The 65,453-nt window shown below is 34.0% G+C and overlaps 1 protein-coding gene across 1 annotated transcript; it reads left to right on the top strand.

Annotated features, from left to right (window-relative positions):
* The first annotated feature begins 33,494 nt into the window (after positions 1-33,494).
* On the top strand, positions 33,495-64,411 carry LOC132261025 (leucine-rich repeats and immunoglobulin-like domains protein sma-10). The gene is made up of 4 exons (XM_059759518.1): positions 33,495-34,262; positions 46,432-46,592; positions 61,680-62,450; positions 64,149-64,411. Exons 1-3 carry the CDS (start codon positions 33,495-33,497, stop codon positions 62,413-62,415), a joined length of 1,665 nt encoding a protein of 554 aa, XP_059615501.1. The 3' UTR covers positions 62,416-62,450; positions 64,149-64,411.
* Positions 64,412-65,453: the final 1,042 nt, after the last annotated feature.

The following is a 65,453-nucleotide window of genomic DNA, read 5'->3' as shown; positions in this document are numbered from 1 at the left end:
TGCGTTTTGAGGAAAATTTGGCAAATTTCGCAGCTTTATTAACTGAAAACTGACAATTTTTCCTTTTGACAGTCTTCGAAGCACCCGTCGACACGGGGGTGGCAAAATGTGTGTTAAAGCTTACACAAATATTCGCTATATTGTAACATATTTCGCGACACGTGCTATTTTTCTACACACACACAGACAGACAGAATATATTTTAAGGACCACCTTTTCCATCTTCCTCTCAGTCTTATTATCCCTGAGCAAATTCGCGGTGCGCGTGTGAGTGAAACGGGAGAGCTTTTGACATTCTTTTCCATATAATTTCCTCCGAACATTGAAGGCAAGAGATTAGCTGATAAGCCGCAGTGAAAATGAGGTTCTAAGCATTGGGTGAAAAAAGGAGGAATATCTCCATGAAGGGAAGAAATAATATAGGAAATCCTCCAAGTACAATCTTCTCATCATGATTTTCATGGCGGGGGTGAATCGACAAAAGAAAGGGATTTTCCGATTTTCCCGCCACACACATTCACACACACACACACACACACAGACGTCTTGTGGCGATGGCAAAAGAAGGAAATCACCATGGAGGAAGAGAGCTTAATGAATTTTTTCTCCTCACACTGTCGTGGAAAAGCGCCAATTTATTTTTCGCTGAGTGTGTGTCTTAGATGTGACATAGAAGAGATTTTCCTCACACACACACCTTTTAATATCTGGAAAGACGCATTTTCCACTCATTTTCTCCCCCTTTAGAATGGCTATAGAAACAACATTTTCCCATCTTTTGCAGCAATTCAATTTCGATTCTTTTCTTTCTTCCTTTGGGAAGAGAAACGATTTTCACCAATTTTTCCTCGAGAAAAATAGATTTCCAGTGCAGGTATTCTCGTAATTGTCATTTTTAAGGAGAAATCTGGTTTTTCTTGACGATTTTCAAACTTTGACGATTATTAAATTACATTTGAGCTCAATTGGGCTTATAAAAGAAAAGATACAAATAACTTTGTAGCCTAAAAACCACTACTAAAGAGTAAAAATAAAATAAATATATACAGCCTAGGTCTTACGACAAGCACGTAGCGTACGAGCGAAATGTCGATGTTTTCACTTAAAATAACCACAAAAAAGGCCGCGAATAAACTGAAGAAAGTCAACATATTAACTATTTTACTTATTTTATGCATAAATAAGATATATTTGTTGTATTTTAATGAAAAACTTAAGAAATTGAAGGTAATATTATGACAATTTCTGAGGAAATCTGACTTTTCTTGACGATTTTCAACACTCTTTGCTACTTTGGTGAACTATAATAATTCGCGGATGGATTTTTCTGATTATATTTGAGCTCAATATGCTGGAAACAATACTGTTACATATATACAGTAACGAAAATTAGCTTAGGACACTGATAATGAAATTTAGGTCATATTTTATTTGGTGCTAAAAATCCAACATTTCCTGCAATTTTAGAGACATTTTCCTTAAGACAAAAAATAATCAGAATTTAATCATCTTTCAAATGCCGTTGAAATCATGTCGATATCTCAATTAGAAGCCGTATTATTGCAAAATGCAGAAAGATGTGCGAAAAAGAACAGCGAAAATTACGTTAAGACACTGCTTATTTTCCTCTAAATCCTTGTTATAATCATAAAACTGCCTCGGATAATCACATTAAATAATGAGTTTGGAGTGTCTTAAAGACATTTACATCAAAAAAAGCCTTGATTTTGACTTATAAACTGGCTTTTTGTATGTTTTGAGCTATAATTTAACGCTTTTTATGCATTTCTTCATTTCTCACGCACAACCGCGGCTCAAATCCTGTTCACAGGTTGTTTATGAAGTGTAAAAAAGGACTTCAAGTCAATCGTCCAAGAACAATCAAGTAGCCGTGAAAATTACAGCATTTTCCTCATTAAAAAGTGTGATTTTTAGTCAATTTCTTATTATAATGTTCAGAAAATCAATAATTTCTTATTGATGAACGACAGGAAAATGACTCCAATTGCGTTTGCATATTGTTTAGCATACAAGGATTCCATAATGTGGTGAATGATGTCCATGAAATGCCACAAAATCTAGCATTGTGGCGATTATTGCATAAAAAATCAACATTGTCCAGAAATTTGCGCAAAAAAAACAAAACACCCAAACACAAAAAAAAAAAAAAAAAAAAACAAAACAAAAACATGCCAAAGAAACCCGCAAAATCAATCAATCAAGCCCAACCCAGACCCAAAAGCAGCCCAAGACATTCACTCTGCTACTTTTCTTCACACACACACACTGACATGTCGATTAAGTATAGAAGGAAAGGACATACAATTGTACTTGGGAGGCACTTTGGAAAATCTCAAGACCATTGAGAAAATTGTATGTTTTCCAATCAATTTCCCCCGACATTTCCAATTATGATCCATCACGATTTTTTCTGCGTCCTGCACCAGAAATGCCAACGTTTTTTTTTACTGCCATTCTTCAATGTTCGTCTCCCCCTTGAAAATGCTTGTGAAAATGCATCAGTCAATCTCTAATCACGAGCACTTGATCACAAATCATTTCAGAGTCGCTGAAGTGAAAGGTTATTTGTGAAAGGAGCAAAAGGCAGCGATAAAATGCAGCTCAATTGCCAATTCTTATCGCACAAGCGGAATTATTGTGAAATTGTGACAAAATCTCATTTCAAGCAACAGACTTTTGTGCCAAGGGGAAAACACTGGCGAAAGTTAAGACAATAACTTCGGTGATTATTCAATCTTTTACCGATTATTTGTGATTTAAGTCAAATTCTGATATTTTTTGACAATATTTAATAAAAATATGATTATTTTTTGAATATTTAAAAAAATTGTATCTTAAAAACAATTTTTTTAATATTTATGAACAAAACTTGATTATTTAACAAAAATTCTGATTATTTTTTAATTATTTGTGATTTTAATTCAAATTTCGATTTTTTTTCAATTCTACTTGAGAAAAAATTCTTTTTTTTTAATTATTCAATTCGGAATTTGATTCTTTTGACAATTTTTTTGTAATTTTACTTTGGAAAAAATAATTTTTTTGATATTTTATTTAGAATTTGAATATTTTTAAATCACTTTAATTTGGAAAATAATTATTTTTAAAAATTTATTATCCCTATTTAATCTCTTGACATATACTTCAATTTTCAATTATGAACACAATAATTCAAATTTGTTTTTTATCCAAAATTTGTTTTTTTTCAACTTTACTTTGGAAAAAAATAATTTATTGCGATAATTTTTTTTAAATTTGATTATTTTTCAATTTATTTGAGAAAATATATTTTTTTATCACTAATTCAGAATTTGTTTATTTTGATTTTTTTTCGTTATTTTACTCGGGATAATAATTTTTTTTAAATTATTTATTCAAAATAATCTTTTTTTTAATTATTCAAACCATAATTTGATTATTTTTCAATTTTACTTGGGAAAATAATCATTTTTTTATTATTTAACTCAAATAATTTATTATTTCATTAGAGAACATTAAGTTTCCTCAAAAATCGCCCCTTGTGATTTGCCCCTTGGAAAAACAAATAAAAGAAAAATACTTAAGGATGATCAAAACAACACACAACACACAAAAACCCCAATCTTCGCCTATTGCTTTTTAAAAAAAAAAACACAAGTTTTCGATTCACCCGTTGAAATTCACTTTTCTTGATGCGCTGCTGTTTGGGCGAAAAAAAACCTCATCCCTCGAAGGATGAATTCTTTGCGAAAGCAGAGAGCCAAAGAGTGAGTCTTCAATGCTTAAATTTGCATTAATTTGCCTCCCATTTCATGGCCATGGAATTAATGCAATGAAAACGCCAAGCAAAGCAGAGATTAAAATTATTTCTCAATCTCTCTTTCCCAGACAGAATTAATTGAGTTGCTTCTTTTTGCCCAATTTCCTCAATGGCGCGTCCAGATTAAATATTCATATTTCTTTCTATTCGCCACTGTAATCACAGATAGAGCATTCATGGAGGAGACATTAATTTTATGCCGAAAGCAAGAAGAAGACGATGAAATAGGCTTCGAGCAGAGAACAAATTGAAGGACTTATTTGAATGGGAAAAATAGGAAAGATACTAATTTATGCCTGAGATTCTTCCCTTTGAAGGCAACAATTCAGCTGTATATAATTACATCCCTGGAATGTTGAATTTAGTTTTTATATTTTTTCGACTTCATCGCAATTATGAATGTTTTTTTTCGATTATTACCCAGTAAAAAAACAGTATTTAGAGCGCAACAGACACTCTGCTGGATGTCTTCAGGAAACACAAAGGAAAAATCCATCATTCCAGAAGGCAGGAGAATGGTGAATTTTTTTTTCTTCATGGAAGTTAAGTTATTCACAGCAATTTGCCACCAATTGTACACATAAGCTTTCCGAGTCAGCTTCTGGAGCTAAGACATAAGGCGTGTCCGCGCCTGAAGACAGGCAATTTTATTTAAATTCCCGCCACCGCTTCGACGAGTTTTTGTCAGCATCTCGTCGACCAATGACGAGATGCCAACACTGCAACGGGAGTGAAAAAAGACTCTCTTTGTCCAGTGACGGACACTCTGCCTCGGATTCTCAGCCCGTCCACATGGACGGGCAATTATAGTGAATAAAATAGTGAATTTGTTAAGTTTAACCAGTGTTTTTTCACTCCGGATGAGTCCCGTGCACGGCCACGGTTATGCAGCCGAAATCCGCGAGATCGCGGTCGCTTCTGGCCGGATATTCTGGCCGAGGCGCACAACACAGCATTCTAACCACCATTTCTTCATATTAAAGGTAAATCGGCCTTTACATTGCCTTCGAGCCGGTATTTGGCAAGGCGCTCAAACACCATTCTAAAAATCCCTTTTTCATCATTACAAGTTAAAATCGGCCTTTAACAAGGGTATGACAAAAATTGATTTAGACATATCAAAGAGACAGGAACAAATCAGAGGGCCTGGTCCTCTTCAGTCTCCTCTCCGCTCCCTCGTCAATCGCCAATTCCCCGGCGAGGTCATTGGGGTGAGACAAGAGCCTCTCCCTGTAACCGCCACAAATCGAAACAATTTCCTCCTGTACTGTCGCAACCTCCAGGTCCTTGTGAATTTGGTCGTTCGTAATATACCATGGCGCCTCCAGAATCTGCCTCAACGCCCTATTCTGGAATCTCTGCAGAACGTCAATGATTGACTTCGCCGCTGCTCCCCACAACTGGATCCCGTATGTCCATACTGGCCGAATTATGGCTTTATAAATCAAGACCTTGTTCTTCAGTGACAACTTGGACTTCTTGCCAATTATCCAGTACAGGTTTCTCCATTTTAGGCCCAACTGCTTCCTCTTGGTCCAAATATGAGATCTCCAGGTCAATCTCCTGTCCAGATGCATGCCGAGATACCTGGTTTCGTCAGCCTGAGGAAGAGTGACTCCATTAAGTGTCACTGGAGGGCAGGAGTCCCTTTTAAGGGAGAACGTGATTTGTACGGACTTGGATTCGTTGGATTTGATTCTCCATTTGTTTAGCCATGACGCAATCTCATTGAGACTCTTTTGGAGATACATTGACGCCTGGTCCGGGGTAGCACCCACGGCCAGCACAGCGGTGTCATCCGCGAAGGTCGCCATGGTATTTGAGGGGTTGTCCGGGAGGTCCGCCGTGAAGAGGAGGTACAAGATAGGTCCCAGGACGCTGCCCTGTGGCACTCCGGAGAGGATGGGCAGGACCGAAGACCTCTCCGATCCGTGTTTCACAAAGAAACTTCGATCATCCAGGAAAGACCGTAGGATCGGGACAAAACTGAACGGTATGATTTCATTTCATTTATTCCAAAGAACACTCGAGAGTAAGTCTGAGCTGCGGATCCGCCGACATATACAACAGCCTCAGCGGGAATAAACGGCCAGAAACTCCAACGTCATTGCCTTCAAAAGATACAAATCTTTGGGACAACGACTGAGGAGATCAGGAAGGTAAAAAGCTCTGTTGAGCTGTGATACGTCAATGTGTTCGGTTAGGACCCACCCAAAACCAACCAACCCCCACCCCAACAACCTTTTCAAACAATAGAAAGCAGAAAACAGACGAAGAAACCGAAGAATTATGCACAGACAAAAGGAAGAGCGTAATAGAAAGAAAGAGAGAGAAGAAACAGTAGGGAAGACAGCAAAAAGTGAGAAAAGGCGAAAGGACACAGAGACGCATCGTACAGAAGAAGACAGGAACCGAGAAGAAGGACACAAGAAGCTCGAACAGAAGGGGAAAAGAACCTCACCGGCAAGAAGAAGAAGAGAAGAAGGACGCACGCAGAAAAACATCACCAGACAACATGATCCAGAAGTAGACGAGGAGACAAAGAGACAGAAGGAGAGACAGTTGCGACACACCCCAAGAGCAGTACCAGCCCCGCAAAGTCGAGAGTCACCCGTGAGGGAAAGACAAATTCATTATGATCTTAGATCAGATCCGGTTAGATCAGAAACTCCAACATCAATTCATTCCGGATGAATTCCGGCCCAGAGCCCAGGAAGAATCCCCAAAAGCCTCACGCTTCACACCTTCTGTTGTGTTACTCCTTCCGAACAGTCACAGAACGGAAAATCCTTCTTTTCATACGCTTTTCGGTCTTGCAGAATTTTTATCGGATTTTTCTGTCGGAATTCTGCAGGAAAGTCCGATGAATCCCGGTTTGACGAGAATGTGGCTGGAGAATACGAAGGATTTCTGCAGACGCTGTTTGTGATTATTGCTAGGGAATTATTTGGAGGAATCCGGCAGGATTTTCTGGCAGAAATCCACACCAATTGTTCACACTCTTTCCCAATTTCCTTACATTTCATCAGACAGTGTTACTGTGTTATTTCATCATATTCCATTGAGGCATTCGTTGATGAACTACGTAAGAATTCAGAACACTTCCTGCGACAATTCCTGTGTCAATTGGCGCAGAGAGAAATTGTGCTGTGGCAAAAGGTGATGTCGACACACACACACGAGGGGAATTATTCATTGTAATTCCCCAGAAATCCTTGTTCGACACACCACAAAAGTCACTGTTGAGAGGCCATATTGCAGCCCTCCAGGTCGTGCCTCTCTCAGCCCCCACACCCCCCACACCCCTGTGACTGCGGGTAGTTTTTGACTTGTCGGAAGAATAATTGCGAATTTCTTCTTTTTCTCTCCCTTTTATTGTGCGACGCTTTGCCGAGGCAGGCACACTCATAAAACACTCACATTCAACTCACATAAAACTTGGAAAACTTCCAATCTTCCTCTCTTTCTCACTCTCTTTCTTGGTCCAGAACCGCCAGAACTATTGGCCAGAACTCTGGGCGATGTGGCGCGGTTGGGAAGATGCGTGAGAAATGCGCCACAAGGAATTGCCATCAGGCAATGTTAGGGATTTAAGCAAAGAGTCTTCATGCAGAGACATCAAGGGGAAAATCACTCAATTATTTCTGATTATTACTAAAATTTTGATAATTTTTTGATTTTATTATGAACATTTGACTTAAAATTGATTATTTTTTGTATATTTTTTTATTATTTTCTGAATATTTGATTAACAATTATTTAAAAAAAAAATCTGATATTTTTATTATAATAAAAAAAAATTAATCAAACTTTGAATAAAGATTATTAATAATTATTTTCGATTTCTTTTTCTAATAATTATTATATTATATACCAAAAAAAATTTTTGGATTATTTTTTGATTATTTAATCAAATTTTTTTTTTTAATATAAATTGAATAATTGTGAATATTCGGGAATATTTTGATTATTGAATTTAAAAAAAAAAACTCTTTTTTTATTATTTAATTCAAAATTTGATTAGAGAGATTTTTATGTAATTTTTTTTTAAATTTATTTTCAAATTTGATTAATTTTCAAAATTTACTTGAGAAAAATAATAATTTTTTTGATTTTTCTAATTTAAAAATTGATTATTTTTCAATTTTACTTGGAAAAATAATTTTTTTTTTAATTTTTTTAATTCAAAATTTGATTATTTTTCAATTTTAATTAAAAAAATAATTATTTTTTGATTATTGTAATTCAAAATTTGATTATTTTTCAATTTTACTTAGAAAAATAATAATTTTTTGATTTTTTTAATTCAAAAATTAATTATTTTTCAATTTTATTGGAAAAAATAATATTATTTTGATTTTTCTAATTCAAAATTTGATTATTTTTCAATTTTATTTGGAAAAATAATTATTTTTTGATTATTTTTATTCAAAAATTGATTATTTTTCAATTTTACTTGAGAAAAATAATTATTTTTTGATTTTTTTAATTCAAAAATTGATTATTTTTCAATTTTACTTAGAAAAATAATTATTTTTTGATTATTGTAATTCAAAATTTGATTATTTTTCAATTTTACTAAGAATAATAAATTTTTTTTGATTTTTCTAATTCAAAATTTGATTATTTTTCAATTTTACTTAGAAAAATAATTATTTTTTGATTTTTTTATATCAAAAATTGATTATTTTTCAAAATTTACTTGAGAAAAATAATAATTTTTTGATTATTCAAATCAAAATTTGATTGTTTTTCAATTTTTGCTTGAAAAAATAATAATTTTATGTTTATTTTAATTCAGAATTTGATTATGTTTATTTTTTTTCAATTTTACCTTGGGAAAAATTCTTTTTTTTATTATCTTGTAATTTTACTTGGGAAAATAGTCATTTTTTGATTATTTCACTCAAATAATTTGGATTACTGTGATTGGAGAACATTAGAAGTTTCCTCAAAAGTCACCCCTTGTGATTTGCCCCTTGAGAGACATTCTAACTAATTGCCACCCTTTGGAAAGTGGGCGAATAAAAGAGTGTTTCAAATGCCATAAGTTGATTTTTTTTCCTTTCCTTCGTCTTTGCTAAATGAATTTTTTTGTTTTAAATTAATTTGACTTTATGCAAAAGATTTCACAATTTCTCTCAACTTTCTATATCAATTTCTGACGCATTTTTACTGTAAATCACAGAAGAACTTTAACAATTGTCAGGAAAAAAAAACATTTACGTTGAGAAATGACTGTGAAAATCATTTCTTTGCATGAAAAGTGAGAAAATTCTGATTCTTGTATCAATTCTCATTAAAACGGAGGAGTGTTAAAAGTGTGTTATAGTCATTAAAAACATAATAAGTAATCTGAGTCACACACGCAAGGTTTAAAATGGCGATTGCGTTAAAAGTTTCAACACTTGTGTTATTTAGAATTCTGAATTAACAGATGTTAATCCAATTCTAAATATGTAGAAATGTCATTTTCAAGCATAAACATAGAAGATTGGAGCGATTTTCAGACCAACAAGTAATGTTAAAAATGTGTTATTTTTAATTTAAAACTTTTGACACTGTTTAAATGTGTAATTTTAACATGACTTCCAGAGGTTGTTTTAATGAATGTGTCAAAAGCCAGAATGACAGATTGGAAGCTGCAGAATAACACTACAAAAATGAATCAATCTATGATTTTGGATTTGATTTTCAAACATTAACATAAAAGATTTGAATAATTTTGATAAATTTAACGATTTTCTTTCAATCTGAAACAATGTGCAATCACTTAAATGACAGTAACACTGTGTTAGCTTGATTTTACGGAGAATATCAAGAAGAGTTTCTCATCATTCATTGGAAATCTTAAACTTAACCTTCTTTTAACGTAAAACATTTCCAAGTTTTATTAGGAATTCAATCAGAATTAAACATTTTTCATTTCATCACTATTCCACGAGTTAACACACAATCTATTGTACAATTTGCATGCACAAAAGAGTACTTTGTGCACACTTCTTGTCAGTCCTCTGTTAAATGGATTCATTATAGTTAAGGAAGTTCATTTGGAATAGTTTACACGCCAAATTGTTACAATGCGCCCAGGGAATTGCGAGTGTTATTCTTGGTGAAACCATGTTGTTGGATTTGTGTGTGTGTTTCTTCCCGCTCAGCCAGTAAAAAAGCGTAAATCTTAATTCATTTATGTCTCCACAGGACGTGAGAGCTTTTATCTCGTCCTAAATGATTTTTTTCGCCTCTCCTTCGGCACTGTTTATTGTGTTGGACGTGAAAGTCGTTACATGTAAGGCGGATGCTGTGTGTTTCTGTATTTCTGTCACACAAGGGGGAGATATTATGCCTTAAATGTGTACAACACTTCTAGAACATGAAATTTGTGGTCTTTTTCTACATTGATTCCCAAATTATAATGAATTTCTTAAGGTTTCCATTTGATATTTCCGTAAAATCGACTTAAAACCACTGTTTTCGGACATCTTTTCTGATCATAACCTCAAAAATATCACTAAGAAATCTTCAAAAACTCCCCTTCGAATCTCTTATTATTGCAAAATGATCCTAAAATTGCTAATTCACAGTTAAAATTGTCCAGAAAGTTGTCTAAATGGACATTTTTCAAGTGAAAATGACTATTTTTGAGGTTATGTTGAATTTTAGCACAATTTTCTGTGTTTCTTAGAGTCAAAGGATCAAAAAATCACTTTTAATTACTTGCAAATGCTGAATTCTGCCAAGGAATAGCAGTGATTTTGTGATTTTATGTCAAAATTGTCCAAAATTATGATAATTTTTGAGGTTATGTACAATCTTAGCACAATTTGAGGCATTTCTTGGCATCAAAAGAGTCCAATTCAAGAGGAAGATTATTTTATATTAAGTTTCCATTCCATATTTGTGTAAAAATTCATTTAAAATCATTTTTTCGGGTGTTTTTTTGATCATAACCTCAAAATGTGACCAAAAGATCTTCAAAAACTTCGTTCGAAAGCTTTCTGAACCATAAAAACATCACTTATGATTTGCCAATGATCCTGAAATTGCTGATTTACAGTCAAAAATGTCTAGAAAGTCGTCAAAAATTGACATTTTCCAAGTGAAAATGAAAATTTTTGAGGTTATGTTGAATCTTAGCACAATTTGCAGTGTTTCTTGACATCAAAAGATCAAAAAATCACTGTTAAATGCTTGTAACTGCTTAATTCTGCTAAAAACTGGCAGAATTTCTGTGAAATAATGTCAAATTTGTCCAAAACGATCATAATTTTTGAGGTTATGTTTGATCTTAGTACAATTTGAGGCATTTCTTGGCATCAAAAGAGTTAAATTCAAGGGGAAGATTGTGTCGTATTGAGTTTCCATTCGATATTTGTGATGATAATTGTGTCTTTTCCGGTCATAACCTCAAAATATCACTAAGAAATCTTCAAAATTTGAGGTTATGATCTTAAAAATCATTGATTCTCAGTCAAAATTGCCCAAAATATTCTCTTTCCGACTCGAGCACAAGAATTTATGTTCTAGAATGTTAATTATTGGCTAAATCTGTTCTTAATTCGTTACATAACCTAGAAAAAAGATTATTTCGTTTATTTCTGCATGAAAATGGAAGGAAATTCAAAGAATCTTGATGATTTTTCAGTAAAATCAGGATTTAAGAAAGGAATTTTGTTGGTTTTCAAACACTTTCACTTCTTAAGCACTTCTGGACTGTATTATCTCCCCCTTGTCTGTCACATTCCCTCTGCGTCACCCCCAAAAACGCACCCCAGAGAAGAGAGAGAGTGAGACTGTCTCTGGCAAAACTGTGCTGTAAATATCACTAAAAGCTGGAAATAGTTTCCATAAATTTCCACCACAATTGTACATCATGCCGGCGAAGAAAGTCAGAGTCTGAGGGAGTTGTCTTCTGACTGTGACGGCTGGGAAATCGTGCTGATGACGCTGGACACGTAGATTGCCGGCAAAGGAAGCAAATTGTGACTCCCCTTTTGCCCATTTTACACGCACGCATACATTTCAAATCAACCGCAAATCGACTTCAACGCCACTCAATGCGAAGATATTGTGTTCTGGAAGTTTTTACTGGACAAGTGAAAAGTTTTCATGCATTCAATTTCACTTCAATTTCCACACGAGGATAAATTCACTGAATAAATTGCGTTTGCAAGAATAACATTTGCAGCTTTAGGGCAATATTTGTGCAATTTTTGGTGAATATTTTTATTCACACTCTCACTGCGGGGGTGGAAAAAAATGGTTTTTTTCCCCTGCACTGACAGCAAACATTTATTGTGTTGCATTTTCGCTTATTCATCAATATTTACTTTTAAATGCGACAGAGTTTTTTTTCCTGGCTATAATGTTCAATTTTTACTGATACGACGCATCGTGACGATGAAAGAACAGCCGCAAAGGCGGAGCTTTCGAGGGGGCGGAGCTTAAATCTCTACATCACAACTCTGTTTCTAATTATCCAATTTGATTAATCTCTTCTCGAGTTTTGAAAATGCCAATTAACCAGTCGTTGCAACTTTAAGTCCATAAATTTTTTTTAATAAACTGTAATAAATATGATTTTACGATTAGTATATTATACGAATGTGGTGAATTTATCTTCTGCGGAGCCTGAAACAATTCAAATGTTGACATCTGACAAGAAAAGCCGTAAATTGACGTTGAAAACCAAGAAAATAGACAATTTGAGCACATTTCAATGCACCAGATTGAGGTTATGTGTTTCCGGACGTCCCTTAATCCTTTCCAGGGGGACTAATAGCGTTTAGACAGCATTAAGAAGTACTTTTGATTACTGTCTCACTCTTTTCGAGTACAAAAACGCGACTGTGCTGAAAAAACACAGAAAAAACATCTTTCCGGAAATCCGGGACAGCAGAATCCTTCCAGAATCCCATCAGAAACACGCCCAATGTGAGAAATAGTCACGGATTCACTCATATCTTCTATTGAACTCATTTTTTTGCGTTGAAAACATCACCAAAAACTCCTGGAAGTTCCTTAGAAGATTATTTCCAGAAGAGCACGGAAAAATGCGCTTCTTTTCCATTGAAGAGCATTTCTTAACTTCCACGTGGAGGAAAATGGTCAGAAACTGGGCGGAAGTTGGAATTTTCTGTCCTAAAAACACCCTCAAAAGAAGTCACAAAGAAATGGCTTTTTGACAGCTGTCAATTCGTATTAAATAAACTTCGAACTTTGCCTTGCAACGCCTTCTCGTTTGTATTTCATTCTTTCTTTACACTAGCGTCGCGTGGTCGCCAATATAAGCTATGAATACATAAAGATGGAACACTTAATTTGTAGCTTTTATGAAATGTCATACGAAATCCGCAATGTTGCAACGACCGGTAAAATTTCAGTCAAAAATAGCATCAGAATTATTAACAACTCTTTAATGCTTATGCTCTTGAATCTATCAAATTCCTACAAAGATTTCCATGGTGTATTTTGCTGAAGACATGAATTTTTCCCGCATATTTTCTTTTCCTGCTTTTTTTTTGAGACAAGCTAAAAGCATGAAAAATAACGAGAAGAAAAAAACTGTATCTCTTCGTGGAAATGGACTTCTCAAGTTGATGGCAGAGCTAAGAGGCTTCTGCGTGAATTTAGGGGTAAATGGGGCAGCTTCAGATTGGGGCAGCTTCAGATTTCTTAATTTTCTCAGAGATTTTTGCATGAATAAATTCCTGGTCTTCACACAATGTTTGTAGTCCTTAAGGACTACAATTGACGAAAATTTGCACAGGATAGCTTTTGTTGTTTAGATAAAATAAGTGAAAATTGAAAATCACTCACAAACTAGAATTTTGCTGCCGAATTGATTGCGTGTTTTCTCCATTAAAAAAGCCACAATTCGCGTGAAACACAATCAAAGGTTATTGAGAGTTAAGTAGAGATTCTAAATATGCCCGAACTTTTCCTCCTTGGCACGGCCTTTTCAGTGGGTGGTGGAAAATGCACAAACACTGCACACGGGGCAGTTTCGGATCGCCACGGACTGACAACAGCGCGCTCTGACAGTCTGACGCAACATCACGGTCGAAATTTTCTTGTGGCAAATATTGAAGATTTTTCACAAAGTGCCGTTCTGTGCTGCATTGCTTCATCACGTTAAACGACTTCTTAGTGGAAAAGTGAGAAAATACACGCGAAAAACACTGATTTGCACTGATTTGATTTGTGGTGGCACTGAAGTTGCCACCACTCACGCATGGTGGCGTTGCGATACAGGAAAAATGACGGGCAACTTGCTTTTCGCTCAGAAATTTTGACAGTGCGTGCAAGGGTCCAGAAAAGTCGCGAAAATATTACTTTAAAGGCGATTCTTAGGGAATTAAACAGTTTCAGTGTGTAGAAGAGATATCAAAGTGATCATTTGTTCGCGATTCTACAATTCCACAATGGAATTTATGGTAAATATAAGTGAAAATCTGAAGCTGCCCCAGAGCAATCCGAAACATCCCCGTGCGGGGCAGTTTCAGATAAATTACAATATTATTTTCATTCTCCTTTAGAGGAAAAAGGATCAGTTTTAATGCCCAATGAAAGGCATTTTCTGAAGCTCAATAGACGAGAGTTTATTTGAGCGTTGTGATCATTTCAATATATTCAGCCGATTTTTCAAGAAAAAATCCTAAAGTTGGAACAGCATTTTGAATCTGAAGCTGCCCCACTTACCCCTACATTATGCAAAAGAAGAAGTTTGAGCACTTTCCCAGAACTATCACTATCAATAGTTTGGGCGATGGATGTTTGTGTGTGTGGGGGGAAAAGTCTGTCTTCTCTGGGAGATGATTTTAAGTCAATAGAGAGAGAGAGAGATTTGGGAGGAGGAAATTTCACCCCAAGACTGCAGTGCATGTGAAATTTGTGGCGATTGGCTCATGAAAATTCAATTTATCGGCACAATTTGGTGTACCGAAAGCTTTTGAGGATACAAGAAAACCCAGCATGTCTCGCTGTATTTTCGACATTCAACCCAAGCCGGAGTGACTTCCTCCGGCACGGGTGGGCGCGCGTTGCTCCCAATGATGAAGATGGGCGGAAGGACGGAATTCTGGGCCATTATCTTCGTCATTCTCATCTTCATCTAATGGCAAAGTGGAGTTTGTTATTGCTGGCAAAAGAGAAGGACGTCGAGGGAAAATCACACCAAAAGTCACGACAGAGTTGAATCTTCAATAGATAACAGATTATCAAAGAGGAAAAAAGTTTCTAGACTTCTTTCTCTGCTTCAATTACAAGTTTCTTCAAGAAAATGTGAGGTTATGAATAAAAACTGTTGTCTTCTGTCTGCTTTCGGTTTTTGATTGCTCTTTCCTGCATGCTCTCTGCTTCCTCTTCTACTCTTGTCTTGTTTGCATGGTTCCTTCCCTTCTGTTCGAGTTCCTGATGTTCCTTGACTGGTTCTTGCTTCTGTTTGTGTGTCTCCTCTCTTTGCTTTCTCCTTCGTCTGTTGCCTCGTTCTCTCTTCCGTGGTGTCTTTTCCTACTCTGTTTCTTTCTTTTCTCTTTTCCTATGCTTGTTACTTCCATTTCTGCGTCTGTTTCCTGCATTTGCTTCTTTGAAGTGTTCTTCAGTCCTTCTCTGACTGTACTTTATGCGTCCTCTTATTTCTTTAATCCCCGTCGTCTATGTTCCAAAGTCTGTATTTTTCTTAATCAGCTTAGAACCTTGTTAGGATAGGTTTTTGCCGTTTATTCCGCTGAGGTTGTTATAAATGTCGGCGGCAGTCGCAACTCAAAGCCCTTCAGATTACGTTTGGCTTTGAAAACATTATTAGAAGTCAAATCTTCCATAATTGTAGTGAGTTTTTAACATGTCTCCCCTGCTTAATATTTCTACTGAACATTACATCACATTCAACCCATATTATTTGCCCCTTGGTGATGACAGAGATTGCCTAGATCTATGCGAAACTGTGAGGTGAACAGCTCTGCGTGGGAGTTTTATTGCAACACTCCATCTCTTGGCGAACTGTGTGTGCTTGTCTGTGGAAATATGCTCATCATTGGTATGCAGCCCTCGTGCTCAGGACCTCTTACTACTTACTTAGGAGCCTGACTCTCCCGTGTGGCGGATCTGCTCCATTTTATTCCGCGCCGCGCACCATGGCAAAGTTTGCCGGTGTGCGCTAAAAAGCATCAGGTACAGCCAATTTGGTGGAGTTCTGTGGCTCCACTAAATCATGCCTGATGAATGTTGTATTCCGCATGTGGCTTCTCGTCTTCGCCATGTGTGGTCGACCCCCCCCGCCCCCTCCCTTCCCCCGCCCCCTCACCCTCTCACGCTCTCTGGCAGGGGAAATTGAAAAATTCATCATCGCGCAACCCTCAAATATTAAGAATAGATAAAATACCCCTTTTCTGCCGCCCGTCTTTAATGCCTTCCGTTCTTTCGCACCATCTCAAATTGCAAGGGGGCGATAATTTGCCCAGAAATCTGTACACCACTTCAAAACACTTCCAAGTTTGTATGGTGAACTTTTCTTCCACTTATTCTTCCATTTATGAGAAGAAATCAGAAAAGAACTTATTTATAACACTCTTTTGTAGATTATGAGGAGGAAAATGTTATTTTTAAGCATTAAGAATCTTAGCAAGAAGCTAATTTTGCATGGAAATCGATGAAATATCGTAGAGATTGTATGGAAAGGTCGTTTAAATCTAATTTTGGAATTTTTATAGAATATTTACAACCCTTTCTAAAGGATTTCTACTCGAAGGAAAGGACATAAATTGCTTGTTTCTGTTCCTGAAAGAAGTGCTCTTGATTTATATGATACAAATTGAGTGGTTTTCATTGGTTTTCCTGGGCAAAAATGCTGTTTTTCACAGATATTTTTGTAATTAAACCTCAAACTTCATTAGAAAACAAACTCCTCGTGATCCTTTATGGTTTTTCGTCATCCTTCTCATATACAAAACAGTTTTTAAGTCAGTATTAAATGTTTGTAAAGTATTTTGGGACAATTCAGTCAATTATGCACGACTTTTCTGTCGTTTTCTTTTCCCGCTGAGGCTGTTTTGACCGACGGCGGCAGCCGCAACTCAAAGACTTCTCAGTATAAAATTGTAAAAAAGGCTCGAGTGTAGTAAATATTCTTATTCTTTATATCAGATGTCTTTTGAATGCAATAAATGGCCTGAAAGAGTTGAAATTGATATTAAAATATTGACTTTCTGGTCCGGGAAAACCCGGGAAAAGCCAAGAATCAAAATTTCTTCAGCATTAAGTCCACTCATCAATAGCAATTGCCATTAATCCTATTAGAAATAAGAATCAGGCCTTATTCCAGAGAAAAATTGAAGAAAATAGATTGTTTGAGCGTTTTTCATAACACATTTTGTGCTGAGAAATTAAAGATTCTTGTTTTTAAAAGATATTTTCGCGTGTTTCTTGTCATCAAACAGTCTGAAAATCATGAAAAATTGGAATAAATTTCTCATATTTGTGAAATTACAATTGAATTTTACAACACTTCCACTTCTCAACACTTACCAAACACTTCCAACCATATTATCCTCCCCTTGTGAAATTGATACTTTCTCTCTCTCCTTCTCTCTGTCTCTGGATGGCGGGTGTGGAGTGCAATTTCCACAGACATTCTTCTTAATTTATTTTGTCACACAAATCTCACCCAAGGAAGAAGAAGAAAAAAAACCCCTTGCCACGGGGTTGACAAGTTGAGGGACAGTTTTCTGATGTGCAATCCAAACCTTATGAAACATGCTTTCGATTTTACTCTTCGCCACGATAGAGAGAGAGAAAAAACCTCAACAAGATTTTCCTTGTCTCATCTCTCGTTTTTCATCCCCTCTCGGCACACGTGGAGACTTTTTCCCGAATGAAATTTAAAGGGATCGTCCGCCTTTTTTGCCGAAGACGCTTTTGTGGTATTCCTTCGTCATTCATTAATCTCCTTTTTCTCTCTGTGCGATTAGAATTTGCCAGAGACGATTTTTCATGGGTCGCCAGGAAGAGAGAGAGATGAATTTGGAGCTGCCTTGCCAGCTGTCTTGGTTGTTTTTGACTGAGAAATGCTAACCGAATTCCTAAATTCAAATTACAGAAATGTGGGGCAATTGTGGAAACCATGCTTCTCACTTATTATTATGCTGGAAGGTTTTGGAAGATTTTCTTGACGAAATTCAATGAAAAACTCTTTTTTGGACATTCCAAGGGGGACATAACATTGCCAGAAGTCCATAAACACAGAAAATTGTGCTGAGATCAAACATAACCTCAAAAATATTAATTAAGACATGGAAAATGTTAATTTTGAATACTTTTTGGACAATTTTGACTGTGAATCAGCAATTTTGAGTTCTTTGGCACATCATAACAGATGATTTCTTCACCCGGAAAGCTTTTAAAAGTGATATTTTGAGGTTATGGTCGAAAAAATACAAAAAAACATATTTCTAAGTGAATTCTCACAGAAATATTCGATAGAAACTTAAGATATTCATTATAATGTGTGAATTAGTGTGAAAACAGTTTAAAACTATGTTCTTGAAGTGTCAGAAAGTGACAGATTCATGACATATTATCTTCTCTTTGGGTGTAAATGACATCAGGAAATCAGGGAAAGTGAAAATATTCAAATATCTACAAAATTCATCATCTTTTTCATTAATTTTCTAAATTACATCGGATTTTCACGTAGAAAATGTTCATTTTAACAAAATTTTCTAGGTTATGTGATAAATTTCAAGCAGAATTAGTGAAAAATTCTTATTTCTCATAAATTATTAGTTATTGGTGTGTTAAAAATCACTATTTCGTATCTTTCAAAAGAAGAAACACTAGAAATTGCGTCAAAATGTAACATAACCTCAAAAATAAGCTTCTTTCGCGAAAATAATGGACAATAAGATAACTTTCTGATCAATTTTAGATGTAAAATCAATCATTTCGGATATATTTTTGGATAAATTAGGCTGATTTTGTGAAATAAACTTCTTAAATGACGTCTTTTGATATCTTTTTGTGATATTTTGAGGTTATGTTTGAAAAAAACATGCTTAAAAGGGTGTTTTTAGTTGGTGAATAGAGAAATATCAAATGGAAAACAGCAGATTCACTCAAATTATCAGAATCATCAAACAAAACAGCCTAAGAAGTTTAAGCTATTGAGTATATTAAATATTCCCCAAATTTGCCTTTAAACCGTTCTAAAAAAGTCTTTCAAGGATTCTTCTTGGATATTTGAAGGCAATTTTGAGGTTATGTTCCAAAGTGCATCCAAAAGAGCGAATAAAAATTGAATCACATCAAAATATTCTATTCCTCTCTAAGTTTTCCAGATCATACAAGTAAAAAATAGCGTCTTTTTACAAGAAAGACTCCTAAATTTGAGGTTATGTTAATTTAGACTGGAAAAAAGGGGAAGAAAATAAGGAAAACGCATGTTTTAAGCAGTGCTGAAGTTCAGGAAGTGTCATATTATCTCCTCCTTGGCAGCATGTCTATCCAGAGAGAGAGAGAGTATCGCGAAATGCGCGCGTGGAGATTTATGTGTTGAGGCCCGCGATGGGTATTATGAAAATGGTGTATAAGGAAGAAAAGGAGCAATTTTGTCCCTCTGCCATGGCAGCTCATTATCATATCAAGCCTCATTTGGGGCGGCAATAAACATTATTCTGTGTATTTTAGCGCGTCAGGCAAATTAATACAGCCCAGTGTGTAATTGGCAGCCAAAAATTCTTGTTTACTCACAAGGATTCTCTCTCTCTTTGGCCTCCATCCGTGGCCAATTGCGCGTCTTCCGCATCGCCATTGTCGAGCCAAAATGAATTGGACAGAGGCAAAAGTGCGGAAAATTGCATGGGAATTTTAATGAAGTGATACAAATAGTGGCTTGTCTTCTTGTCTTCCTTCCACATCCTTGGCGCAATAGTAGGACGAGAATCATAGGCGTAGCCAGAAAATTGAAAATCATATTCTTAACATCCTTGGAAACGTTAAAACAACGGTTAAAGTACTCAAAATTGCACCAAATTTAAATACTTTCCATGAATATTCCTATAGAAAGTGTCTTTAAGCTCCGCCCACTTGAATGCCACGCCCATTTACATTGCTAATATGGATTTTGAACGCCTCAGAATTGGTTTTATCATTTCGGAAGATTCATTATAGAGCCTATAAGACTTGCAAAAGGAATTATATTCTGTAAATAAAACTGTAACTTAAAGAGAAAATATTGAACGAATTAAGGACACTTTGAGGCTTTTCTTTACTTTCGACTAGAGACTTTCGTCAGAATTGTTAAAGACTTCCAGGTTTTTCCAATTTCACACTCGTTTTATTCATAAAACCTTGCGTAAAATCGTAAATATACGATTATAGATCAAAAATTGATCATAAAGTATTGATTTATTGATAAATTCGCTTTTTTTCTCTTCAAATATTGTGCATAATTATTTTATAAATAAAATTTTGAAGCATTCAGCTAAGAATATAACACAACTTCACCCAGAATTCTCATGCATTTTAACATAATAGTTTAGAAAATTGTTCCAAACTGCGCTTTTAGCACAAGATCGTGAAGTCGCGGGTTCGATTCTCCTGCAAATGCGTTTTTTACAATCTCTTCGTCTCTTCTCTTTCCTTATTTTCGAGGATTTTTCTTCACTTTATCCCGTTTTATTAGTATTTTTCCCTCAATAACATAGACTATCAGCTTACGTCAGCACAATCTTCCCTCTTATTGACATTTCTATTTCCCGATAAGAAGATGTGGAGGGTCTCGAATGTTTTCAGCTTTTTGATGCTGTGGAAGCTTTCTAGATCACAAAATCGTCTCTTTTAATGTGCCAATGAACTTAAAATTGCTGATTCAGAGTCAAAATCGTCCAGAGAGTTTTCTAAATAATCAATTTCCAAGTCCAAATTATTATTTTTAAGGTTATGTTGAATTTTAGCACAATTTGCAGTGTTTCTTGGGCATTAGAGTGGCAATTTCTTTGACTTAAACATAAGAATCGACTTAAAACCACTGTTTTTGGACATCTTTTCTTATCATAACCTCAAAATATCACTAAAAGATCTTCAAAAACTCCACTCGAAAGCTTTCTAGATTACAAAAGCGTCTCTTATGATTTGCTAAGGAACTGAAAATGGCTGAATTTTGATAAAATATCAGTTTGTTTCTTTGACAACCATCGCTAAATGAACATTTGATAGTTGGACAGATAGGAAAGTCAAGAAAGAATATAATTTAGAATAAAATCCTTCAAAGAAATTTGCAAGCAAAGTCTTCTTAACCCTGAGAGATTATCCTGAACTTTGACTACGTCCTGTGCGCCAAAGGATCGATGCTAAAGACATTGGCAGAGTATTTTATGAAAATTTTCCACACGGTGGCAAAAATGGCTTTTGTCCCACATATTTTGGGATCATCTTCAGTCCCCAGCTGGCACTTTTGCCCCACAAGAAACTCACCATCCATTCATGAGAGAGTCAAGGGGGAGATATTACAGTCAACAAGAAGTATTTAAGAAGTGAAAGTGTTTGAAAAACCTACAAAATTCCATTCTTGAGTGCTTCTTTTACTGAAAAGTCATCCAGATTCTTTGAATTTCCTTCGATTTTCACACAGAACCAAACGTCAAAATCTTTTTTCTAGGTTATGTAATGAATTAACAAGAGATTTAGTGAATAATTCGCATTCTAGCACATAAATTCTGCTAGTTTTGGCAGAATTAAGCATTTTCTTGTCAAAAATATGTGAATAAACACTGCAAATTGTATTGATGAAGAACATAACCTCAAAAAAAATTCTTTAGGCTTGAAATATGTTTATTTAGTATAGTTTTTGAACAATTTTGACTCTGAATCAGAAATATATTCTCGATTTTTTTTGGACTTCTTTTGATATTTACGTATAGAATCAATCGTAATAATTCTTTTCTAGGTTATGTCAAACAGATTTAATAAATAATTTGCAATTTAGCACATCAATCGCTAGTCTTTAGCAGAATTAAGCATTTACATGAGAGAAACATTGCTTTTCTACACCTTTTAATGGTGAGAAATACAGCAAATTGTGCTAAAATTCAACATAACCTCAAAAGAAAAATCATTTGGACTTGGAAAATGTTCATTTGTAGAAATTTTCAACAAGAAGTTTTAGAGAAGAATCACAACAAGTGATTTTGTAATCTAGAAATCTCTCAAATAGAGTTCTTGAAGATCTCTTAGTGATATTTTGAGGTTATGATCGGAAAAGGTACTCAAAATGTGTTTTAAAGTCGATTCTTACTGAAATTTTGAATGGAAACTTAAGAAATTCGATGAAATGTGTCAGGAAAATTTCACAAGTGTTTGAAAATATTGTACAGATTTAAGACATATTATCTCCCCCTTGATGAGAGTCTTTTCTCCACCCTCGCACTCTAAAACACATCGTAATTTCTGCCACACGAGCCCGTGGTTTTTTTTCCCTCTCTCTGTTGTCAAACATCGAGGAAAAAGCGACCACAAGAACACCAGAGGACATAAATTGAGTCCGATGACATCCCCCAATGGACCCACCACCCTGTCAGGGGATGAGGGGGGGTGGCAAAGAGGCGAGAGATTGTCACGCGGATGTTGAGGGAAAAAAAAGCTGAACAAGAATCACTTTCCATTGAATGTTTTAATCCCTCAACTTGTATAGAAATTGCAGAGGCAATAATTTTTTTTCCGTCAACAGCTGAATTCACCATGTGGTCAGATTTGGACGTGTCTGACGTTTTTCCGCCATGGCAAAATTGTGGGAAAATCACAGTTGTGGCCTTTCCAAAGTGTTTTCTTCACAGGGTGCAGAAAACATGACAGAATGTGTGAAATATCAAATCCCAGAGTGGATAAATGCGTAAAATGGGAAATTTCTCACAAGTCCCGCCCACTTTCAAGCCCCGCCCCTTCGTTTTGCTCTGCTTTCTTCGTTCTCTCGCCAAAGCTAAGCTCAAGAGCTTGTATTGAATCAGAAATATAGTTGATTTTCAGACGGAAAAGCCTTAAATTGTCCGCAATTCCTGGAAAATTCGTGCAATTTTATTGCTATTTTGTAATACAAATTTCTTGGAAAACTCATATAATAATGAAAACACACCAAAAATTGGGATAAAAACAATCAATTGATGAGTAAATGAGTTCAATTTCGCGTCAGAATTAATGTTTTGACTTTTTACAGGACAAATTTCACGTGATTTTCAATAATTCTCACTTTTGTTTGGCATTTCAAGCAATTATTGTCAATTATTCTGCAATATTGTGCTATCCAAGGGGGAGATAATGTGCTGTTAATCTGTAAACGACTTCCAAACCACTTCCAGCACTATAAATTCTTAGACAGTTTAAGGTTTCATGCAAAATTTCTCAAAAGATCCACTTAAAACCACCTTTTTAAAGCGCATTTTTCAATCATAACCTCAAAATGATGACTAAAAGGACTTAAAAGATTGAAATTCGAAGCTTTACACATGATAAAATCATTACTAAACTCAAAATTGCTGAAGAAAGTGGTCTAAATAAGCATTTTCCAAGTTTACAACACTCTTTTTGAGGTTATGTTCAATTTTAATACGATTTTCAGTGTTTTTTGGCATCAAAGATTCAAAATAATACTATTTATAATTATTAATTATTTATATTTAATCAAGAATTAAGCATTTTCATGTAAATAAACACTTCTATTCTGATCTGAAGCTTCAAAGTCAATCATAACCTCAAAAAATGTCATTTCAGTTTAGAAAAAAGCTTCTTTCCTTAGTTATTTCAGCAGTTCGTGCTTAAAATTAACAAATTTAACCTCATTTCCGGGTTAACTGGGATTAAAAATTATTCCAAAAATGATTTCGTGAAGGAATTCATAACCTCACAATTAATTCCTGGTTTTTTCTAAGCACTTTCCGGACGACAAAACTAGGAAATTAGGACTGAAATTGGTCTTGAACAAATCCAGAAACATTATAAAATCAGACTTTAGCGTAAGAATTGATGTGTTAGAATGGCGAAATATTCACTAAATTTGTCCGTAATTCATAACATAACCTAGAAAATAATTGTTTTTATGTCAAAATCAAAAGAAATCCAAAGAATTGGGTTAATTTTCCAGTAAAATGTGAGTTTTTAAACACTTTTGCTGAGCTGTAAACCACTTTAGACCGTATTATCTCCCCCTTGGTGCTATTTTGTAATGTAAAATGATATTTATATGAAAATTAGGGGTAAATGGGGCAGCTTCAGATTCAAAATGCTGTTCCAACTTTAGGATTTTTTCTTGAAAAATCGGCTCAATATATTGAAATGATCACAACGCTCAAATAAACTCTCGTCTATTGAGCTTCAGAAAATGCCTTTCATTGGGCATTAAAACTGATCCTTTTTCCTCTAAAGGAGAATGAAAATAATATTGTAATTTATCTGAAACTGCCCCGCACGGGGATGTTTCGGATTGCTCTGGGGCAGCTTCAGATTTTCACTTATATTTACCATAAATTCCATTGTGGAATTGTAGAATCGCGAACAAATGATCACTTTGATATCTATTCTACACACTGAAACTGTTTAATTCCCTAAGAATCGCCTTTAAAGTAATATTTTCGCGACTTTTCTGGACCCTTGCACGCACTGTCAAAATTTCTGAGCGAAAAGCAAGTTGCCCGTCATTTTTCCTGCATCGCAACGCCACCATGCGTGAGTGGTGGCAACTTCAGTGCCACCACAAATCAAATCAGTGCAAATCAGTGTTTTTCGCGTGTATTTTCTCACTTTTCCACTAAGAAGTCGTTTAACGTGATGAAGCAATGCAGCACAGAACGGCACTTTGTGAAAAATCTTCAATATTTGCCACAAGAAAATTTCGACCGTGATGTTGCGTCATTCTGTCAGAGCGCGCTGTTGTCAGTCCGTGGCGATCCGAAACTGCCCCGTGTGCAGTGTTTGTGCATTTTCCACCACCCACTGAAAAGGCCGTGCGAAGGAGGAAAAGTTCGTCCTTATTTAAGATCTCTACTTAACTCTCAATATCCTGTAAAAGAGTGTCACGCGAATTGTGGCTTTTTTAATGGAGAAAACACGCAATCAATTCGGCAGCAAAATTCTAGTTTGTGAGTGATTTTCAATTTTCACTTATTTTATCTAAACAACAAAAGCTATCCTGTGCAAATTTTCGTCAATTGTAGTCCTTAAGGACTACAAACATTGTGTGAAGACCAGGAATTTATTCATGCAAAAATCTCTGAGAAAATTAAGAAATCTGAAACTGCCCCAATCTGAAGCTGCCCCATTTACCCCTAGGTGTAAATTTTTCCACATAAATACCCAGTAAAAACCAATCCGCCGTTTTTTCCACCACATTTTCGTCATGTTGCTCCAGAGCCCAAATTATATTTTGCTGGATTCCTGCAGGAAAATCCACCGTCAAATCCGCCATCTGAAAATGACGGAGTTCACACTGCGGGATTCCTCTTAAGTATCCTTAAAGCCAAATCCCTTTTCACTAAACGGGGAGACAAACGGTGGACGAATCTTGCAAGATTCCTTCAGGAATCCCGAATTTAAAGGCCGGAAAAACACCGGAAGCGCCCCGAAAGATTCCACTACAAATCCTGCAGCCAAATTCCCTCACAGTTGAAAGGCTGAGACGCTGGAAGCGCCAGGACGAAAGATTTGCCATGATGGATTATTGCTGGAATCTTACGGGAGAATTCTGCCGCAAGATTCCTCCATTTTTCCGCTATATTCATCTGCAAGATTCCTGCAGGAAAATCCGGTACAAATCCGGCATTTAAGGTCCTTTTGGCCATTGCTGGAATTTCAACGGATCATCTTGCGTGATTCCGGCAAGGAAATCCGGTAAAATTCCGCCATTGTTCTTGCGGGGTTTCAATGTGATTTTCCTCTATAATTCCGCCGAGAAATCCCGAGACCCAAAACCTCCGGGAATAATAATAAATAGCGGAATCATCTGGTGAAAATATTGCGGAATTCCGCGTATTTTCAGCGGATTTTTGGTGGAAGATTCCGCTGCGGAAAACAGCGAAGATAGTGGAAGATCCGGCACGAATCCCACACGATTCCTATAGGACTATTTTTACTGGGTATAGTTTTAATAGATTAATAAGTGAAAAAGTCTAAAATCAGAAATTCAAGTGATGTGAATTGCATAAAATGCTTAAACGCCGTTATCGAAGCTCTTTTCCTCTACATAATATTATATACATTTCCCCCCCCCCCATAAAAGTTAAACAAGATTCCAACTCACAAACGGCCACATCTGTCAATGGAGGTTAAATTGAAAATTGTTCTCATTTTATATTTTCAATTGTTTGTCGAAATTGCAAAAGAGAGAGAGAGAGAGAGAAAAAATGATGATTAATTCGTTCCCTGCATTTTCTGGCGCGATATTTTCTCTTTCCGTGTCCACTTTTCGGTCCTTTTGTAGTGTTTTAAATGCAATTTAAATTGCACACAATTCAACATATTTGCATTTGAGGGGGATAAAATGTGGTGTCTTTTTTTCTACAACACACACACACATGTGATTTCAATTTGGAGGTTGGAAAAAAAGGAAATTATTTTTCCATGAATATTTATGCTTTCAGGATCTGTTTGATTTCCTTGGATGTCTGATAATTGGCTCGGAAAATGACTTTCCGACAGGATTTTTTTTGCCAATGACAAAACAAGGGGGAGATATTGCGATCGAAAATGATATAAAGCTTTTAAGGAAGTGTTAAGAATTAAAAATGATGAAATATTTACAATATTTGCAATGAAAAAGCTTCAATTTTAAGAAATTGATGCATTTTCTAAAACATTTTCCCTAGAAAAATCAATTTTACTGCATTTTTGAGGTTATGTGATTGATTTTAAACCGATTTTAGGGATTAAAACACCCTTAAAATTGTCAAATTTGTGTTTAAACTAAGAATATTTCACTCTTTCTCAACAAAAATTAGCATTTTTGTTCAAAAAAATTTCATCTTGATTGAGAAAACGCTTAAAAGTTAAACATAACCTCAAAAAATGTTTCTTTGCTTTGTTATTTCCACGATTTGTGCTTAAAAACGGCAAATTCAACATTAAATATCCAATAGAAACATTGTTTTTTCTCTAAATTTACTCATTTCTAGGTTTGTCAGGATCAAAAATGATTCTAAAAAGGATTTTTTGAAGAAATTCATAACCTCACAATTTGATCAGAGTGTTTCTAAGCATTTTTTGAAGACAAAACTACGAAATTATGACTGAAATTGTTCTTGAACACATCCTGAAAGGTCTTAAGATCATTTCTTACAATCTTAAACCTAAGAAAAACCCGGTTTAGATTGTGAGAAGTCAAAAATGAAGGATAAAATCAGTTAAAAAGTCTAAAAAGCGATGGAAAATGCCTTCAAAAGTGTCTGAAGTGTTGAAGATTCTGCAGATTTAGTGCAGTAGAGATTCAGGGCATATTATCTCCCCCTTGGAACGAAGGGAGGGAAAAAGAGAGAGAGAGAGAGAGAGGGAAAATCGACAGGGTGAATTGAAGGCATTTTACCTGATCTGCGCTGTATTTCTGAGCCTTTTGTCCAGAATCAAACAATCATTCTCAGCTATTTAGGATTTCGTGCTCAATTGTTTTTCGGCGCATTCATGCGGAAAAGCAAAAATCTCAGTGAAAAACTGGCGCGAGCACAAAAGAATCTCCGAAACTATTTTCATTACTCCACCAAAAGTATTCTTTTCTTTTAAGGAAGGGCAAGGAAAATTACACACGACCAAATGCGAAGACGTGAATAAACTACGAAAGAAGTGAAGCTCAAAGCTCTGAGATGAAATTAAAATGTTGACAGCTTAACGATGCTCAAACAGAACGACTCTCATCATCCAGAGTGGTTGTCGCTCGATTTAGGCTCTCTTTATCTTCCCAAGGTGGAGATAAGATGGTCGGAAGTGGTGTACAGCTTGAAAGGAAGTGTTTAGCAGTGGAAAAGCTTCCATTTCAACAAAATTGAGGCATTTTCTTAATTAATTCAGCTTAAAAATCAATTTTATCGCTTTTTTGAGGTTATGTTTAATGTAAAAACAGATTAATTTATCAAATTTCTCTGTTTCTTGGCAGATTTGAGTATTTTTGTGCGAAAAAACTTCATTTTGATTGAGAAAACAGCCTAAAAGTCAAACATAACCTCAAAAATGTCACTTAAATTGAAGAAAAATGTCTGTTTTCCTTGATTTCTTTCGCGGCTTTTTGCTGTAAAAGAATATTTTCACTGCCAAAGCTTCAATTTCAACAAATTGAAGCATTTTCTTAAATTACTTTGATTAAAAAAATCAATTTATTCGCTTTATTTTTGAGGTTATGTGACAAAATAACCCTTAAAATCATCAATTTTTTTATTCAAACTGGGAATTTTCCTCTTTTCTTGACAGAATTTATCATTTGCGTTCGAAAATACTTAAGATTAGGCTGGAAAACAGGTTAAAAGTCAAACATAACCTCAAAAATATCACTAAAATGCAGAAAATTGTCTCTTTTCCTTGGTTATTTTCGTGGTTTTTACATTTACAAGAATATTTGCACTGCAAAAACTTTAATTTCAATAAATTGAAGCATTTTTTCAATTTCTTTGACTAAAAAAAATCAATTTGATCGCTTTATTTTTGAGGTTATGTGACAAAATAACCCTCAAAATCATCTAATTTGTGTTTAAACTGAGAATTTTTCTCTTTTCTTGGCAAAATTAAGCATTTGAGTTCGAAAAACTCAAGATTAGATTGGAAAACAGGTTAAAAGTCAACCATAACCTCAAAAATATCTCAGAGAATTCTCTTTGCTTCATTCTTTTCACGATTTGTGCTTGAAAATGACAAATTTAACCTCATTTTTTAGCGATATTCGCCATTTTTAGTCATTTCCAGACGCAAAAACATATTTTTAGGCAAAATTCATAACCTCACAATATGATCAAGATGTTTCTGAAGCATTTTCTGACATTTTCTTAACGCAGTTGGGCTTTTGTGATCCTCAAAAATGTCATTTTAGTCTTTTTACCTGATAATTTATCCTTTATTATCCAGTAGAAATATTCAGATCTGTTTGAAAAGGATTTTAATTAGTTCATAAAGGTTTTTAAGTCGACTTTCATAACCTCACAATTTATTCAGAGTTTCTTTTGAAGCATTTTCTGAAGATTAAACTGGAAAATGAAGACAGAAATTGTTCTGGGACGTTAAAATCATGTTTTTACGGTGTGAAATCTGAAGAATTTGAAGATTTTTAAGTTCTTGAGGCAGAAAAACCGGGATTTTGAGGTTATGTGATAAAATAACCCTCAAAAACATCTAATTTGAGTTTAAATTGAGAATTTTTGTCTTTTCTTGGCACATAATTACGGATTTGTGTTCGAAAAAACTTAAGATTAGGTTAGAAAACAGGTTAAAAGTCAACCATAACCTCAAAAATGTCTCAGAGAATTCTCTTTGCTTCATTATTTTCACGATTTGTGCTGTAAAATGACATATTAACCCTCATTATTTAGTGATATTCGCCATTTTTATTCATTTTCAGGCTTAAAGAATATTTTTAGGCAAAATTCATAACCTCACAATATGATTAAGATGTTTTTCAAGCATTTTCTGACATTTTCCTTACACTTTTGGGCATTTGTGATCAAAAAAGCTTCAAATTTGTTAAATTTCGTGAGTAAAAAAACAGTTTTAACGTCAAACATAACCTCAAAAAGTTCTTGAGATGGAAAATCCGGGATTAGCTTTGTGATAAGTCAGAATTGAGTGTGAGAAACAGTTGAAGGAGTCGGAAAAAGCGATGAAAATTGCCTTTGAAGTGTTGAAGATTCTTCAGAAAGATTTGCAGAAGTGTTTTGTGTACACTGTTGAAGCCGTCTTATCTCCCCCTTGTCTCTGCGCCTTTGGCCGAGACGGTCAATTTGCTGGTGAGCTTTGGGAGCTTTTGCGGGGCGCTTCGGCGCCCACTTTCACATAAATTAAGCGCAATGGGTTGACGCAAATGGGCAACTTGGCAGCAGATACAGTCGACTTTCTGTGGTTCGTGGCTCGTTGAGCTGAAATCCCTGGACATGCTGAGAGACACGCTTCGTGCCCCAGTAAATGATGCTGATGACGCCGAAGGAAGAAAAAAGAGAAATCCACTAAATGCACTTTGCCAGAGTTTATTCAATGCTCAGCGATGTTTAAATACACCCGCGATTGCGTGTAATTAATGCAAGAACTCTTCAACGACGTCCTTAAATCCTTAAGAGGTCGTTACAACTTAATTTTCATCACATTTTAAATAAGATAATTCTATGAATGCGTAAAATATGCGTTGCAAGATTACAATTCATAACATATAAGACAGTGGAGAAATTATATTTTTCTCAATTTATGCCAACAATTTGCAGATTTTCCTGAGTTTTCACTGTTTCTTTACAATTTTGTGTCTTCTCGCGTATGTGACAAAAAGTATTTTCTGCAATTCCACGGGAATTCCACGGGAATTTCAGTAGTTTTTTTAAACTTCAGAAAAGAATTTTTACATTTTACATTTTACTTTACATTTTACATTTTTTACACATTCTTTACGTGTAAAATGTAAAGAGGTATTTTTTACCATGTAAAGGCACAACATGAAAATCACACGAAAATCACACGAAAATATGATGTTAATAATGATGTTTTAACGTTGATTATCATAGATTAATTGAACCAAATTGAGGTTATGTGTTTCCGGACATCCTAAAAGTATTGTAAAATTAAGTTTTGATTTTAATTTCCGAACATTCAATCATTCCCTCGAAAAAAATACAATCAATATCATAAAAAAATGGCGTTTTAACAGCAGAAATTCGTATTGAAAGCGTAAAATTACAACTCAAATTCATAGCTTTTACGAAATGAAATACAAAACCTGTAAAGTTGCAACGATTACTTAAATGACTTGAGAAAAAAAGACACAATTTTGTTGATAAATCAAGTAAAAATTGTATAAAAACCACGCTAAAGTCATACATAACCTAAAAAAAAATCAAGTTTTGAAGATTTTCATTATGGAAAAAAGCAAATATATTAAATTTTATTGAAAATATTAAAAAAAAGACTTTTTTTATATGTAAAATGAAGACAATTTTTCATTACTTGTTTTAATTTTCATTGAAAAAGAAGAAATCAACATAAAAAATACAAGAAAAAGTATCAAAAACATTGAAATATTTAAAGATTAATTGAGATATTCAAAAAATGTTTTAAAATTAAAAGAAATATTCCAAAAATTACACAACAAATCATACAATGACAAAATAGAACGAAAAATTCTTCTCCTAACCTCACTTTCTTCTTTCAATCTCTTAAAAATTGTTTTAATTTGAATTTTATCATCTTACATTTGCATGAAAAATGATGAAAATCGGTCCAAATATTATACAGTCTTATTGCGGTGTAATAAAATGGCGCAATCCTGATATTTTCCTGTGCATCCTTGAGAGCGCTGAAGTTCAAAGAACTTGGGAATTTGGGAATGAAATGTTGGTGAATTTTTCATCGCACTTCTTGGAAGCTCTCCATGAAAAACATCCAGTGAGAGAGAGTGCAGAAAAAGATGTGCAAAAGTTGAGCTTTTACCAAGCACCAAGGGGGAGATATTACGCCTTAAATCTGTACACGACTTCCAAACACTTCCAAATTTGTCTGACACTTCTAGAATATGAAGTTTTTAGTATTTTTCTACATTAATTCCCAAATTATAATGAATCTCTTGAGGTTTCATTTGATATTTCCATGAAATCGACTTAAAATCACTGTTTTTGGACATCTTTTCTCATCATAACCTCAAAATGTCACCAAAAGATCTTCAAAAACTCCGTTCGAATCTTTTATGATTTGCCAATGATCCTTAAATTGCTGATTCACAGTCAAAATTGTCCAGAAAGTCGTCAAAAATTGACATTTTCCAAGTGAAAATGACAATTTTTGAGGTTATGTTGAATCCTAGCAGAATTTGCAGTGTTTCTTGACATCAAAAGATCAAAAAATCACTGTCAAATGCTTGTAACTGCTTAATTCTGCTAAAAACTGGCAGAATTTATGTGAAATAATGTCAAATTGGTCCAAAACGATGATGATTTTTGAGGTTATGTACAATCTTAGCACAATTTGAGGCATTTCTTGGCATCAAAGGAGTCCAATTCAAGACGAAAATTATTTTATATTAAGTTTCCATCCGATATTTGTGTAAAAATTCATTTCAAATAGCTTTTTTGGGTGTCTTTTCCGATCATAACCTCAAAAATATCAGTAAGAAATCTTCAAAGACACCAATTGGAAGCTTTCTAGATGATAAAATCATGTTTTCAAATTCAAAATTGCTGATTCAGAGTCAACAAACGCCCAGGAAGTATTTTAAACAAATGTTTTCCAACTCCAAATGACAATTTTTGAGGTTATGTTTGATCTTAGCTCAATTTACAGTATTTTTTGATTTGCTAGTGATCTTAAAAGTGTCGATTCGCAGTCAAAATTGTCCAGAAAGTTGTCTAAATGGACATTTTCCAAGTGAAAATGACAATTTTTGAGGTTATGTTGAATCTTAGCACAATTTTCTGTGTTAATTAGCACCAAAAGATCAAAAAATCACTGTTAAATGCTTGTAACTGCTTAATTCTGCTAAAAACTGGCAGAATTTCTGTGAAATAATGTAAAAATTGTCCAAAACGATGATAATTTTTGAGGTTATGTTTGATTTTAGCACAATTTGAGGCATTTCTTGGCATCAAAAGAGTTAAATTCAAGGCGAAAATTACTTTTATATGAAGTTTCCATCCGATATTTGTGTAAAAATTCATTCAAAATTGCTTTTTTGGGTGTCTTTTCCCAACACAACCTCAAAAATATTACTAAAAGATCTTCAAAAATTCCATTTCAAAGTATTCTAGTATTCAAAATTGTCGATTAAGAATAGAAATTGAGCCAAAATCTTTTTCTAAATAAACATTTTCTGAGTCTAAGATGGTTTTTTTGAGGTTATGTTTGTATTTAATACAATTTTCAGTGTTTCTTGGCATCAAATGTGCAGAATATCAATATTTTTCACATGAAAATGCCTTATTCTGCTAATTATTAGCAATTTTGGTGACTTAAGAATAAGAATTATTCACTAAATAAGTCTTTATTTTGTTACATAACCTAGAAAATTATTGTTTCTGCGTAGAAATTCAAAGAAAATCTTTAGAATCGGGATGATTTGTCAGTAAAAGAAGCGCACAGGAAAGGAATTTTGTAGGTTTTTCAAACACTTCCACTTCTTAAGCACTTCTGGACTGTAATATCTCCCCCTTGGCAAGCACACTTTTTTCCTCCTCATGAGCATGGACGTTAATGTCAGGTCAAGCGTATGTTTTGTGCTTTATTGAGGGTGGAAAAAAAAGGGGGCAAAAAAGGATTAAGCAGACAATTTCTCTCTAATGCCAAACCTAAACACAAAATCCCCAACTTGACTGTGACAATTTTGCGCTCTAATAAAATTCCACCCCCTCATCATCAACACACACCCTTGCTGAAGCTCATGCTTTGCTGTTGTTGTTCTCTTGCAGAAATGCAGAAAATTCTGCTCATCAGCTGTTGATCATCCAGCCAAGTGAAGTGACACATCACAAGAGTCATGGCAAAAGTGCTTCTGCTGAGTCTCAGTTTTGTCCTCTGCCTGACGTCAGGATGGACATTTTGTCCTTCGAAGTGCACCTGCGACGGTGACAAGAACTTGCGTGTGTCGTGCGCCGAGGCGGGCCTCGAAGTTGTGCCAATTCAGCTGAATCCCGACGTGAAATTCATCAATCTCGCCATGAATCTCATCACAAATGTCCACTACACGCTGCCCTTCTACACACACCTGGAGACACTGGATCTCTCCCAGAATCGCATTGACACGCTGGGTGCGAAGAATTTTGAGTATCAGAGCAATTTGCAGCGTCTGGACTTGAGTCGGAATCTCATCACGACACTGGGCAAGGATGCTTTCAGAGGACTGAAGCGCCTTCAGTCGCTCAACATGAGCAGCAACTTCATCGAGGGCATCCACAGTGGTGCTCTGGTGGATCTCATCGCCCTGGCGGAGCTCGATCTCACCAACAATCGCATCATCAGCCTCGAGGACACGTCCTTTCGCTCCCTGGGCGCACTTCAGCTGCTCCTGCTGGAGAACAATCAGATCCTCGAGGTGCCGACCAGCAATCTCGTCTATTGTCATCAACTGAGACGCCTCGATCTCACCGGAAACTTCATCGAATCCGTCCGCAATGAGAGCTTCCTCGGCCTCAGGCTGCTCGACGCCCTGGAGCTGGACGGGAATGTGATCAGGGATGTGGATGTGGACGCCTTCACAGGCCTGCAAGCCCTCGCGTGGCTCAACTTTGCCGACAACAACTTGACAGTCAGTATTTTTTCTCTCATATGGAATTGAATAATTGTGAATATTATTATTGAAAAAAATTTCTTTTTTTCTGTATTTCATTTAGAATTTGATTATTTTTCAATTTTTCCTACAAAAATAATATTTTTTTGAAAATTATTTACTTCAGAATTTGAATTTTTTTCAATTTTACTTAAGAAATTATTCTTATTTTTAGGCTTTTTAATAGAAAATTGGATTATTTCTGAATTTTACTTAAGAAAATAATCTATTTTTTATACTTTATATTTAAAATTTGATTATTTTGCAATATTATTTTGGAAAATAATCAATTTTTTTATGCAAAATTTGATTATTTTGCAACTTTTTATTTGGAAAACAATCATTTTATGATTATTTTATTCAAAATTTGTTTTTCTTTCAATTTTGCTTTGGAAAATAAAAATTTTTTGATTTTTTTGTTGATTATTTTGCAAAATTATTTTCTTGGAAAAAATATGAAATTTTTGATCTTTTCATTCAGAATTTGATTATTTTGCAATTTTTCAGGTGAAAATATTTATTTTTTTATTATTATTTTATTCCAAATTTGGTTTTTTTTCAATTTTGCTTTGGAAAATAAAATTTTTTTGATTTATTTTTGTTGATTTGATTATTTTGCAATTTTTCTTGGGAAAATATTGATTTTTTATTATTATTTTATTCAAAATTTGATTATTTTGCAATTTTTTATTTGGTAATCAATCATTTTTTGATTATTTTATTCCAAATTTGTTTTTTTTTTTCAATTTTGCTTTGGGAAATAATCTTTTTTATTTTTTTGTGGATTTGATTATTTTGCAAAATTATTTTTTTGGAAAATAATCAAATTTTTGATCATTTAATTCAGAATTTGATTTTTTGCAATTTTACTTTGGAAAATATTTATTTTTTTATTATTATTTTATTCAAAATTTGATTATTTTGCATTTTTTTATTTGGAAAACAATCATTTTTTGATTATTTTATTCAATATTTGTTTGTTTTTTTTTTCAATTTTGCTTTGGAAAATAAATTTTTTTTGATTTATTTTTGTTGATTTGATTATTTTGCAATATTATTTTTTTGATTTGATTATTTTGCAATTTTACTTTGGAAAATATTTATTTTTTATTATTATTTTATTCAAAATTTTATTTTTTCGTAATTTTTTATTTGGAAAACAATCATTTTCTGATTAAATCAGAATCTTGAACGAAATAATCAAAATTTGTATAAAATAATTAAATTTTTTAAAGAATTATTTAGAAATTAATAAAAAAAAATGTACAAAAAATCAAAATTTGTATAAAATAATAAATTTTTAATGAAATAATCAGGAAATAATTAAGAAATATTGAGAAAATAATCAAAATTTGAGTAAAAATCACGAAATAATCGAAGAAAAAGATTGAATAATCACAAAGTTTCGAATTACAAGCACTCAAAATGCGTGATTGAAATAAATTTTATATATCAAACTCTCTCTCTCTCTCTGGCAACGTATGTAATTGATACAGACCAATTACACTTCGCCCAAATAGCCATGCATGAAAGCCCTTTCAATGGAGAAAAACCCCCGGAAAAAAAGCGCCACTGAAACATCACTATAATTAATATTCATGGCAGAGAGCGTATAATATTAAAATTGGAGCACAATTTAAATGTGTCCCAAGCGAATGGGTTTCATTGGAAAATGGGGCTTTTATCGGGGGAAAATATTGAGTGGATTTTAACGGTGATATTGAGCCAAAATGGGGTTGTTTTTTAGTGGCAATTAGAGATTTTTCTGCCGATTTTCACACACACACAAGCTTTCATATTTATTCCCAGTTCGCTCCAAAAAAGGGACTGAAAATCAATTCTGCAGACTGAATTTATTGATGCTTTTTTCCTCCCAAGGGGGAGATAATATGCCCTTAAATCTGTACAACACTTCAAGAAATAGAAATTTTTAGGCTGTTTCCACAATAATTCCCAAATTATAATGAATTTCCAAAGGTTGCTCAAGTGAGGAATGAATTTAACCATTTTCCAAAGAATATCCAGGAATTGATGGAAATTTACGTAGAAAATTCCATGGAATGGATTGTTAATTTGTGGATTAAAGAATGAGAATTTAAAGTATTCAGATTCTTTTTTTTTTAATTCTTTTCCTTCACAAATAACATTTTCCGGGGTTTATTTTATGGATGGCGAATTATTTATTGAAAGCCATTTAAAAACTCCCCAAAATTAGCCAAAATTGGGTTAAATTGTGGTGTAAAAAAGACAAAAAATAGGAAAATAAGTGAAAAAAAACTTGCCACGAGTTGGATTTGAACTCATGACGGGCAAATGTGCGAAGGAAAAGGACGTAAAAATGCGATTTTAGCAGCTTTCCAAACGACTTTTAGTGGAAAATTACATTTTGGGCGTCAAAAAGAGGTTTTTTTGACAAGTTTCAACACCGAGAATTGACATAAAAGCTGTTAAAAAGAGCGAGAAAAAAATTCTCTCTCATTATTACAGATAATTCGTGAAGAAATTGAGCGAAAAGTGTTGATAAAACACTATAAAGTGAAGGAAAATCCTCGAAAAATGAAACAGAAATGAAAAAAAAATAATGAAAAAATCAGAACTGAAGGAGAATCGAACCCGCGACACTTCAAGATCTTATGCTAAATTCTCTTCTAATGAAGATTTACGTTGGAATTTTGTGAGCAAAAATCTTTCTGAGATGATTGCGACAAATTGAAGTTCGATTTGGGAGTATTTTGTAATTATTCGAAAGAATATTCTTAGGAATGGATGGAATAGATGGAATGGATTGGAATAGATAATGGAATATATAAAGAAATCAAAAGAATGGAAGTCACTTTTCTCCAACTTCAGCAATCCTCGTGAATTTCTTAAGTTGTCATCGGATATTTCTTGAAGAATCTAACTTTGAATGACTTTTTTTTGGGTATTTTTCCAACTATAACCTCAAAATATCACTAAAAGTGATTCAAAAACACCACTTGAAGACTTTCTAAATCACAAAATCATCTGTTAAAAATAGCCAATGAACTAATAATTGCTGATTAAGAGGCAAAAATGTCTGAAAAGCCCTTTTAAATGACAATTTTTGGAGGTTATGTTTGATCTTAGTACAATTTGAGGCTTTTCTTGGCATCAAAAGAGTCCAATTCAAGGCGAAAATTACTTTTATATCAAGTTTCTATTCCATATTTGTGTAAAAATTCATTTCAAATTGCTTTTTTGGGTGTTTTTTCGATCATAACCTCAAAATGTCACCAAAAGATCTTCAAAAACTCCGTTCGAATCTCTTATGATTTGCCAATGATCCTTAAATTGCTGATTCACAGTCAAAAATGTCTAGAAATTCGTCAAAAATTGACATTTTCCAAGTGAAAATTACAATTTTTGAGGTTATGTTGAATCTTAGCACAATTTTCTATGTTTCGTGGCATCAAAAGATCAAGAAATCACAGTTAAATGCTTGTAACTGCTTAATTCTGCTAAAAACTGGCAGAATTTATGCGAATTTATGTCAAATTTGTCCAAAACGATCATAATTTTTGAGGTTATGTTTGATAAAACACAATTTGAGGCATTTCTTGGCATCAAATGAGTCCAATTCAGGGCGAAAATTACTTTTATATCAAGTTTCCATCCGATATTTGTGTAAAAATTCATTTCAAATTGCATTTTTGGGTGTCTTTTCCCAACATAACCTCAAAAATATTACTAAAAGATGTTCAAAAATTCCATTTCAAAGTATTCTAGTATTCTAGTATTCAAAATTGTCGATTAAGAATAGAAATTGAGCCAAAATCTTTTTCTAAATGAACATTTTTCAAGTCTAAGATGGTTTTTTTTTGAGGTTATGATTGTATTTAATACAATTTTCAGTGTTTCTTGGCATCAAACGTGCAGAATATCAATATTTTTCGCATGAAAATGCCTTATTCTGCCAATTACTAGCAATTTTGGTGACTTAAGAATAAGAATTATTCACTAAATAAGTCTTTATTTTGTTACATAACCTAGAAAATTATTGTTTCTGCGTAGAAATTCAAAGAAAATCTTTAGAATCGGGATGATTTGTCAGTAAAAGAAGCACTCAGGAAGGAAATATTGTAGGTTTTTCAAGCACTTCCACTTCTTAAGCACTTCTGGACTGTAATATCTCCCCCTTGTTCTTTTTCCAATTGGACTCAAAAAAATTAAACTCGCACTGGCAAAATGGACAGCTCAATTTTCTTTTCAGCTGATGAGCAGAAAATCAATTTCACCTGATTTTGGTATTCATGCGAGTGTTTTTTTTTAGCAAAAATCTGCTTGAAATTGAATTTATGTTCGCAATTTATTTAGGTCGGAAATTGAATAATGTTTCTCTCTAAATGATATTTTTCAAAAATAATTTGAAGCGGAAATTTCATTTGAACTGAAAATGTGTGTGTGGAAACTATTGGATTATGTACAATTCTATCATTTTCACCCCCTAAAATTCTGCACAATAAACAGAGTGAAAATTGTTTATTGAATCATTTCATGGGATAGATAAAAATCTCTGTGCGTTGGCAAAAATACAATTTAAAATGACAGAAAATAAAGAATTGATCAAGGGGGAGATATTATGCCTTCAATGTTCACAACACTTCAATCTTTAACACTTTAGACACTTCTCATAAACCTTTGAAGGCATTTTCCATTGCTTTTTCGACTCCTTCAATTGTTCTTTTATTGATTTCTGACTTATCACAAAGCTAATCCGGGTTTATCCATCTCAAGAGGTTTAAACTCATCAAATACTTAAGGTTTATAATTGTAAAAAGTGATCTGAATGTTTTAGGATTTGTTCATGAACAATTTCTGTCTTTCTTCTGCCTGTTTTGACTTCTAATCAAATTGTGAGGTTACAAATTCGACTTAAAAATCCTTCTTAGACTTATTTTAATCCACTTAAAATTTGGAAAAGAGTGAATATAGTGGATATCACAATATTTTCACTAGATAATAAAGTTGAATATGCAACTTTACAATCACAAACAGCAGAAATAACTAAGCAAAAAGAGTTTTCTTAGATATTTTTGAGGTTATGTTTGACTTTTAACCTGTTTTCTAACCTAATCTTGAGTTTTTTCGAACGCAAATGATCAATACTGTCAAGAAAAGAGGAAAATTCTCAGTTTAAACACAAATTAAATGATTTTGAGGGTTATTTTATCACATAACCTCAAAAATAAAGCGATCAAATTGATTTTTCTAATAAAAATAATTGAAAAAAATGCTTCAATTTGTTGAATTTGAAGCTTTTCCAGTGCAAATATTCTTTTACAGCAAAAAGCCGCGAAAGAAATCAAGGCAAAGAGACATTTTTCTTCAATTTTAGTGATATTTTTGAGGTTATGTTTGACTTTTAGGCTTTTTTTCCATCAATATGAAGTTTTTTCGCACAAAAATGCTGAAATCTGTTAAGAAACAGAGAAATTTGATAATTTAATCTGTTTTTACATTAAACATAACCTCAAAAAAGCGATAAAATTGATTTTTAAGCAAAATTAATTAGGAAAATGTCTCAATTTTGTTGAAATGGAAGCTTTTTCTGTGCAAATATTGTCAATATTTCACTATTTTCAATTCCTAACACAACATTGAAAAGCTGTACACCACTTCCGACTGTATTATCTCCCCCTTGGAATAACCAGAGCCCATCTTAATATTCAAATGATATCCGGCTGTGTTGTGTGTGAGTATTATTTTTCAATTAAGGCTGTAATCTGTGAAAATGAGGGTGAGTTTTTGCTTTGCTCGCAATTTTGCACCCAAATTGTGGACTTCATGAGAGAGAATTTAAAAAAAGCCTATAATATTGTTGAAAATTGCGGTGCAGAATAAATTGTGACAGTCGCGGGATAGTTTAATAGGTTTAAATCGGCAAAAGCGCTTTAAAAAAGCTGATTAAAATAGCGATTCTAGAAATTGTGGCAAAAAATAGCCCTAAAATTAAACATAACCTCAAAAATATGTCTTCTATCATTTGAATTCTGGGGTATGTAAGGTATTTTGTCAAATTCGAACGCATTGATTGTCTTTCTTTAAAGAAATCTTTGAAATCTTTGAAATTCTTGAAATTTTCAAAGATTTCTTTATATTTTTTTAGGTTATGATCGCAGATAATATGAAAAGTTGAGATGTAAAATAAAATTCTTTAAAAAAACATCCCTCAGAAGCTTTAGTAAGAAAGTTTTAAGACATAAAAGACTGCTTTTAGTGTGAAAAACTAATTTTCTCTCTAGATTTTTGCTTCCTAACCTCAAAATTGATTAAGAATAAGAGAAAAAAATCAAGGGGAAAATATCAAAATAATCCAAAAATGATTATTTTCCCAAGGAAAATTGAAAAAAAAATCAAAATAATCAAATTATGATTTAAATAATTTAAAACATTATTATTTTCTCAACTAACATTGAAAAAAAAATCTAATTTTGAATAAATAATAAAAAAAAAGTTTATTTTCCCGAGCGAAATAACAAAAAAAAACTTCATTCTAACCAAATACTAAATAAAAGAGTCAAAAAATGAATATTTTCTCAAATAAAATTACAAAAAATAAAAAAAAAACAAATATTAAATTAAATAATTAAAAAAAAATTAATATTTTCTCAAGTAAATTTTGAAAAATAATCATATTTTGAATAAAATAATCAAAAAAAAACTTCCCAAGTAAAATTACATAAAAATCTTAATAATCAAATTCTGAATTAAGTGATCAAAAAATTGAATATTTTCCAAAATAATAATTTTGCAAAAAAATTAAATCAACAAAAATAAATCAAAAAATTATTATTTTCCAATGCAAAATTGAAAAAAAAAATTCGAATGAAATAGGTATTTTTTGATTATTTTCTAAATATTTGATAAGAATTTGATTATTTTTTGATTTTTTTGAAATTATTTTCGGAATATATTTAATCAAATTTTGAATATAATTGAATAATTGTGAATATTCTGATTCATTGATTATTATTGATGGAAAAAAATCTTTTTTTTTGATATTTTTTTTTAGAATGTGATTATTTTTCAATTTTGCTTTGGAAAATATTTATTTTTTTATTATGTCATCCAAAATTTGTTTACTTTCTCAACTTTTCTTTGGAAAATAATCTTTTTTTTTGATAATTTAATTCAAAATATGATTATTTTTCAAAATTTACTTGAGAAAATATTCATTTTTTAATTTTTTTCAATCAATTTTTGGTTATTTTGATTTTTTGTCATTTTATTTGGGAAAATAATCATTTTTTTCAATTATTTTTCAATTTTTGTGTGAGAAAATATTCATTTTTTGACTATTTAATTTGGTCATTTTGCTTTTTTTTGGTGATTTAACTGCAGGAAAATAATCTTTTCTTTGATCATTTATTCAAAATTGTAATTTTTTTTTCAATTTTATTGGGAAAATATTAATTTTTAAAATTATTTAATTTTGAATTTTATTATTTTTTCAATTTTACTTGGAAAAATATAAATTTTTAAAATATTTTATTCATAATTTGATGATTTTTTAATTTTTACTTGGGAAAATAATCATTTTTTGGATTATTTTACTGAAATTATTGATTATTTGATTAGAAAACATTAAGTTTCCTCAAAAATCGCCCCTTGTGATTTGCCCCTTGGTTTTAACTATCTTTATCGGCAAACTCTTTCCTTTCGACGCGTAAATCGAACAAGTGACTTTGATGACTTCACAATATAGTTTCAAACTCATCACTTTTCCCAAAAACACTTTGTAGCGTCAATTGTCGCTGGGCGAGTGTCCTTTTGTGCCCTAAATAGCTGAGTGTTTGTCTAATTTGTCCCTCTTCTGCTGCTGCTACAGCAAATGGAAGCTTGGACAAATGTTGAGACAGACTCGGGTTGGTAAAAACAACAAGTGTGTGTGCGAGTTGAGAAAATTGCGAGTGAAGTTTGTGAAACGGTGTGTCTGTCAATATTGGCAGTGCAGGTGAAATTTCTAATTGAATTTCCAACTGCAGCCAACGATCATAGAGCCCTGCGACAATTCCTCCTCCTCCTGCCAAGGGGGAGATATTCATTTGGAAACTATTTGCCCGTGGAATTGCTTGAATATTTCCAAGAATCAGTGTTGGGCGAATTTTTTACATTTTTACTTTTACACAATTCTTTACATGGTAAAAAATGTTTTCTTTACACACAATTTTTTTTACATGTAAAGAAAAAATGTAAAATATGAAAATTGGGTTCAATTTTTCGAATCGAACATTCGTTAATAACGGGAAATTTACTTCAGGCGTTTTTCCATGAAGCCAAAATCATTAGAAGAGTTTTGTGAATTTTACACCCTCGTTTAGGCAATTAAGACCAAAATGTGCAGACAGATTTCTCGGTTTTATGATTCTTAGGCAAAACTTTAATCTCTTGCAATCCTTGAAGTTCATGCCAAGATATTTGCTAAACATGGGTTTTTCCCGCTGTGCATTCTGGATAAGCATAATAAGCAACTGTCACATTGTCCTTTTCTGTCCAGGAATGTGAAGATGATCTCTGAAGAGCCGTTTTTAGTTCGGAATTGGCCATCGAAGCATATCCTGCGGGCGTCTATGGGGTTCCTGGGATGTCCGAAGCGCTTGTCAGAAGACTCAAGTGTGCTTAAAGTGGTTTTTATTCGCCAAAAAAGCAACGAAATGAAGCAATCGGCATGAAAATCGTCTTCTCTTGCCCAAAATCCAAGAATGAAGTTCATAAAATGCGATCCGACATTCCATAGACCTGTCCATTGCTGGATGGACTTTCTTCTTCCTTGCTTGGTGTTTTCCTCGATGGTTAATCGGCAGCAGAAGCACCTCGAAAAGAATACAACAAAAAATACGTTCAATTAGCAAATTTTCTTGTAAAATTAGAGAAAAAACTTCGATATTCCATCAAACAAATGTATTGGAACATCAGTTGTTGAATTATTAACTTACCTTACTCAATTATGCCAACAATTTGCAGATTTTCCTGAGTTTTCACTGTTTCTTTACAATTTTGCGACTTCTCGCGTATGTGACAAAAAGTATTTTCTGCCCCAATTCCACGGGAATTCCACGGGAATTCCACGGGAATTTCAGTAGTTTTTTTAAACTTCAGAAAAGAATTTTTACATTTTACATTTTACTTTACATTTTACATTTTTTACACATTCTTTACGTGTAAAATGTAAAGAGGTATTTTTTACCATGTAAAGGCACAACACTGCTGATGTGGTTGATGCTGGATCGTAGACTGCATATTGGCTCGGTGTTGATATCTTCTCGACGACAGGATTGATGCCGGTTTCCATTTAAGCACTTGATATGAGTGGGAATTATCGATATTTTATGTGCTCCTGGGCTTTTCCTTTCCACCACTTTCACTATCTTTTAGTCAATGTCTTTCTTTTACACAGTGTGATCCTCGTATTTTAGAGCTGTATTGGCACAGCTTCGTTGCGGCGGCGAGATAACTCTTCTTGTATTATAATCTCTCAAGAAGCGGCGCACTCGGTGCGTTACGTATCCCACAATCATCAGTGCTAGGATTAACAATTAAGATGACAAGCGCGAGTTCGGTTAGAGTTACATCCTCTATGTCCTTGCTGGATATCATTCGGTATTTCCACCTCCGTTTTGGGCTATGATAACTTCTTCTTTACTCTGCGGTTTTCCCATGGTGCCGATTTTCTCGATGTTAGGAACTATATTTTAGTATTCATTTATCAATTTTCTTTTTTTTTCCACTGTTTTTCGCACACTTTGCACTAAGTCAATAACTTTGAAGATCACTTCGGTTTGAGTGGCAGGATCGCCATGCGATGTCCCAATCAAATGCAAAGACGATGTGTTCGTTTGCGATCAGTTTATTGACTACATCATTTCTTCAACTGTCTCCAATAATTTGGAGAAGCCGTGCAATGGCTTGTGGGAACCTTACATTGCATTTCTTTTACGTGCGTCACAGCGTACGTCAATGCACTTGCTTTGTCAGCATCCGGTTTTAACCCATCAACCATCACAAAACTGACTTTAAGCATAATTAAGTGATTGAATAACATCGGAAAACCCCAAATTTATCACTTTCATGAAGAAATCTGATGAAAATCACAAGTTTTCAATGTTGAACTGTGTTAATTAAAGCTAAAATTGACACATAACCTCTAAAATACTGCTGAAGATTACAAAATTGTCAATTTTAAGAGCCTTTTGATTGATTTTCTACTCTAAAATTGCAATTTAACCTTATTTTCAATATAATAGACTAAAATTCTCCAAATTTGCCCGCAAAACGTTCCGAATGAGTTTCTTTCAAAGATTCTTTCAGACAATTCAAAGAAGTTTTTTAGGTTATATGTCAAAAGTACATTCAGAAAAGTGATTTAAAATTGAACCACATAAAAAATATGCTCAAAACTTCAAATATTTCTCAGAAAACTGTTTCTCAACAGAGTTTTCAGGCTCATAAAAGTAAAAATTGCATTTTTTCTGGAGAAAGAGTCCTAAATTTGAGGTTATGTTAATGTTAGGCGGGTTGGAAAAATCTATAAAGTTCCGAAAAAAGGTTATGTTTGACTAAAATCACTTTCTAGTGTTAGTTTTTATCTAAAAATCCTCACTTTTTACCTTTTTTCAGACAATAAGGACGATTTTGCTTATAAGAATTTGCTTTAGATTGTTTTTCTTATTTGTTTTTCACCATAACCTCAAAAATAACACAAAATGATCGATTATAAATTAAAAATGCATGGCAAATAGAGTAATTTTAACAGTCAAAATTCTCTTTTTCTCTTAAAATTTCAAGTCTTACATCAAAATTCAGTGTAAAGTTGTTAAAATGATAATTTTCAGACTCTAAAACACATAATTGAGGTTATGTTTTACTTTAACGCGTTTTTAAGAGTCATTTTTATCTAAAAATCCTAACTTTAGCCTTATTTCAGAGATTTCAGGCGATATTCCTTGTAAAAATCATGCTGAAAATCATTTTTCTTGTTTGTTTTTCATCATAACCTCAAAAATAATACAAAATTATCTTAATTCATGACAAATAAAGCATTTTCAAAGGTCAAAATTCTCTCTGAAGCGCAAAAATTCACGTTTAATTTCTACTTTCAAATTGCAAATTTCACTTCATTCTTGATTAATATTAGATTATTATTCCCCAAATTTGTCTTTAAAACAACAAGAATGAGTTTCTTTTAAGGAATATTTTCGATAAATCAAGATAATTTTGAGGTTATGGTCAAAATTTCATCAAAATATCTCAGCGAGCTAAAATACTTAAAAAAAAAGCAGTTAATTTAGCTAAAAAGTGCTAAAATTTGAACAGCAATCGACATAAAAATGTATTAAAAATACATCAATTTGTAGTACATTTTTAAGCTAAATTTTTCATCAATTTTCTTAGCATTCTTCAAATTTTTCCGAATTTTTCTGCTCTTTTTCGCTAAACAACACTGTGCTCAATTTTGAGCTTTTTTCTGATTGAAATGAAGCAGGAAAACCGGAAGTCTAACTTCCATGGACTTTCCTTCAATCCTCTCATTTTTGAGGTTATTTTCATGGCGCTCTTTATACAATTCACTTGAGTGTTGATAGCATGAAGTATATTATTGAAATGGCATCGCTTTGCATGATGCGACATCTGTACATTTAAGTGCCGAATCAGTAGTTTGACTGTTTGTCGCTACATTTGCTAGTGTATCAATCGAATTGCTAAAATTTGAGCGAAAAATAGCTTAAAAATCAACTATTTCAAGCTCAACTTTTGAAACTGAGCATTTTATGTTCGCTAAGATGCGCTGAAAACTTCAAATCAATCCTAAAAACAGATTCTCTGGAAGTTTTAAGAGTCGCACGGATAAAAAATGGCGTCATTTTAGGTCTAAAACTCTTAAATTTGAGGTTATGATACTTAAAAAGTTCGTAAAGTAAGAAAAACTCATGTTTTAAGCACTGCTGAAGGGCAGGAATTGTCTGTGATTCTTCCGCAGAAATTGTGGAAGTGACAGGAAGTGTTAAACACTGTTTTAACCGCATTATCTCCCCCTTGACTGCTGACTGTCGTGCTGAAAAGCAAATAAATTTAATGGTGGTGTCTTATTTAAATTCCCTCACACTTCTCCCTTTTTCCATCTCTACAGGTAATGCCGACCGTACAATTGTCGAAGCTGTCGAATCTAACGAATTTATCACTGAGTGGAAATAGTTTCTCATATTTGCCCGCGGTGGCGCTATTGAATTTATTCAACTTGCGAGAGCTGCAACTCGATCGTCTCGAGCGCTTGACTCGAATTGATTCACGGTGAGTAAACATTAATTGCTTGCTCATGCTAATTAATCGTAAATAGCTCGGGATGGTGTGTTTTCTCACTCTGGAGGAAAAGCCACCCCCCACCCCCACCCCCACCCCGAGCCGCCGACCAGGGGGAAAATTGAAAGCCAAAAACACACACACATGGAAAATTTATTCAGAGTGAAATTGAAATAATTCTTCTTTGGCAGTCAATTTGAGAGGATTACGTTTTTGGGGTTATATTTGTGCTTAAGCAATTTTGCATTCAGTGGCATGGCAAATCGAAAATCATCCCTCTCACAGTGGGAAAAGCGAGGGTGGCAAACATCAGCGCGGTTACTCATTAATTTCTCACGAGAATATATGCACAGTGGCCGCCAAAGAAATAAGAACACGTGATGCACGCTTTGTTACTCAACATTTCTGTCGATCCTCTGAATATGCAGTGATGGGCGAATTTTTTACATTTTTACATTTACACAATTCTTTACATGGTAAAAAATGTTTTCTTTACACACTGTTCCGGTTGAAACATGCAGTAAATGAATGTTAAGATTTAAGTCCGAAATTGAGACACTATTTTTTACTATTTCTAACATTCTCAGCCAAGAAACTTAGTTAGTAATAGATATACATCTTAATCGCCAGGTTTAGGTGAAAAAAGGTTTCAAATTTCAGCTAGATTAGAAATATTAGTACCATTTCTAATTCTTGCACGGCGGTGTAAAATATGCCATTTCCCCCGCGAAAACCCGAATATATTTCAGCACACTAGATACTAACCACAACAAGGATCAAGTCCTGACTGAATCCTTGTTGATAAGATAAGATAAAAAGGAGAAAAATCAAATAATCTAATCTCCATATAAAGTCATTGAGCGCATCGAGTGTGTGACTCATCCATAGGTCGCTGGTTCATATCCGGCTCGAAGGACCATGTAAAGATTCTCTATCGGCTTTTTTAGAGAATGACTTCGCATGGAAATCCAGCAGCTTTCAATAAGTAAGCTTCCATCTTCCATTAATAATTGCAACTTCTCAGGACCACTTAGCCTTGTCCGCAGCACCTCCAGTGCTTCTTTCAGCGGCTAAGTCTCTGGCTAATATCAGCGGCACTCTTGCCATTCATATTAGCGGCCAGAGTCGGCTCTTTCCCTGCCTCTCACCAGCGGCTGCTCCTCTTCAAAGGAGCTCCAGTAAAAGCGGCAGTAGAGAAAGAAGTATTTTCTGAGGCTAAACCATAAGTTCAGTGCAAATCAGGAGGCACTCACCAGGAAGAATTCTTGCTTAAGCCCGGTGGCATTGAATTGCCGTTGACCGAAGGCATTTTTCAGTCCATACAGGACGCGCCTTGCACTGTTGCAGAAGATACTTTGTTCTCTAGAGGGAGCAAGGGGACCTCTTGAAGAAATCGAGAGGCGACTTTCGTCCAAGCAAAGTAATTCTCTAAAAAAGCCGATAGAGAATCTTTATACACACTTTATTTTTTACATGTTAAGAAAAAATGTAAAATGAAAATTGGGCTCAATTTTTCGAATCGAACATTTGTTAATATCGGGAATTTACTTCAGGCGTTTTTCCATGAAGCCAAAATTATTAAGAGTTTTGTGAATTTTACACCCTCGTTTAGAGCAATTAAGACCAAAATGTACAGACAGATTTCTCGGTTTTATGGTTCTTAGGCAAAACTTTAATCTCTTGCAATCCTTGAAATTCATGCCAAGATATTTGCTAAACATGAATTTTTCCCGCTGTGCATTCTGGATAAGCATAATAAGCAATCGTCACATTGTCCTTTTCGTTAGTCGTGGTTCGAAATTGTGTTCTTTCATTCATTCTTGACGAAAGTTGTAATTCCGTGAATATGTCGGGGCGAAAAACTTATGAAAAATATCAGAAGTTCAGATTTGAATTAGTGATTGAAAAAGGACAATACCTGCCATTGTGCTTAATTTGCAAAAAGACATTAAAAAAAAGTTAATAAAGTATATTTATAATCAAGAACATGTTATATTTTGATGATGAGTCTTGCACCAAAACAACGAAATGAAGCAATCGGCATGAAAATCGTCTTCTCTTGCCCAAAATCCAAAGAATGAAGTTTATAAAATGCGATCCGACATTTCTACAGATCTGTCCCAATTGCTGAATGGACATTCTTCTTCCTTGCTTGGTGTTTTCCTCGATGGTTAATCGGCAGCAGAAGCACCTCGAAAAGAATACAAAAATATACGATCAATTAGCAAATTTTCTTGTAAAATTAGAGTAAAACTTCGATATTCCATCAAACAAATGTATTGGAACATCAGTTGTTGAATTATTAACTTTACCTTACTCAATTTATGTCAACAATTTGCAGATTTTCCTGAGTTTTTCACTGTTTCTTTACAATTTTGCGACTTCTCGCGTATGTGACAAAAAGTATTTTCTGCAATTCCACGGGAATTCCACGGGAATTCCACGGGAATTCCACGGGAATTTCAGTAGTTTTTTTAAACTTCAGTAAAGAATTTTTACATTTTACTTTACATTTTACATTTTTTACACATTCTTTACATGTAAAATGTAAAGAGGTATTTTTTACCATGTAAAGGCACAACACTGGGTGGCTCTATTCAATTTAGAGTCACTGTATTTCATTGGCAGCCACTGTATTACATCCTTTCGAATCAAAGCATTATGCATTCCATCACTCAAAAATTCTCCTTGTTAAAGAGTTAAACTTCCGGCCTTTGCCAATTGAGGTGCTCCTCGAGAGCCTGATGAATTGCTGTCGAAGTCCTGATTCGCAATCTGTTCAGGGGCCGAACACCTGTTTGTTGATTGAAATTCACCTGAAGCATGTGAATTGGAGATGTTGTGCGCATTGTTGAGCAAAACGGGCGCTGCTCCTGTTGAGCAGCCCCCATTGAGTCGGGGGCGGGTGGTTATTGAAAGGTCCTGCCGCTGGCAGAGGAGTCTTGGGAGGCGTATCTGCCTGTAATTTACGGGACACTGGAGCAAATATCTTGAGGTTGTCATTCGATTTTGGGGGTGCGCCTCTTCCATTGTGACGGCACGGGTTAAAATTGGTGCTCTCGACCCACTTTGCTTCGCATTCAAGGCTCCGCACAAGGACGTAGAGACGATGAGAGTCTCTGGGGTTCTTTCAGACTCTTCTTTATCACAAAAAAAAAGATCTTCCTGGTGTTTTTCTAGGTTATGTGACACATTTAAGACATATTTAACCTCAATTTAATATTAATTCTTATGATTAAGTCGGAAAGATTGCAGAAAATTGACACTTTTCTTGATAATTGAGAGGAGGAAACGCTTTGAATTGTGCTCAAGTGTGACATAACCTCAAAAATAATATTTTGCACTTAGAAAATAATTACTTAGAACGATCTCTGACTAATTTTAGACACAAAATAAGACATTTTGAATTTATTATTCAATAATTGAAGCTATTGTTGACTTTTAAATGGCGTTTTTCGATATTTTTTGACGATATTTGAGGTTATGGTCAAAAGAACCTATTAAAATTATTACTCACAGATGTCTCTACTGACGTCTGGCCACACTGACCACTTGACAAGTGCTTCCGAGGTTCATTTTCACTTAAATTGTCCCAATTCGTTGAATATCTTTTCTTTTATGCACTGGAAACAAACACAAAAGCATTTTCTAGGTTATGTAATGTATCAAATTGATGTCTAGCACATCAATTCTCATGCTAAAATGGAAAAGATCGCTAGTAATTGGCAGAATTAAGCATTTGCAGTGTTATTCTGACACTTTGATGTCGAGAAACACAGTAAATTGTGCGAAAATTGAACATAACCTCAAAATTTTTGATTTGGACATTGAAAATGATCATTTAGAAAACTTTCTGGGCTATTTTGATCCTGAATAATCAGTTTTTGGTGATTTTGTGATCCGGAAAGCTCTCAAAATGAATCTTTGAAGGTTTATTAGTGATATTTTGAGGTTATGTTTGATTAGGACGCCCAGAATGAGCGGTTTTAAGTGGATTCTTGTAGAAATATAAGATTAAAAGCTAAGAAAATGAATTTAATCCAAGAATTAGTGTGCAAACTGTCAGAAAATAGCGACGGTTGAGATTCAAATTTGGCCACGATGGCCACAAAGTGCTTTCTAGTCACTTGATGAGTGCCAAATGAGTTCTGGCTACGCCTTTGGCTCCGCAAACGCACACACACACACGATCGGGGCGGGGGTATAAATCCATCAGTGGACACAAAACATACCCCAAACCCCAACATGCGATATACATAAATATACATTGGGGTGGTCGCACAAAAGATCCTGTTTACCCGCTCTCGAGAGCGCTGCACAATCCTGAAATTGTGCGATAGCTTAACAGTCGCCGAGGGTTTAATATTACAATGCCAAACATATTGCTGATTGTACTCACTGGCCATCGCTGAGGACAAAGGGTGGATAATATGGTTGGAAGTGGTGTACACTTTTAGCAGAAGTGTTTGGTCAGTGTTTGAGAAGTGGAAGTGTTGTAAAAATTCAAGAAATTCGAGAAATTCATCTCATTTTTCATGGTTTTCAGTCTCATAGACAAATAATAAACACTCTAAAATATTTATTTATTGCCTCTAAATGCTATAATTTCGGAAAGAAAATCTACTTTCGTCAATTTTTTCTCTAAAACAAAGACTGATCCGTATTCGTATTTGTAATAGGATCAATGGTAATTGCTATTGATGCTGCAGAGTTTTTGATTCTTGGTTTTTTCCCTGTTTTCCCGGACCAGGAAGTCAATATTTTAATATCAATTTCAACTCTTTTAGGCCATTTATTGCATTCAAAAGACATCTAATATAAAGAAGAAGAATATTTACTACATTCGAGCCTTTTTTACAATTTTATACTGAGAAGTCTTTGAGTTGCGGCTACCGCCGTCGGTCAAAACAGCCTCAGCGGGAAAAGAAAACGACAGAAAAGCCTTGCATTATTAGCTGAATTGTCCCAAAATACTTTACAAAAATTAATACTGACTTAAAAACTGTTTTGTATATGAGAAACAAGACGAAAAACCATAAAGGATCTCAAAGAATAAGTTTTCTAATGGAGTTTGAGGTTTAATTACAAAAATATCTGTGATAAACTGTAAGTTTTGCCCAGAAAAACCAATGAAAACCACTCAATTTGTATCATATTAATCAAGAGCACTTCTTTCAGGAACAGAAACAAGCAATTTATGTCCTTTCCTTCGAGTATTAATCCTTTAGAAAGGGTTGTAAATATTCTCTTGTTGTTCTTATTTGACAAAAAATAAGGTAAAATGTCCAAAATTTGACTTGAACGACCGTTACAAACAATACTCTTGAAGTTCCAAATACTCTAGGAGATTGACTATATATAACCAACTCCTCCTGCTGCGCCATCTCGCGGTGTTTCCTGTTCCTACAGGCAAAAACACTCCATCGCTTCGCGATCACAAAACGACTGACTGATTCGCACTCTTCTCCGCGTCACTCTCAGTGCTGCGCCTCTACCGTCGAATAATGCTTACAGCGAGAGTCTCGTCAGAAGCAGAAGGCCGCCAAGACAGTGGCATTTTCGCCACAAATTCTCCAGAAATACCCCAATTGGGCAGGAATTTGACTTACAATCTCTACGATATTTCATCCATTTCCATGCAAAATTAACTTCTTGCAAGATTCTTAATGCTTAAAAACAGATTTTCCTTCTCGTATACAAAAGAGAATGTTTTCTTCTGATTTTTTTTTCTCATAAATAGAAAAAAATAAGTGGAAGAAAGTGTCAGGATTTTTACCATACAAACTTGGAAGTGTTGGAAGTGGTGTACAGATGATTTTCAGTCTATTTAGTGACAAAAAACACGCGAAAATATCTTTTAAACACAAGAATCTTTAATTTCTCAGCACAAAATGTGTTAGGAAAAACGCTCAAATAATCTATTTTCTTCAATTTTTCTCTGGGATAAGGCCTGATTCTTATTTCTAATAGAATCAATGGCAATTGCTATTGATGAGTGGACTTAATGCCGCAGAGACTTTGATTCTTGGCTTTTCCCGGGTTTTCCAGACCAGAAAGTCAATATTTTAATATCAATTTCAACTCTTGGAGGCCATTTATTGCATTCAAAAGACATCTGATATAAAGAATAAGAATATTTATTACAATTCAGTCATTTTTACAATTTTATACTGAGAAGTCTTTGAGTTGCGGCTGCCGCCGTCGGTCAAAACAGCCTCAGCGGGAAAAGAAAACGACAGAAAAGTCGTCCATCGTTGGCTGAATTGTCCCAAAATACTGTTTTATAAATGAGAAGGATGACGAGATAACAGAAAGGATCTCAAGGAATAAGTTTTCTAATGGATTTTGAGGCTTAATTACAAAAATATCTGTGATAAACAGCATTTTTGCCCAGGAAAAGCAATGAAAACCACGCGTTTTATCATATAAATCAAGAGCACTTCTTTCAGGAACAGAAACAAGCAATTTATGTCCTTTCCTTCGGGTGGAAGTTCATTAAAAAGGATCGTAAATATTCTATAAAGTTTCCAAAATTAGATTTCAACGATCTTTCCGAACACAATCTCTACGATATCTCAGCGATTCCCATGCAAAATAAGCTTCTTGCAAGATTCTTAACACTTAAAAATAACATTTTCCTCCTCATAAGGGTAAATGGGGCAGCTTCAGATTGGGGCAGTTTCAGATTTCTTAATTTTCTCAGAGATTTTTACATGAATAAATTCCTGGTCTTCACACAATGTTTGTAGTCCTTAAGGACTACAATTGACGAAAATTTGCACAGGATTGCCTTGACTGTTTAGATAAAATAAGTGAAAATTGAAAATCACTCACAAACTAGAATTTTGCTGCCGAATTGATTGCGTGTTTTCTCCATTAAAAAAGCCACAATTCGCGTGAAACACAATCAAAGGTTATTGAGAGTTAAGTAGAGATTCTAAATATGCCCGAACTTTTCCTCCTTGGCACGGCCTTTTCAGTGGGTGGTGGAAAATGCACAAACACTGCACACGGGGCAGTTTCGGATCGCCACGGACTGACAACAGCGCGCTCTGACAGTCTGACGCAACATCACGGTCGAAATTTTCTTGTGGCAAATATTGAAGATTTTTCACAAAGTGCCGTTCTGTGCTGCATTGCTTCATCACGTTAAACGACTTCTTAGTGGAAAAGTGAGAAAATACACGCGAAAATCACTGATTAGAGCAGAAATTTCGAGAACATTTTGCGCGGCACTTTCGCGGCGCGTCAAGTTGCCACCACTCACGCATGGTGGCGTTGCGACACAGGAAAAATGACGGGCAACTTGCTTTTCGCTCAGACATTTTGACAGTCCGTGCAAGGGTCCAGAAAAGTCGCGAAAATATTACTTTAAAGGCGATTTTTAGCGAAATAAACAGTTTCAGTGCGTAGATTAGAAACCAAAGTGATCATTTGTCCGCGATTTTACAATTCCACAATGGAATTTAAGGTAAATATAAGTGAAAATCTGAAACTGCCCCAGAGCAATCCGAAACATCCCCGTGCGGGGCAGTTTCAGATAAATTACAATATTATTTTCATTCCTCTTTTAGAGGAAAAAGGATCAGTTTTAATGCCCAATGAAAGGCATTTTCTGAAGCTCAACAGACGAGAGTTTATTTGAGCGTTGTGATCATTTCAATATATTCAGCCGATTTTTCAAGAAAAAATCCTAAAGTTGGAACAGCATTTCGAATCTGAAGCTGCCCCACTTACCCCTAATCTCCGAGGGAATATGTGAGAATAAGTTCTTTTCTGATTTCTTCTCATAAATGGAAGAAATAAGTGTTTTGAAGTGGTGTACAGATTTCTGGGCAAATTATCCTCCCCCTTGGCTGCCGAAGAAGCCCACGCTGACAGAGAGACAATGGCCAGGGGTGGCTGCATCGCTTTTAAGGGATGGACAGAGAGTCGCATGGTCAGCTCAACAAATTACCAAACGACGAACGACGGACGGCGACCAACAATGGAGCGTCCCGAGATCATTTGCATATTAAATTCCCACCCCCATCGGCGTGCGCGTGTTTACTTGGCGCCCAGCTTCTTTATGAAATTATCAAATTTCCAGGGGGGTGGGGTGGGGGTTGGTGGGCGTCCGAAGGAGGGAAATTGAAACTCAGCCGGGGATTGTGTTCCATATCAGAGACACACTGTTTAAATTCTTCAGCAAACACGAAGCGCTTAATATGCGGGGGATGTTTCGTGGGGATGTCGAGGGATTTGTCGGGGACAAGGGGGAGATAATATGCCACAAATCTGTACAACGACTTCCAAACCACTTCCAGCACTTTAAATTCTTAGACAGTTTAAGGTTTCATGCAAGATTTCTCAAAAAATCCACTTAAAACCACCTTTTTAAAGCACATTTTTCAATCATAACCTCAAAATGATGACTAAAAGGACTTAAAAGATTGAAATTAGAAGCTTTATAGATGATAAAATCATTACCAAACTCAAAATTGCTGTAAAAAGTGGTCGAAAAAAGCAATTCCCAAGTTTACAGCACTCTTTTTGAGGTTATGTTCAATTTAAAATCCTCTGCAGAATTTTCAACCAAGGGGAAAATCACTGGCGCAAGTTGAGATCATTAACTTCGGTGATTATTCAATCTTTTTATCGATTATTTGTGATTTTAAGTCAAATTCTGATAATTTTTTGATTTTTTTCTGAATATTTAATCAAAATTTGATTATTTTTTGAATATTTTTGTATTCTTTTTTGAATATTAATTGAAAAATTGTTTATTTTACACAAATTCGGATTATTTTTTTTATTATTTGTGATTTTAATTCAAATTTTGATTTTTTTTTCAATTCTATTTGAGAAAAAATTCTTTTTTTTTAAATTATTTCATTCGGAATTTGATTCTTTTGATTTTTTTTGTAATTTTACTTTGGAAAAAAATATTTTTTTTTGATATTTTATTTAGAATTTGAATATTTTTAAATTCTACTTTGGGAAATAAATATATTTTTTATTATTTATTTGATTCAAAATTTTATTATTTTACCATTTTAATTTGGAATACAATAATTTTTTGATTATTTTATTCAGAATTTGTTTTTTTTTCAACTTTACTTTGGAAAATAATAATTTTTGGATTATTTTTCAATTTATTTCGAGAAAATATTCATTTTTTTAATGACTCAATTCAGAATTTGGTTATTTTAAATTTTTGTAATTTTTTTTGGGAAATAAAATTTTTTTCCAATTATTTTTCAATTTTATTTGAGAAAATATAATTTTTTTGGGCTATTTAATTCAGAATTTGTTTATTTTGATTTTTTTTGTCATTTTACTCGGGATAATAATTTTTTTTTTAAATTATTTATTCAAAATAAGATTTTTTTTCAATGTTAGTTGAGAAAATAATCTTTTTTTTTTAAATTATTCAAACCATAATTTGATTATTTTTCAATTTTACTTGGGAAAATAATCATTTTTTGATTATTTTACTCAAATATTTCAAATAATCAATTTTTTACCACTTCTTCAACTGTTTTCTGACACAAATTTCTGATTAATCACAAATCTTATTCAGATTTTTCCATCTCAAGAAATTAAAGTTCATTCATAGCAAATTTGTGTCTTGATTTTTTAGTTTTATGCCATAGAAAATGTTTAAAAACACTTTTGATCAAATTGTGAGGTTATGAATGCTGTTCTTCATCTAATTTTCACCTTTTTACCCCAGAAAATTACTGAATATGACAAAGAACGCAATGTTTCTACAAGGAAATGACGTAAAATTTGTCACTTTTGAGCAAAAACAGCGGAAAAAACTAAGAAAAAAGACAATTTTTGAGGTTATGATTGACTTTTAAGCTTTTTCTTACCTAATATGAAGTTATTTTAAACAGAAAAGCTCAACTTTACCAAGAAAAACAGAGAAAATCCTAGATTAAACACAATTTTCATGATTTAGAGGATTTTTTAATCCCAAAAATCTGTCTTAAATCAATCACATAACCCAGAAAAAGCAAGAAAATTGATTTTTCCAAACAGAATTATGTAGAAAATGTCTCAATTTGTTGAAATAAAAAGGTTTTACAGTGGAAATATTCCATTAATATACTTCCATGAAGTTGTACACCACTTCCAGTCATAATATCTGCCCCTTGGCCGGGGATGTTGGAATGCTCCACGCCAGGATGCCTTCAATTTTGAGGAGAGACAAATGCGGGGCGGGAATCTTGTGAGAAATACGAGATCTGTGATGCCCAAAAATTTCCATTCCAACAAATAATATAAACTGCTTCTTGTCGTGCACAGCAAATTTCAATCAATATATATGTTGTCAAGGGATTATTCCCGAGATTACCCTTAAACGCCAAATGCTTTGCTGTTGTTTGGAAATTTAAGGAGCATTCCTGGAAATAGAACACAAAGACAATTAACAATGCATGATTCAACAGTGGTGGAAATTACGGAAAAAATTGAGAATTCACAGTAAATGAATTTATTTTTATCGCTTTTTTATTTAATTAAAAGCTTGACTTAATTAAAAGTGGAAATTTGAAAATATTTATATATTTAGTTCTTCATTATTTTTCAATTTTACGTGGAAAATAATCATTTTTGGTTATTTTTATTCACATTTTAATTGTTTGAAAGTAAAAATCAATATTTATATATTTAATTGAGACCATTAAGATCCTTCAAACATTGGCTAATGATTTTTTTTCCTAGTATCAAATCGACGGGTGCCTCGAAAACTATCAAAAGTCAAAATTGCCATTTTTCAGCAGAACGATTTCAAGATTTTCGCTGCAAAATTTGCCAAATTTATTTTAAAAAAGCCTTCAAATCGTCCGTTAAAGTGCAAATATTGCTCTGAATTTTTTATTTTTTGAATATTTCAGTTGATTTTATCGGTATTTATTGGAATTTTTGACTAAAATATGGCAAAATTAATGGAAAACCTGAAAATTTTGACTTTATAAGTTCTTAAAATCAACTTTTCATACTTCAATTCAAATTTTCTCTTAAAGTTTTCAAGTGAAAAAATTTAAAAGATATGAGAAATATTCATTTAAAGTCTTGAAAAACATTTTAGAATAATTCTGAACATTTCAAATTATTTTCTGACTGCGTTTCAGTGCAATTTTTGAGACATTTTTCTTGGCGTAAAATAATTAATATTCGACTCTTTTTTCCCATTTGTGCTTTTGAGATAAATAAGATTTTTTTCTATTTTCTCATAAGATACAAATCTTAAAATTCTTGTACAGAAAGACAAATGAAAAGCTATTGAAAAATTCATAAGACGAAAACTATAATAAATCGACTTTTCATAGTTTTCATTCACCCTCGTAGTTGAAATAATCAAATTCTGAATAAAAAATTTAAAAAAAAAGATTATTTTCCCACGTTTTCCCAAGTAGAATTGAAAATAATCTAATTTTGAATAAAATAATCACAAAATTATTTTTTTTCCAAATAAAATTGAAAAATAATCAAATTTTGAATTGAAAAAAAAAGATTTTTCCTAAGTATAATTCCAAAAAAATCTAAATAATCTAATTCAGAATAAAATAATCTTTAAAAAATGATTATTTTCCCAAGTAAAATAGAAAAATAATCAAATTTTGAATAAAAAATAATCTTAAAATTATCATTTTTTACGTAAAAATTGATAAATAATCAAATTTTGAATAAAATAATCACAAAATTTTTTTTTCCGAGTAAAATAGAAAAATAATCAAATTTTGAATAAAAAATAATCTTAAAATTATCATTTTTTACGTAAAAATTGATAAATAATCAAATTTTGATGTAAAAGAATGATTATTTTCCTAAGTAAAATTGCAAAACAAATTATTAAAAAAAAAATCAAATTCTGAATTAAGAATTCATGAAAAATTATTACTTTCCCAAGTAAAATTGAACAATAATTAAATTTTGAGCAAAGAATATTAAAAAATTATTTTATTTCCAAGTAAAATAGAAAAATAATCAAAGTAATCAAAATCTGTGTTATATATTTAAAAAAAAAAGATTATTTTCAATCAATTAATCAGAATATTTACAATTATATTCAATTATATTCAAATTTTGATTGAATATTCCGGAAAATAATTAAAAAGAAATCAGAATTTTGTATGAAATCATCAAAATTTGCATTAAAATCACAAATAAAATGGTCTCAAATCGCAATTGATTTCCCCCTTTGGACATAAACAGAGCCTAAAAAAAATTGGATGAAAAGAAATGAGGAAAAATAGCAGAGAAAATCCGATTACAGACAAGCCGGATAATGTGGCCATTGATTCCCGTGTCCGGGATTAGTTGTGCGCATTAAAATCGCTTTGGATAGCGATGAGATGTGTCCACAGTTAACCCATTCGTGTCACTCAAGCGTCCACGCTCAGGTGCGCTTCACGGCGGAAATTGAATGGCAAATATTTGCGGACAATTATTTGAAAAATTCCCTATTGATTCAGGACTCTTCACTGAGTGAAATTCACAAGGATTACAAGTTTCTCTCTCTCGCTTTTGGGTGGTTTGCGAAATTTGGCCAATTTAATCATATCGACGGGTGAATCGAAGACTATTGAAAGTCTGTTTGGATTGATCTTAATGTCTTTCATCGGCAAAAATTAAAGAAATACGATTTTTCTTAAAAACTCTCGCGTGTAGAAAATTTCTCAATGTTGCGTTGAAAAGTGTGAAAAGTCGACTTTTGATAGTTTACGCCCAAGGGGCTAATCACTAGTGCAAATTGAGACCATTAACTTTGTGATTATTCCATCTTTTTCCTCGATTATTTCGTGATTTTTACTCAAATTTTGATTATTTTCTCAATATTTCATTAAAATTTGATTATTTTTTTGAATATTTCTCTATTATTTCCTGATTATTTCATTAAAAATTAATTATTTTATACAAATTTTGATTTTTTGTACATTTTTTTATTGATTTTTTTTATTATTTCCTTAAATATTTGATTCAAAAATTTATTATTTCGTACAAGATTCTCACTAATCTTTTTTTATTATTATTTTCTGAATATAAATTTTTTCTGTAATCAAATTTTGAATATAATTGAATAATTGTGAATATTCTGATTAATTGATTATTATTGATTGAAAAAAAAATCTTTTTTTCATATTTTATTTAGAATTTGATTATTTTTCAATTTTGCTTTGGAAAATATGTATTTTTTTTGATAATCCAATTCAAAATATGATTTTTTTTCTTAATATTCTTGAGAAAATATTCATTTTTTCTTACTTTTTTCATTCAATATTTGGTTACTTTGGTTTTTTGTCATTTTATTTGGGAAAATAATTTTTTTTTTCAATTATTTTTCAATTTTATTTGATAAAAATATTCTTTTTTTGACTATTTTATTCAGTTTTTGATAATATTTTGATTTTTCTTTGTGATTTAACTGCGGAAAAATAATCTTTTTATTATTATGTATTCAAAATTAGATTTTTTTTTGCAATTTTAGTTGAGAAAATAATCTTCTTTTCATTATATAAATCATAATTTGATTATTTTTTCAATTTATCTTGGGAAAATAATGGGCAGGAAAAATGTAAAAAGTTGATTTTTACGAATTGTTTGAAAAAAAAGTACACAAAAATTATCAAAAATCGTCTTTTTGTAGCAAATTTCTTCCAATTTGTCTATTAATTCTGCGTATTTTAGTGAATATTTCAAACAAATAGGGGTAAGTGGGGCAGCTTCAGATTCAAAATGCTGTTCCAACTTTAGGATTTTTTCTTGAAGAATCGGCTGAATATATTGAAATGATCACAATGCTCAAATAAACTCTCGTCTGTTGAGCTTCAGAAAATGCCTTTCATTGGGCATTAAAACTGATCCTTTTTCCTCTAAAGGAGAATGAAAATAATATTGTAATTAATCTGAAACTGCCCCGCACGGGGATGTTTCGGATTGCTCTGGGGCAGTTTCAGATTTTCACTGATATTTACCATAAATTCCATTGTGGAATTGTCGAATCGCGGGCAAATGATCACTTTGATATCTATTCTACGCACTGACACTGTTTATTTCGCTAAAAATCGCCTTTAAAGTAATATTTTCGCGACTTTTCTGGACCCTTGCACGCACTGTCAAAATGTCTGAGCGAAAAGCAAGTTGCCCGTCATTTTTCCTGTATCGCAACGCCACCATGCGTGAGTGGTGGCAACTTGACGCGCCGCGAAAGTGCCGCGCAAAATGTGTTCTCGAAATTTCTGCTCTAATCAGTGATTTTCGCGTGTATTTTCTCACTTTTCCACTAAGAAGTCGTTTAACGTGATGAAGCAATGCAGCACAGAACGGCACTTTGTGAAAAATCTTCAATATTTGCCACAAGAAAATTTCGACCGTGATGTTGCGTCATTCTGTCAGAGCGCGCTGTTGTCAGTCCGTGGCGATCCGAAACTGCCCCGTGTGCAGTGTTTGTGCATTTTCCACCACCCACTGAAAAGGCCGTGCGAAGGAGGAAAAGTTCGGGCATATTTAGAATCTCTACTTAATTCTCAATAACCTTTGATTGTGTTTCACGCGAATTGTGGCTTTTTTAATGGAGAAAACACGCAATCAATTCGGCAGCAAAATTCTAGTTTGTGAGTGATTTTCAATTTTCACTTATTTTATCTAAACAGTCAAGGCAATCCTGTGCAAATTTTCGTCAATTGTAGTCCTTAAGGACTACAAACATTGTGTGAAGACCAGGAATTTATTCATGCAAAAATCTCTGAGAAAATTAAGAAATCTGAAGCTGCCCCAATCTGAAGCTGCCCCATTTACCCCTAACAGTGGAAAAATAATCAAAAATTATTTAATTTCTGGTGTTTTTGCAGTCATTTAAGTGTCCAAGTGGGCGGAGCTTTTTGTTAGTAAGAAATGCGAAACATTTTTAGCTTCTAAGTGTAAATTAGTTTGTAAAATTTTCCAAAAATTGTTTCAAACTGCATTTTAATCGAAACTCTAACCGTCAAAATCCAATTCAAGTAGTTTCCAAGTGGGCGTGGCTTAGAAATGGGCGGTTCCTGCGCTCTCAAAGACATAAAGTTTATTGTATCCTTTCTCTCTCCGCAGGGCTTTTGTGGACAATACCCATCTTCAGCACGTGTCACTGGATGGGAATCAGGCATTCTGTGATCTGCCGCCGCGCCTCTTCCACGGCAATCCCAACTTGGAGGATGTGTCGATGCGCGGCGGCGGCCTGAGGACACTGGATGCCGTGCAGTTTCCGCTGGATCGACTGCGACGTCTGCAGCTGGCGGACAATCCGCTGGAGTGCAATTGCTCGCTGCTGTGGCTGTGGCGACTGGTGCACGAGGAGGAGCGCCTGGATGCGGAGGGCGGCGCCCCGAGTAGCCTCAGTCTGGACAGCGAGGCCATCGGCTGCGACGTGGTGGAGGACAACGTGCGCCTCCGCCGACGTTTGAAGGACATGTCCGAGGGTGAGATGGAGTGTCCGGCACGCCTGGTCACCATCGTGTGCGCCGTGCTGTCGGTGCTGCTCGTGACGATGGCGGGCGTGAGTGTTGTGCTGTATCTGCAGTTCGCGCGACGCCGGAAGCGCATCATGGAGGAGCGCAAGAATGTGAATGAGCGCATTGTGCCACAGCAGATTGACAAGATGGAGCTGGAGCGATATCTGCAGGCCCAGGCGCTGACCAGTGAGTATCGCACGCTGCGCCCCTGGGAGATTCCCATCAAGGAGGCCGAGCGCGAGGAGCCGGATCACTATGAGAAGTTCGACTACTTCGATCACCGTCGCATGCCGACGCCCAAGGGCACCCCCACGCCCCACGTCGTCTACGTATGACTCCCAGGAGTCCAGCAGCGTCACATCATTCACAGGTAAAAACTCCCGGGGCGGCACTTCTTCGCGCGCACATCCCGCTCTCCACTGCGCCATGTCGCCGCGCGTGTACATAAAGTCTCTTAGATGACTAGTTGAGATATAGATTAAGGTTAGCACTGTATTTGATAAGAGCCTACAACTCTAGTTTTTCCCTTCCTTTCTTCAAAATTCATTCAATGAATTTCAACACACTTCGTGGACAAATTCCATCATTAATTGTCAATTTTGACATGACAAAATGTCTCCAAAATGACAAGAGAAGTACTTAAGAAGTGAAAATGTTGAGAAAATCACAATTTTCCTTTCCCGAACGCTTCTTTTACTGCCAAAATTATCTAAATCCTTTGGATTTCTTTTGATTTTTACGTAGAATCAATCAAAATAATAATTTTCTAGGTTATGTCACGAATTAAGGAGAGATTTAGTGAATAATTCACATTCTGGCACATCAATTCTTATGCTTAAGTCAGAGAAATTGCAACTTTGATGCCAAGAAACACTGCAAATTGTGCTAAGATCCAACATAACCTCAAAAATAATACTTTAGTCTTTGAAAATGTTTATTTAGACAACTTTCTGGCCAATTTTCATGCTGAATCAGCAATTTTAAGTTCGTTGGAACATCATAAGAGACACTTTTGTGATCTAGAAAGCTTTCGAGTGGAGTTTTTGAAGATCTTTTAGTGATATTTTGAGGTTATGATAAGAAAAGATGTCCAAAAACAGTGGTTTTAAGTCGATTCTTATGTTTAAGTCAAAGAAATTGCCACTCTAATGCCAAGAAACACTGCAAATTGTGCTAAAATTCAACATAACCTTAAAAATAATAATTTGGACTTGGAAATTGATTATTTAGAAAACTCTCTGGACGATTTTGACTCTTAATCAGCAATTTTAAGTTCGTTTGTGATCTAGAAAGCTTCCACAACAGCAAAAAGTATAAAGCATTCGAGGTCCTCCACATCTTCTCATCGGGAAATAGAAATGTTAATAAGAAGAAAGATTATTGTGGAGAAGAAAAGGAGTTTGAGCTAAAAAGGCCATTTCTGTGAGTTTCCACAAAAAGAAAGCTTCCAAACTGAGTATTAGATAATTTTTGAATAATATTTTGAGGTTATGGTTGAAAAAGATCCCCAAAAAAGGGTTTTTATGTGTTTTTTTAATAGAAATATTGAAAGGAAACTTAAGAGATTTGTTATAATTTGCAGATTTTCTGAGGAAACAGTCTAAAATTTTTGAGTCTTCTAAGTTTCAGGTATTTTTGACAGATTTAATGCATATTATCCTCCCCTTACATTTTCTCACCTTTTTTCACCACTTTATCAACCTCAAAAACATTCTTGAGAAAGTAATTTCCTCACAAAACACCCAGAGAACTGTCAAATCCCGCCCATTTTTAAGCTCCGCCTCTTTTTTGAATACCACGAAGTGTTGCTTTTCTTCCCCTCCCCCCCAAAAATCAGTGTCTTTCGCATTTTCTTCCGGGAGAATATCTTCCATATGAATTAAAAAAAAAGGTAAAAAATAAGGTGCTTAAAAACTATTGGAAAAAAAGGAGTATTTCTTTCTTCTTTAAACATTTTGTCAAAGGCAATCCAAGAACATGTTGCAGTTGAGAGTGAAATGTGCGCACGCGCGCGCCTCTTTGAGTGTCTCTCATAGGAAATCTATATATATTCTATTGAATAATTTAGCTGAAGATGAAGAAGAAGAAGATGGCAAAAAAAAATTGTGCAAAGACAAAGTGCAAATGTAAGTGAAGCAAAGGTAAAAGAAAAAAAGAGAGAGCGAAATTAGCATGAGACATTTGAGAAAAAGCAATAAAAAGAAAGCACAAGAACAAGAAGGAGGGTGTGTGAACGGGGGGTTTTGAGGGTAAATTGAGAAAATTATTGGATATAATATATTGACTATTTTCATATTCTATGAAAAGGGATATTTGTATAAAAAATATTTATAAAGAAGAAGAAGGAAAAGAAAAACAATGTAATATTAATCATAAATTTATGTGAAAGAATGAACAGCAATCACACACAATACACAGAGTGGAATTCTCTGATCCTTTCTCCACCCCTCCCCCCACAACCACCCCCTCCAACCCCTTTGAAACACTGACCAGAATCACACTTTTGTGTGCGAGGCTTTGGGATTAGCGCCGAGGTGAAATACAGCGGAAAATAATTTCATTTTGACCAAAACCCAGGGACATTTATCGCACATTCGCGGATTTATCTGGGGGATTCTTGTGTACATTTTCATTTATTTTAATGCCCCATTTCTGTGGCTCACCGCCAATTTCATAATTGAGCGACGTGGAATTAATTTTTCAAGCCCAGCCAGAGAGAAGAAGAAAAAACACCAGCCCCAGCATAAATCACAGAGCAAAAAGGGCAAATAGGGGAGGGGAGGGGTCATTCGGACCACATGAATTCTAACCTGTGTTTTTGTCACCTCCTGAAGAGAGAGTCTGAAAGTGGGCGACGTGCGAAAGGATATGAATTTGAAGAGGAAAAATCAATAAAAAAAATAGAAATAAATAATAAAAAACTAGGTAAAGAGCAAAAGGCAAGGGGTAAACATGTGGCACAATCACGGTTCACTGAGAACGCAATCTTCGCAATCCCAAACGCAATCCGCAATCCCTAGTGTAAAATCGCAATATTTTGGCGCAATCACCGCAATTCTAAGCGCAATCTTAAGCGCAATCCGCAATCCCAGGAGTAAAATCGCAATATTTTGGCGCAATCACCGCAATTCTAAGCGCAATCTTAAGCGCAATCCGCAATTCCAGGAGTAAAATCGCAATATTTTGGCGCAATCACCGCAATTCTAAGCGCAATCTTAAGCGCAATCCGCAATTCCAGGAGTAAAATCGCAATATTTTGGCGCAATCACCGCAATTCTAAGCGCAATCTTAAGCGCAATCCGCAATTCCAGGAGTAAAATCGCAATATTTTGGCGCAATCACCGCAATTCTAAGCGCAATCTTAAGCGCAATC

Source organism: Phlebotomus argentipes, unplaced genomic scaffold (assembly GCF_947086385.1).
Source record: "Phlebotomus argentipes unplaced genomic scaffold, Phlebotomus argentipes genome assembly contig_25, whole genome shotgun sequence".
Lineage (NCBI taxonomy): Eukaryota > Metazoa > Arthropoda > Insecta > Diptera > Psychodidae > Phlebotomus > Phlebotomus argentipes.
Note: the sequence above shows the minus strand (reverse complement) of the source record. Positions and strands in the feature narration are given on the sequence as shown.

What these genes read in the sequence shown, in the direction of transcription:
- LOC132261025 (XM_059759518.1), top strand. Translation starts at nt 33,495, where the DNA reads ATGGCAAAAGTGCTTCTGCTGAGTCTCAGTTTTGTCCTCTGCCTGACG. An exon ending in TTGCCGACAACAACTTGACA is followed by an intron (nt 34,263 to 46,431) that starts GTCAGTATTTTT and finishes CCATCTCTACAG; the next exon opens with GTAATGCCGACCGTACAATT. An exon ending in TTGACTCGAATTGATTCACG is followed by an intron (nt 46,593 to 61,679) that starts GTGAGTAAACAT and finishes CTCTCTCCGCAG; the next exon opens with GGCTTTTGTGGACAATACCC.